The sequence below is a fragment of the Dipodomys merriami genome, unplaced genomic scaffold (genome assembly GCF_024711535.1).
Source record: "Dipodomys merriami isolate MVZ:Mamm:240054 unplaced genomic scaffold, mDipMer1.0.p SCAF_1894, whole genome shotgun sequence".
Classification (NCBI taxonomy): domain Eukaryota; kingdom Metazoa; phylum Chordata; class Mammalia; order Rodentia; family Heteromyidae; genus Dipodomys; species Dipodomys merriami.
The window spans coordinates 1-72,089 of record NW_027203264.1 but is presented as its reverse complement, the minus strand read 5'-3'; the positions used below and the strand labels follow the sequence as shown (position 1 = coordinate 72,089).

The following is a 72,089-nucleotide window of genomic DNA, read 5'->3' as shown; positions in this document are numbered from 1 at the left end:
TTTTCTCTTCTGGACTCTGTGATCTGTATCATGGTTTGATTGGCTAGAAGCCAGTGTCAAGCGAAATTCCTACCCTATCCCACCTCCCCTTGGAATACAGAGGTCATTTTGTGGTACTAATTGTGCATTTCTGTATTAACTCCATTCCTGTCTCCATTGTATGCTGCTATCCATACCTTTCTACTTTCCCGTTCTCTCCTACACCTAGTTTATCAGAGCAGTTCTGGAATACAGCAAGTTATAAATAATTAAAATATAATTAAATTGCCTGGGCCTAGGGTGGAATTTGAGAGCTTTGCTTTGCTCTTCTCTGCTGCTGAGGGGCAAGCTTTCCTGTTGCTCTCCTGACTTCCACTCACTTGACATTCCCTAGGACCTCGGCAGTTTTTGCTCCTGGGTTTGCCATCCAGGCTGACTTGTGCAGAGCATACAGGACAGGCTTGGTTTAGGTTCTCCCCGAATCTTTGATAGTAACCTTGGTCTAAGGAGCCTGAGCGTCTTTTCCCCTGAACTCATACTTGAGTCATTTCACAGGTTTGTCTTGCCTTTCTTGTCTTCATAAATTGTAATTGCTTCTTTTGTCTTAGACACAGAGGTACAAGGAAGAGTTAAGAGCTGTGGAATGCTGGGTGCTTGCTCCCCAAATGATTCCCTATAGTCTGAAGCAAAAAGATAGATTAAATTTTGAAAATCTCTTTACAAGTCTGGTTGAAAATAAGAACCTCCTTACCTTTCTTAGAGGGATAGATCTGTCTGATAGTGACCCTGAGTTTGTAGCCAAAGGCGACTTTTAGAAACCCTGAGTGGTATTGGGCTCTGTCACTGACTGGTAACTCCAGGCTGTACAGTTTCCTTGTTCTCAGTAGAGTGTTAGCTCTTCCCCATAGTCCAGGGGATAAATGGTGAATTGTTTGGTATAATATCTAATGATCAATATATATAACTTACTATCATTAGCCTGCCTTCTGCTTATTTGTCACATTAGTTAGTTGGTCTATCTTCTGTAAAGATTATAGCAATTATGGTAATTACTATATCCACCATAAAGGAACCACATGAATACACACTTAATATCTTATTTTTTTTTCTGTAAACTCGCCTTTTATAAGTGCTCACTCCTTCCTTTCTTCCCTTCCCTCCCTGCTTTTTCTTCCCCTTTTTTGTACTTGAGCTGAGTCTTGAACTTATGGCCTCTTGCTCTTGTTTGGCTCTTTTGTTTATGGATGATGCTTAGTCCTTTGAGTCTCATTGACTTTATCTGTCAAGGACTTTGAACCGGGATCCTTAGATCTCAGCCTCATGAGTTGTCAGGAGTACAGGGGTGAGATAACAGTACCAGGCAACTCTTTGCTTTTACTTTTAAAAGCAATGTATTCTTTTATTTATTATCTTTAAGGAGTTATACAAAGGAGTTGCTATCTAACTCAGCAGTTTAGGAATACAATATATCTTCATCAATATCACCCCTTTCAACTGTTGTTTTGATTCTTCTTTACTTCCTTTCCCTTAGCACTTCTCATGACCAATTACTGTATATTCACTTCTGTGGATTTACTGCACACACATGTGTATGTATGTGCATGCATGTGTATGTCTGTGTTTGGTGTGCACACTCGGTTCCCACCACAGTCTTTTTAGAACATTGCTTGGTACGTCGTAGCCATGCAAATCTATATTCAATCAGTGAATAGTCTTCAGACACCACCACAGTTTCATTAATGCGGCTTTGGATGATACTTGAAACAGAAAGGGCATTCCTTTGACTGAAGACAGAAGCTCTTCCCAGGGAAGTGTGTGCTTGAAAGACCCAGGGAAGACATGGGCTGCATTACTCTTTAATGGGGCTGCTTGCTCAGGATTCTGTCACGAATTACCACTAGTCTTTTTGTCACCAGATTGTGGACTGCCCACTGAGAGCTAGGGAGAAACCAAATGGGAAACCTCGCAGGTGCCCACAGAATGATGTCCCTTTTGATTTCTGTGCAGGGACAACATTTTGGTAGGATCAATACATGTGAGTATCTTAGAATCCTCATATGTCAAGAGCATTTTTCAAAAGCAGTCTCTGATCTGCTGACCTCTCTGGGATTAAGAAAGCTGACTTATGTAAGCACATAGCTAACAATACCCTATGTCCTGATGCATAGAAGAATTCTAAGATGAAGTTGACTCAACACAGGTTCACACTGCATACACTATGTGTGGAAATTCTGCAAAGCAAGGCTGGGGTACCATGGAGCTACTTACCCCTGAGGGGGAGCAAGAAGCTGACATCCAGGGAAAGACAATCAAACCACTTCCTTCTTTCAGAGCTGAAGACCTTACTGTTAGGCAAGTGCACTTCCACTAAGCTAAATCCCCATCCCCCACTGCCTCTTGTCTCTATATTTCCTCAATATTTTCCTGACTCTTTCAGAATGTCTTTTGATTAAAAAAAATCTTAACTGAGGATCATTTCCTTGAGTATGCACAAGTAAAAGTGAAAGTTCTTATGTTCTGTATACTTCCGGAATTCTGAATGAATGCATGCTACCCTGCTGCACTCTGAATGTGCACGCTACCCTGCTGCACTCTGAATGTGCACGCAGCTTTCTCATCCATTATTTCACTGATGCTCTGCAGTTTCATTGTGAATCAAAAGTCACCAATTGCTAAACAGAGAAAGCAAAGCAGAGCGGTTAAGTTTTGCCCCAGGTCATTAGTGTACAAGTTCAGTAAAAGGAAATTATATTCACTTTTTTTTTTGGTTGTGGGGCCTGAACTCTGGGCCTGGGCGCTGTCCCTCAGCTCTTCAGCTCAAGACTAACGCTGTACCACTTGAGCCACTTCTGGCGTTGTCTGCTTATGTAGTACTGAGGAATCAAACCCACGGCCTCATGCATGCAAGGCAAGCACTCTACCACTGAGCTACCTTCCCACATTTACATTCACTTTTTATCTATTAAATCCTGAGTTCTTTTCCTCCCCTTTTTTTTCTAACTACATCCTACTTCCGCAAATGTAGAGGCTCTACTCTCACAGCAATATTATAGCATCCTCTTCGAGAAAGAATATTAGCAGCAGCCATTATATACTCAGGAAACATGGTCTACCCTACCCTGACTCCTACTGGTAACTCCTCTATGAGATGAGTTCCTGGGCAGGTTTTGGACTTTAAGCTACAAGTTAGTTCTGCTATGGCAAAGGGGCCACAGGCAGGACCAGGAAGCAATGCTGCTGTGCAGACTGTGGGGAGCCTGTATATGCTGAAGGTCAGATGCTGACCCAGGCAGGAACAAGATGAGGGGAAAGCACATCATCAGGCATTTGCTTTGCCTGTCTGCTTGTGCTCAGGACATCAATGAAGAAATAGATTCCGTTGTGCAACATATGTTTTAGATTATAGCCTGAAAGCTGTCTATGTGGCACCACAAATATCTTGGCCGGCATAGCAAATTTGAGGGTAGTCTCGTGTAAACAGTATGAAATTTGAACTAAAGAAGACATCTAAAATAAATGGGCTTCAGTTATTTTCAAAAACTTATATTGGAAACCTAAAATGATAAGGGCTCTAGGAAAGGTTCTGGTGTATTGCTGGTGGAGCCCAGCTATTTGGGAGGAGGTAATGGGAGGGTCACGGTCCATAGATCAGTTGGATAAAACTATGAGAACTTACCTGAAAAAGCCAAATTAAAGCTGGGTGCTCGTGGCTCACACCTGTAATCCTAGCTACTCAGGAGGCTGAGATCTGAGGATCACGGTTCAAAGCCAGCCCAGGCAGGAAAGTGCATAAGACTCTTATCTCATATTTTCCAGAAAACCAGAAGTGGTGCTGTGGCTCACCTGGGTTCAATTCTTCAGCAACACATAAGCAGAGAAAGCTGGAAATGGTGCTATGGCTCAAGTGGTAGAGTGCCAGCCTTGAGCTGAAGAGCTCAAGGGAAAGTGCCCAGACCCAGATTTCAGGCCCCACAACTGACCAAAAAAAAAAGCCAGAAGTGGTACTGTGGCTCAAGTGGTAGAATGCTCACCTTGAACAAAAGACATCTGGAGACAGCACCCAGGCCTTGGCTCCAAGCCTGAGGGCAGACAAAAAAAAAAAGGAAAAGAAACAAAAAGAATAATTTTTAAAATTATGCTATGGTGGTCACGGGACGGAGATAAGACATTTACCAAGAAATGCCCTCCAACCAAGTCCATGAATTATTGAGAAAACCTGGAGATGCTGGTGGCTCATACCTGTAATCCTAACTATTCAGGAGGTTGGGCTCTGAGGATCGCAGTTCAAAGCCAGCTTGGGCAGAAAAATCCTGAAAGACACTTATCCACAATTAATCAGTAAACTAGAGGAAGCAGAGCTGTGGATCAAGTGGTAGAGCACCAGCCTTGAGCAAAAAGGCTCAGAAAGAGCACAAGACCCCAAGTAAAAGGAGAAGGAAGGAAGGAAAAAAGGAAGAAAGGAAGATAGGAAGGAAGGAAGGAAGGAAGGAAGGAAGGAAGGAAGGAAGGAAGGAAGGAAGGAAGGAAGGAAGGAAGGAAGGAAGGAAGGAAGGAAAGAAGGCAGGCAGAGAGGCAGGCAGGCAGGTAGGCTTATCACATGTCTTCCTGAACAGAGAGCCAGGCAAGGTGGTGTGTGTCTGTAATCCCAGCATTCATAAGGCAGAAGCAGGAGAATTATAAGTTCCAGGCCACCTGGAACTCCATAGCAAGACCCTGTTTAAAAGAACAGGAGAGGAAGCCAGGTGCTGGTGGCTCCCATCTATTAACCTTGCTACTCAGGAGACTGAGATATGAGGATCACAGGTTAAAGCCAGCCAAGGTAGAAAAGTCTGTGACATTTCCAATTAACCCAAAAAAGGCAAAAATGGAGCTCAAATGGTAGAGTAACAGCTTTGAGTGAAAAAACAGGGACAGCACCTAGACTCTGTTCAACCCCCAGGACTGGCATGAGTGTGTGCATGCACGCACGCACGCACGCACGCACGCATACACACACACACACCACACACACACAAACTCACACCACCACCACCATGACAACCACCATCCAAGCCCCTCAACAGGCAGACACTTCAGACAGCAAAATGAAGCTGCCATCACTAGTGCTTTCTCTGAAACCCACATTGCTAAGTGGCTGGGTGTATTTTCCAAAGATGGCTAAAAGAATAGTTTCACCTATATACTGTTCCTTAATGTTTGTTTTGATTTTGAAACAGTGTCTCACTATATAGCCCAGACTGGCCTGGAACTTCTGATTCTCCTAATTACCAGCACATACCACCATACTTGGCTTTGAATAGTTTTTACCAAGACCCATATTAAGAAATGGTTAGGCCGGGCACATGCCTGTAATCTTAGCTACTCAGTAGGCTGAGATCTGAGGATCATGATTCAAAGCCACCCCAGGAAGGAAAGTCCAAGAGACTCTTATCTACAATTAATCAGCAAAAATCCATAAGTGGCACTGTGGCCCAAGTGGTAGAGCATTTGCTGTGAGCTGAAGAGCTCAGGTACAGAGTCCAGGCCCAGAGTTCAAGCCCCATGACCACCACCACCAACAACAACAAAAACACGTTTAGGCTAGGCAATGGTGGCTCCCACCTATAATCCTAGTTACTGAGGATTGTGGTTGGAAACCAGGCAGGAAAATCAACGAGACTCTTATCTCCAATTAACCACTAGAAAACTGGAAGTGGAGCTGTGTCTCAAGTGGTAGAGTGCTAGACTTGAGACTAAAAGCTCAGGTACAGCACTCAGGCTCTAAGTTCAAACCTCACAACTGACAAAAATGATAGAAAAAGAAAGATGGACGTTTAGGCCAGGTGCCGCTGGCTCACACCTGTAATCCCAGCTACTTAGGAAGCTGAGGTCTGAGGATCAAGGTTCAAAACCAGCCTTGACAGACAAATCTGAGATTCTTCTTCTTCTTTTTTTTTTTTTTGCTGGTCATGGGTCTTTCTTTCGTGTATGTGGGTGTATGTGTGTGTGTGTGCTGGTAGTAGGGCTTTAACTCAGAGAATGAGCTTTTGCTTGACTGTTCTGCTCAATGCTGGCATAGCACAACTCAAGCCAGAGCTATACATCTGGCTTTTTGGTGATTAATTGGAGATAAAAGCCTCAAGAATTTTTCTGCTCTGGCTAGCTTGGAACTACGAGTCTTACTTCTTACACTCTTGAGTAGCTCAGAAAACAGGCATGAGCCACAGGCACCCAGCTAGCTCCATGATATATTTATCTAGTTAGACAGTTTATGATGTTTCCAGGTTAGTTTTTGTTTTTTTGTTTTTTTTTTTTTGCCTTTTAAAAAGGATCTGAAATAGCACAGTGGTAGCTCAGTAATGAAAGCACATGCGATTCTTTCTACAGGGTGATTTCTTAGTGCTAGAATTTCTAGGCTAAAGGAGCAAATGCTTTTCTTAAACAAACAAACTTATTTTCTGGAGGCACCACTATAATCCGAGCTACTCAGGAGGCTGAGATCTGAAGATCACAGTTTGAAGACAGTCAAAGCAGGAATGTCCGTGACTCTTGTCTCCAATTAACCACCAGAAAATCCAGAGTGGCTGTGGCTCAAGTGGTAAGTGCTAGCCTTTAACTGAAGAGCTGAGGGACAGCACCCAGGCACAGAGTTCAAGCCCCATGACTGACAAAAAAATTTAATAACTCTATACACTTCAGAAACACACACATATACATATAACCTTACAATTTCAAAAGGGTGTTCTCATACTCTCAGTCACTAGTTCGTTCAATGCTCATGACTCCTCCAGAGGGAGGAGACCATTATGATTCACAATTTTTCAGAGAAAGCAAAGAGGTTTCATTGAGTGAGGCTATTCGCTTAGTGTGACACACACAACCAGCCAGTGGCTGAGCCTGCCTGCCCTTCATGTCACCTGTTCCACACCCCTCCATTCCACCACCTCATGTCCACTCCTCACTTCATAACATTCCTGTGATAAAGACCTTCTAGACCCTTCTAGATCCACAATGGATGGCTGACCTTGCAACCCCCATGAATGGAGCCAGAACAGTTTCTGTAAGATCAAATGGATCTTGGCCAATTTAATTTTGTAGGATGATGTTCAGGGGCTCCATTCAGCAAGAAGTAGATATTTCCTGGGGCTCAGATGGTTCTAGCACTGCTTTCAAGGAGCCCAGAGAGATCACTTTGGTCAATAGATCCTTGTCAGTTCACTAGTATAAATTAAAAATTCCACCATAAGATTTATTTACTTATTTATTTATTTTTCCCCAAAGAAGATAATTGTGATTCTGGTTAAAATGCAAACCTGCACAAAAGGGAACAGAGTCTGACCATTCACTTACACGCCTCGATCTCCTTCTAGCTGTCTTGGTTTACTGATTGTCAATGCTACAGCACTGGAACCATAGTACCTGTCATACATTACTGAAGGCAGTGCAGGTGTAGCCCTCAGCAAGGTGCTCACGACAGTCCCTAAGTGCTAAGTAAAACCAGGTCTTCTGGGTGCTGCTTGGTTGTGGTAGCTGCTGGGGAAAGAAGCTGCAGAAGGGTCAGGACCGAAGAAATAGCAGTGCACCTGGGAGGAGCAGCTCGTGGGCAGAGGAGGCCCTGGCCATGTGAGAATGGATGTGGCCCAGGTGGGAGAAGGTGGTTGGTAGAGAGGATAGATGGATGGTAGGAAATTCCAAGTGCTGTTGTCCTGTTGTCTAGGAAAATCATAAAGGTGACAGACCAAGGCTGCTTTCCTCTTTCCTTCCCATCTCAGCATGTGGGGCCTACCCTGGGTGGCAGGAGGAGGGAGGGGAGGAGGAGGAGGAGGAAAGCAATCAGGTTCTGGCTAAGTATGGGTTCACACTCTCCATGGAACTATAACATGGGCTCTAGAACAGCCTGGTTCAGAATGTGGAGCAGTGCGGCCAGGTGGGGTGCATGGCTGTGTATGATGGCAGGCGTGGGTGTTTTATGGCTGTGGTGGTGCAGGTTTGCTGGTTTATATGACTTGCCTTTTAATGTTCTGCATCTCAGGCATTGTTTCTGCAGTGCTCGCTCTTCCCCTCTCTCTCTCTCTCTCTCTCTCTCTCTCTCTCTCTCTCTCTCTCTCTCTCTCTCTCTCTCTCTCTCTCTCTCTCTCTCTCTCTCTCTCTCTGCTCCTGTCATCTTCCCTTTGTTTCTGATCTTTTGGAAATGCAGAGACATCACGTAGAAGGGCAGAAGCAATGCATTTCCTATGGCGTGCACCACACGTCTGTACACACAGGTGACCATTGTGGCCCACTTCATCCTGCAGCTCAAGGACATCCACACACATAGGACCAAGGATCAGGCTTTGTTATAGCATGAAGCAGGCTACTTGCAACTCAGACTTTGCCCTTCACCCTTCTCTCCTCCAAAGATCTATTAAATGTGCAGACAAAGAAATATGCTTATGCTGGCAATGAGGCTTGAACTCTGAACCACATGCTCTTGCTTAGCTTGTTTTGCTCTAGACTAGTGCTTTACCCACCATTCGACTGACCCCTTCAATTTTGACCTTTTTCTGGTTAATTAGAGAGAAATTTTCCATGGATTTGTCTGCCCTGGCTGGTTTTCAACCTTGATCCTCAGATCTCAGCCTCTTGAGTGGCTAGAATTAGAGACATGTGCTATTAGCACTAATGTGAGAAAAAGTCTTTTCTATCAAAGGAGTTTTCTTCATTTCTGTTAATATTGAGCGATTTTTCTTTTCTTTTTCCATTTTGTCCACTATGGGTCTTTAACTCTGAGCCTGGGTGCTGTCTCTGAGCTCTTCAGCTCAAGGTGAGAGCTCTACCACTTGAGCCATAACGCCACTTCTGGTTTTCTGGTGGTTTATTGGAGATAAAGATTCTCATTGACTTTCCTGTCCAGGCTTGCTTTGAACTGTGATCCTCAGATCTCAGCCTCCTGAGTAGCTAGGTTTACAGGTGTTTTTTTCTGAAGTGTCCCTGCTTTGGCCAGGTGGCTTGGCCCTTGTTATGTACACTTTACTTACAAACTTCCTTTTCCTCAGCACCTGAGAAGCTCCTTGAATTTTAATTACATCTACATCTCTTTCCACATTATGAGCCTGATCTCAGCCAATGGGAGCAGAGGGGTGGGGCCTCCTGGATCTGGGATAAAAAGGGAGCAGCCAGCCTGCCTGCTCTGTGCGGTTGCTTGCCAGCTTTTTGACTGATGGTGCATTCTTCTGCAGAAATAAACTTAGCCTTGGTGAGTTCCTTTCCAGACACCCAGGAACTGAAAATCCACTTTACCATCCAGGTCCTTAACCTACACAACCTGGAAGTCTGCATGTACACAGAAGAGGTAGGGCTTGCTGCTTGTCCTGAGCACAGCAGGGTTGCACTGTAACTGACCATAATGCAGTTGCACTGAGACGGGAGACAGCATGGGCTAGACTAGAATCTCCATCAGCTCTGTGACCTTGTTTCTGTCTCCTGGCTGTTTGTTTGCCCATTCAAACAATGGAGTTCATGCTTAGCAATCTCTATGTTCTTCTCCAGTCCCATTGGCCTTGTCCTCTTTCTTTTCCCACTCTTGTCCTCTTGCTTTTCTATCACTATATATTTAAGACATTTAAAAAATTTGTTTATTCCTGGTGCCAGTTATGAGACTTGAACTCAGGACCTGGGCACTGTCCTTTGTCTTTTACTCTCAAAGCTGGTGCTCTACCACTTGAGCCACAGCCTCACTTCTGGCCCTTTTTTTACTGGTTAATTGGAGATAAGAATTGCACAGTCTTTTCTGTCCAGACTGGCTTTGAACAGCAAGAGGTCTCAGCCTCTTGAGTAGCTAGGATTACAGAAATGAGATATTAGTGGCCAGCAATCAATTATATCTCTAAATGAAGTTAAACAAACATAAAATATTAATTTCAATGTTGGACAATAAAGTGCTAAAATGAATCCTCAATCTTAGACTGTCTCTTTGTCTAGCATATAACTTTCTACTCTGTCATGTCCCTTAATAATGGCAGCCTTTATGGTCAAATGGTTCCTAACAGGTGACGGCCTCCTCTCCCCCCCACCCGTGCACTGGGGAGGGTAGAGGGAGACACATATTTTGTAAGGCAGACATTCATACAATGGCACTCATTTGTGCCCCTAAACCATGTCTTTTCTACTTGCAAAACACATTAACTCACCTGGCTCCAGTGGCTCACACTTGCAATCCTGGCTACTCAGAAAGCTGAGATCTGAGGATCATGGTTCAAAGGCAGCGCAGGCAGGAAAGTCCATGAAATTCTTATCTCCAATTAACCACCAGAAAACCAAAAGTGGTGCTGTGGCTCAAGTGATAAAGTGCTTGCCTTGAGCTGAAGAGCTGAGGGACAGTGTCTGGACCTAGAGTTCATGCCCCATGACCAAAAAAAACCCCCCAAGAAAACAAAATAGATACATTAACTTCATCCTAGTATTCCCTATCCCTCCACCCACAAAAAAGTAAATTTCGCCACTTATTCCAGCATCAACTTTAAAGTCTAAAATCCCTAGTATGACCTAAGTCACATACAGACCAGCTTTAAATCATGCTCCTTCTGAGGTTGTATGCCAGCGGAACCCAATGTATATTTCTAAAACACAACGGCGGATTGGCATAGAATAGACATCCCCATTTCTAGAGGGCTACATAGAACAGAAGAAAGGAATAGCCATTAAGTCTCCCAAATCCAACAGAGTAAGCAACATTAAATCTCAAAGCTGGAGATGAGTCATCTTAATGAAATTCCATTTCATGGACACTCAAGGCCTCAGGAAGACTTTCCTTGGTCATGCTCAAGTTTCTGCTCATGCTGAAATTTCATGCCTATGACTTCTTTAGGTTGAGGCTGTACATTGAAGCTCTATGCTTGTTTGTGTGTGTGTGTGTGTGTGTGTGTGTGTGTGTGTGTGTGTGTGTGTGTGTGTGTAGCCGGTTTTCCATCAGTCCTCTCAATATTGTCCTAGCAGAGATCTTGATAAGACTCCAGTGTCACAGCCTGCTCTCTATAGCAGCTCTGTCCCTGAAGTAGGACCCTGCCTGGTCCTCAAGGCTTTTGCAAGCATCCTTTGAAATCTGGCCAGACGAAGCCATGCCTCCATAGCTCCTACCTTCAGATTGCCTTGGAATTCACTGTATGTGGACATTTTATAAACAAGGCTTGCGTTGTGGTGGCCTGAGGCAAATCTTGGCCCTTGGAGCCAGAGCTGGGAGTATGGCAGAGGAGTTCTGTGGCAGAAAGTGGGGATCAGAAACTAGAAAAACTCTGGGTAATGAGCCCAGTATGTCCCACAGGTACTCTGAGCCTGTGAGGGGATAGGTAACCCTAGAAATCTCTGGCATGCCTTCTAGAAGCTTGTTTCTATCTTTTGCTGATCTCCATATGGTTACTTGGTTACAACTTTGCTTTTCTCAGCACATTTGTGTATGTATGTGTATGTGTGTGTGTGTGTGAGTGTGTGTGTGTGTGTGTGTGTGTGTGTGTGTGTGTGTGTGTGTGTGCACGCACACTTGTATCCACGCATGTGTGCATGCTGGTCTTGGGGCTTGAACTCAAGACTTGGTGCTCTCATTTAGCTGTTTCGCTCAAGGCTGGTGCTCTGCCACTGGAGCCACACCCCCCTTTCTGGCTCTTTGCATGGGTACTAAGACTTGAACTGAGGACTTTGAGCTCTTGTTTAGCTTTTATGATCAGGACTGGTGCTCTAACACTTGGGCCACATCTCCACTTCTGAAGCAATTTTTTTTGTCAGTCGTGGGGCTTGAACTCGGGCCTGGGTGCTGTCCCTCAGCTCTTCAGCTCGAGGCTAGCACTCTACAACTTGAGCTACAGCGCCACTTCCACATCTCCACTTCTGGCTTTGCTTTTTGGCTTATTAGATGAAGCTAAGAGTCTCATAGATTTGTATACCCAGACTTGCTTTGAACTGTGATCCTCAGATCTCAGCTTCCCTGAGTAGCTAGGATTACAAGTATGAGCCACTAGTGCTCAGCTTGAACATGCTTTTATGTCTCTTTACATGGACTGTCTCTGAACTTTCCAGATGTTTCCATGCTCATTCCCTCCTGAGTGTAAATTCTAGGCTTCAGATCATTTGATCATTCCTCTCTTCTTGCATTTTACAAGAAGCTGTTCAGAGAAGCCACATAGGTTCCTGAACCTTTGCTGCCTGGAGAGATTTCTCCTGCCTGATTCCAGAGCATTACCCCACACATTCTGCCTTCTACAGCATCCGAGGAGAGGGACAGAATTCACCCAGCATCGTTGCAAGTTCACAGCAAGGCTGGCCTTTCCTCTTGTTTCTTTCTCACACTTTGCTCAGGATGTCTAACTGAGGGTCCATTTCAGCTGATTTTAAGTCCTGACTACATCTGCTGAGAACACATTTGTTTTCCCTCCCTACCACTTTATTCTCGCAGAACCCAGTGCCTAATAGCTTGGGCCCTGTATGCATTCCAAATCCACTTGCACATTGTTAGATATTTAGGAGAGCCTCCACAGTGTACCCCATGGCTCTGGGACCCATCTTTGTCGTCTTAGTCCATTGGTATGACTATAACAAAATACCAGAAGCTAGACACTATATTAACAAGAGAAACTTGTGTTTTGTTGCCTTGAAAATGGAGATTAGTTCATGGCCCAGTTGTCAGAGGCTCAATTGTCAGATGATGCTACAGTTGGCTTCCAACATGGTGCTTGGAACACAGCATCTTCTGGAAGGGGATGGACACTTGCTGAACATGGACACCAGGGGTCAGACTCCCCTTAGATTCCTTTCTGATAGCATTAATCTCTCCACAAGGTCATGGCCTTCCTGGCATAAACACCTCCCCAAGTCACCACCTTCTAACACTGAGAGGATGGGGATTACGTGTTCAGCGTGTGAACTCGTGTGTGTGTGTGTGTGTGTGTGTGTGTGTGTGTGTGTGTGTGCACTCATACCACAGCGATCTCACTTTCTGCATCTCTGATATAAAACATTCTGAGTACTAAGCAGGTAGATTAAGAACTACCATGTGAAATCACATGAGGACCAGGAAACAGGCCAGGAACTTTAGATAGAGGGAGAAGGGATGATGGCTAGGATTTTTTTTTTTTTTTTGCCAGTCATGGGTCCTGAACTCTGGGCTTGGGCGCTGTCCTTGTACTCTTCAGCTTAAGGCTAGCACTCTACCACTTGAACCACAGCACCACTTCCTGTTTTTCTAGTGCTTTATTGGAGATAAGAGTCTCACAGACTTTCTTGCCTGGGCTGGTTTTGAATCGTGATCCTCAGATCTCTGCCTCCTCAGTAGTTAGGGTTATAGGCATGAGCCACCGGTGCGTGGCTTTTTCTAGGATTTTTATCTCATTCTCCTGAAAAGAATTAAACACACTGTGAACAAAAGTGTCAGCTTGTCCTCTGTATCTTGTTATTATTTCCAGGCCATCATTGTGATTTCTGAGTACTAGAATAAAAAGATTCATGAAGCCAGCTTTCCAAATATATAGCCTGGAGCTAACAGCATAAGCTGTTATGAATTCTAATTTGTATTTTACTTAGGAATCACATGGAATTAGACACCAGACTAAGGTTAGTTATATGGAAATGAAATGGAAAGAACTCAGGTCTTCAAAATTATGTTGGTCAGCCATGCCCTGGGGGCTTATGCTTGTAATTCTAGCTACTGAGGAGGCTGAGATCTGAGGATTGCAGTTCAAAGCCAGCCCTGGTAAGAAAGTCGATGGGATTCATGAACCACCACAAAACTGGAAGTGGTGCTGTGTCACAAAGTGGTAGAGCGCTAGCCTTGAGCAAAAAGAGCTTAGAGACAGCATCCAGGCCCTGAGTTCAAGACCCATGATTGACCAAAAAGGAAAGAAAACAAAACAAAAAAACATGACCAAGGATATTAGCCAGGCCCTGAGTTCAAGCCCCAGGACAAGCACAAAATAAAAACAATAATAGATGCAATCATGGTTCTAATCTCTGAATTAGCTCTTACTTGTTGGAATTCTCTTTATGAAGCGATTGAGCTATTAGGGGATATTGAGTGGAAGTGAGGAGTACAAAAGTCAGGCCTTTCTCAAACTTCTTTTGTGACCCCACACTCATTTTTGAAACCTTGATGGCTGAGCTGTGGGGTGAGTTTTATAGTCCTTGCCTTCCCTCCAAGTGGTGCAAAGCATTTATTGAGTTCTTCAGGTAATGATAGTAGCGTGCATGCTCTTAGGAGGTATCCTCATCTCTATCATCATGTGAAGTAGAAATGGGGTTTCCACAGCCCTGCAAAACCACCTCCATCAGCACATTGACCCTATGGGAAGGTAAATATATGGGCAGTAATAACACTCAGCCTGAGTCTGAAGCTGTGAGACAGAGGGACTGCACCATGCACAGCTCCCCTAGGGTGGAAACCTGCAAGCTCGATTTCTACCTTTATCAGCAGAAGATTTGACATCCTACAGGGTCTTCTCATGACAGAGAGGGGGCGCTCCTGCCAGACTGTAGGGTCACAGATCAGCCCCACAACACTGATTGTTGATTTATAGTGGGTCTAGTAAAGAAAATGAGACAAAGCATTCTCCTCCCTTTCTTCCTTTCTTCCCTTCCTCCCTTCCCCCTTCATAGCTCCCTCCCTTCCTCTCTTCCTTTCTTCCTTTCCTCCCTCCTTCCCTTCCTAGCTTTTCTTCCTTCCCTTCCCTCCCTTCTCCCATCCCTCCTTCATTCTTTCCTTCCTTCTTTGTTTTTCCTCTTCCTCATTTTCTCTTCCTCCTCCTCCTTCCTCTTCCTGTTTCCTTTCTCTTCTTTCCTTCTTTCTCCTTCCTCCTTCTTCCTTCTCCTCCTCCTCCTTCTTTCTCCTCCTCCCTCCTCATCCCACCTTTCTCTCCTTCCTCTTCTCTCTTACTCCCTGCTCCTTCTTCCCCTCTTTTGTCTTCTCCTCCTCCTCTTCCTCCTCATTTTCTTCTCCTTCTCTTGTTCCTCCTCATCATCTTTCTTTCTGTGTGCCAGTCTCAGGGCTTGAACTCAAAGCCTGCGCCTTGTCCCTTCATTTTTTTAACTCAAGGCTAGTGCTTGCCACAGCTCCACTTTTCACCTTTTGGGTTGTGAATCTGAGATAAGTGAGTCTCACAAACTTTCCTGCCAGTACTAGCTTGGAACCATGGTCCTCAGGTCTCAGTCTCTTGAGTAGTTAGGATTACAGGTGTGAGCCACAAGTGCCTAACGCTCACATTAAATTTTAGCCCACTTAAAAAAATCTGAAGAAAGAATTTGGAATTCTCTCACATCTGTTTTTCCCCCTCTGTTTTCTCCCAACAGTGGCAGCTATGTGCTGCCTTAAATCAATGCCTTGTTACAGAGTCCTGGGAGAGAAGATGAGGCAACCTCCTGCCTGCTTCTTTGCCTCTGGTCTCCATGCACCTTCCAGTCATAAGCTGAGCATGGTTGCCAGACTCCAGTTTCTACAGCATCCTCCCTTCCTTCCTCCTAAGTATTCAATCACTCCCTATTGCCAGAATGAAGAGTGAACTGCAAAGTAAGTACATGCCAGGTTCCAATGTCTCTCTCTAATTTTCAATTTTTCATCTATCTATCTATCTATCTATCTATCTATCTATCTATCTATCTATCTATCTATCTATCTATCTATCTATCTATCTATCTATCTATCTATCTATCTATCTATCTGTCTGTCTATCTATCTGTCTGTCTGTCTGTCTGTCTGTCTGTCTGTCTGTCTGTCTGTCTGTCTGTCTGTCTGTCTGTCTGTCTGTCTGTCTGTCTGTCTGTCTGTCTGTCTGTCTATCTATCTATCTATCTATCTATCTATCTATCTATCTATCTATCTATCTATCAATCTATCTATCTATCTGTCTGTCTGTCTGTCTGTCTGTCTGTCTGTCTGTCTGTCTGTCTGTCTGTCTGTCTATCTATCTATCTATCTATCTATCTATCTATCTATCTATCTATCTATCTATCTATATTGCTTCTAGTATGAGGACTTGAACTCACGCCCTATATACTGACCCTGAGCTTCCTCACTCAAGGCTTGCATTCTACCACTTGAACCACAGTTCCACTTCTGGCTCTTTTGGTGGTTCAATGGACATAAGAGTCTCACAGACTTTCCTGCCTGGTCGCGTTTTGAACCAGGATCCTCAGACCTCATCTTCCTGAGTATCTAGGATGACAGACATAAGCCACGGTTCGCAGAAGATAATATTCATTTCTATTCTTACCTATAAATAGACTTATGGACTGTAAGATGGGACATAGAACATTGTCTTTGGAGTAATGGCTTTGCCAAGATCTAGGATATGATGGAAGCATGGCCTCTGCTAGCCAGCCTCTAAAGAAAACCCTTCTTCTGGCTTGCTCACACTAGAGATGAGAGTAGAGGAGCTCGAAATGCTGCTCCAGGAAGGACGCCATCATGTTCTTCTGTGAGGTGAGAGATGTGGCCCTCCATGTGGCCTTCCTGGGAGGACAAGACCAGCCCAAAGCCCAGGTAAACATCTACTTCTCCCACCATGCATCATTCTTGACTGCCAACAGTTTTTATGAGTGAATAGCTAGGTGTGGTGATAGTCATGGGAGAGCCTGGGAGAGCAAGTGAGGGCCTTTGGCCTTGTGTAGTCTAAACCCCATCCCCTTCTGATGGGGAATCTGAGCTCCTGAGAGGTGCCTCTGTTCTCTCATCTTCTCCTTTCTTAATCTGAGGCACTGCGGGGTTGAGATCACCTTGAGAAAGCAGAGGGCTGTGTTGACCTGCTCAGCCAGGGGCAGAGAACACTCCAGAAATACTCCTAAATCCAAGGAGAGCAGAAGCAGAGAGGAGAATAGGAGAGGAGAGAACAGGCATTCCTCTGGTTCAGAGAAATAGAGTGCAATCTCAGAGCAGAGACAAGAACAGGAGAGGCTTCAGAACCTATGTGAAAACTTCCTAGCTTGCTTGCTTCCTTCCTCCCTCCCTAACTTCCTTCCCTTCCCTACCCTTCCCTTCCTTCCATCTTTCTTTCTCCCTTCCTTCCTTCCTTCCTTCCTTCCTTCCTTCCTTCCTTCCTTCCTTCCTTTTTCTTTTTCTCTTCTTTTTTTTGGGGGGGGGGGCGGTCAGTGAAGGGGCTTGAACTCAAGGCCCAGGTTCTGTCTCTAAGCTCTTTTGTTCAAGGCTAGCTAGCACTCTACCACTTAGAGCCACAGCAACACTCTGGTTTTCTGCTGGTTCATTGAAGATAAGAGTCTCAAGGACTTTCCTTCCTGGGCTGGCTCTAAACCACGATTCTCAGATCTCAGCCTCCTGAGAAGCTAGGATTACAGGCATGAGCCGCCAGCGTCCAGCCTAGAATTTCTTATTATAAGAACATAGTTAGGCACCAGTAGCTCACACCTGTAACCTAGCTGTTCAGGAGGCTGAGATTTTATGATCATAGTTTAAAGACATCCCAGGCAGGAAAGTCTGTAAGACTCTTTTCTCTAATGAACCAGAAGAAAACTGGATGCAGAGCTTTGGCTCAAATGGTAGCATGCCAACGTTGAGCAAAAAATACCCTCAGGGTCAATGCTCAAGTTCCAAGTTCAAGCCCCAATAGTGGCACACACAGACAAAAAAAAAAGAATAAATTAAGAAGTAGTGATTGCTTTCTACCGAAAACCTGAAAGGAATGAAGAGGTGAACCTTTTAGGAATCTGTGTACCAGAGTTGGAGGTGTGACTCAAGTGATAGAGTACCTGCCTGTCAAATGCAAGACCCTGAGTTCAAATCTCAGTTCTGCCAAAAAAGCATCTAAGCATTACTCTGGGCAGTATTAAGTTGATCAGAATGTTTGTCAAGGGGAGTGTTTGTGCCTTAAATCACAATGGGGGCAGGCATTCTCTGTCATTAAAATTTGAAGATAGATAAACAGTAAATATTGCTGGGGATAATTAGTGCAGTGTGGAAAGACATGGAAGTTCCAACTCTGGCTGGTCCAAATCCATAGGGCCATGGGTATTTATCTAAAGCGTAGCCAAACCGTCTGAGCTGCAAAGGTGAGGTACAATTTGGAAGGCACTCTTTTGACACAGTTATGTTTGAGAGGTGTAATAATAACAGTTTGGCTGGATGCTGGTGTCTCATGCTTCTCATCCTAGCTACTCAGATGGCTGAGATCTGAGTATCGAGGTTCAAAGACAGCCCAGGCAAGATAGCCAATAAGACTCTTATCTCCAATGAACCACCAGCAAAAGGAAGTGTATCTGTGGCTCAAAGTGATAGAGTGCTAACCTTGAGCAAAAGAGCTCAGGGACAGAACTTAGGCCCTTAGTTCAAGCCCTGAAACTGACAAAAGAAAAGAGAAAAGGGGGGAAGGGAAAAAGAAAGGAAAAAAGGAAGGAAGGAAGGAAGGAAGGAAGGAAGGAAGGAAGGAAAGAAAGAAAGAAAGAAAGAAAGAAAGAAAGAAAGAAAGAAAGAAAGAAAGAAAGAAAGAAAGAAAGAAGGAAGGGAATTATAAGAAGAGTTATTTTCATTCATAGAGGAAAGTGGCTTGAATGGCAGAATGCTCATCGGATGCAGACTTAACCATTGACTTTGGGAAATTACTTGATATCTCTGACTTTGAACGTCACCTTTACAGTTTGTGAATGAGCCCGCTGCATAGTCAGGATCATTGTGTGGATGGGCAGCACACAGTAGGCCTTCAGTTGATGGCTGTCCCTCCTCTCCAACTATCTGTTGTCCACAACCTTCCATCGGCACCTCTCTGAGATGTCTGTCTGTCTGTCTGTCTGTCTGTTGATCAGCTGGCAGAGAGGCCTCTCTGCCAACTTCCACAATGCTATATTATGGGATGCAGAAACAGCTTTCTGCCATTAAACCTGTGAGGAAAGAACACTTGCTCATTAGAACTGCTCAGTGTGACTCTCCCAAAGGTCATCTCAGTTCTGCAATCCAGACTTGTAGGTTCTTGACATAGACCACGTTGTGTCTCTTGACCTATATAAACGAAAACCTGCGAAAAACATCTAAATCCAGATCTAGGCTGAGGAAGCAATTTTCTTTTCTGGATGGATGGCACAGTTACAAACAACTGGAAAGCAGCAGTATTAATCAAGAATGGGGAACTTTTAAACCCACAGAAGTTAAAAGCAGGGGGAGGGAAGTTGACTGACACATGTAATGATAAAATCTAGACTATTTTGGCTTCAGGTATGGCTTGATCCAGGTACTCAATATCAGGATTTCTCAGCATTAAAAGTCTTTTATTTTATTTTTTTTGGTCGGCCGTGGGGCTTGAACTCTGGGCCTGGGCTCTGTCCTTCAGCTCTTCAGCTCAAGGCGAGCGCTCTACCACTTGAGCTACAGTGCCACTTCCGGTTTTCTGGTGGTTTATTGGAGATAGGAGTCTCACGGTCTCTCCTGCCCAGGCTGGCTTTGAACCGCGATCCTCAGATCTTAGCCTCCTGAGTAGCTAGGATTACAGGCGTGAGCCACCAGCACCCGGCTCAGCATTAAAAGTCTTATTGTACTTTTGATCACCCAAGGTAAATACAAATACTGGAATTGACCCATGAATTATTAGGCTGATGAAATTCTTCTGTGACAACCTGCCTAGATGATCATTGTCTTCCCAATTGATAACTTTGATGAGACCGCCTCCAGGTCTCATTAGAATTTTAGAGGAATCTCACTGTACAGAACCATAAAAGACTATGATACTAAGGTAGAAAAATGTCAGTGTACTACACACCCCCACTCCAAACTCCGATGACTTCCTAGAGGATTAAATCGAGACTTAAAGAAGTAGTGATTGCCTCTCCCACCCAAATATACAGAAATTCTATGACATATCTGGTGTTGTAATGTAGATTTCTTGATACTAATGGAATCGGGTTTTTTCTTCTATATTTTTGCTGCAACTGGGGTGGAGATAGGGTTGATAATAATAGCCTCTGGAAAATGAAACTAGTCTTTTTTTTTTTTTGCCAGTCCTGGGGCTTGAACTCAGGGCCAGGAGCTGTCTTTGAACCTGTGTGTGCTCAAGGCTAGTCCTCTACCACTTGAGCCACAGCTCTACTTCTGAGAATTTTTTGGAGTAGTTTATTGGAGATCAGGATCTCATGGGCTTTCCTGCTCTGGATTGGCTTTGAACTGAGATCCTTACATCTCAGCCTCCTGAGTTGCTAGGATACAGACTAGCTGTCCCATTTGGTTCCTTTGCTGAGAATTAGGACTCTTCTGGAAACTCTAAGCAAATAGGAGTCAGCTGTGGAGGGCAGTGTTGGCAGATGGCAGCAGGTGGATGTCAAGCTGCAGAGCACAGGGCCCTGTCCGTGATGCTGACCCTTCTCCTCTGTGAGCCAGAGGTTGCTGGATCCTGTGTGACTTGTTCCTGTTTGCAGTCTCCAACACGTCTTCCATTAAATGATAACATTGTCCCCACACCATCCATGGTGGCTTTGAACACTCAGATCTCGGTTCTTCTGTGCAGAAAGACCTGGTGGACTAGAATCTCAAATGTTGCTTCCATGTTGGTTTTGTTAGCATCAGGACTGAATCTCTTTGAGGGCTCACTTGGTCCTTTTAAGGGATCTTTTACTCAAGATTACCAGGCAAGAGAGACAGGTCTTCCTTCCCTCTTTCAATGAATTATCTTCCAGCCTTCCTTATCTTCTTGGGGCTCACACCTGTCATCCTAGCTACTCAGGAATCTGAGACCTGAGGATTACGGTTTCCAAACCAGCTTTGGTAGAAAGGTCCATGAGACTCATCTCCAACGAACCACTCAAAAGCCAGAAGTGGAAGTATGGCTCAAGCAGTAGAGTGACAGCCTGGAGCAAAACAGCCAAATGGAGTTGGAGGGCTTGAGTTCAAGTCCCAGTACTAGCACATACACACAAGAAAATTTGTCTTGTAGACTTGGCCACTTGTGTCTGCAAATTGGTTCTTCATGGGAATCTTGGGTCAAGTCTGTCTAGCCTTGGGTTTGCCTCAGGTTTGTCCTTTTGTTTTCAATGCTTGGCCATCATTTTGACTCTTAGATTTTAGATCTGTAGTTCCCTCAGAGAGAAATCGTATTTCATTCCATTGCAACTTCTAAAATACTACACAGAATGCCATATTCATCTCAGTCAAAACACCTTATCACATCTTCACAGGAAAAATGACTGCGTGAAGTTTAATTTGCTTCAAGTATTATTTGAACTGTGTGTGTTTGTGTGTATAAATCCTGGGGCTTGAACTCAGGGCCTAGGCACTGTCCCTTAGCTTTTTCTTTCAAAGTTCAGTACTCTACCACTTGAGCCATATGCTTCCCTTCTGCAGGGTTTTTTTGTGTGTGTGATTCATTCAGAGATAAGAGTCTTACAGACTCTCCTGCCTGGGCTGTTCTTTGAACTGTGATCTTCAGATCTACACCTCCTGAGTAGCAAGGATTACAGGTGTGAGCCACTAGCACCTCACTCTGGCCCCATTTGAACTAATTCTGTCTGAAAGAGAGAGAGAGAGAGAGAGAGAGAGAGAGAGAGAGAGAGAGAGAGAGAGAGAGAGAGAGAGAGAGAGAGAGAGTGTCAGAGGGAGACAGACATACAGACAGAAAGACAGAGACAGAGAGAAAGATAGAGACAGAGACAAAGCTAAAGAGAGAGAGAATGACTTTTCTTTTGCTCTACTGAGCCTTCTTGGGATAGAAGCAAAGTTTTCCCTTTTTGTTTTGATTTTGGTTTCTGAGGAATTAGCAATAGGTCTAATTAATGTCATCAAAAGGAGAGCATTTAATTAACTAAATAACATGTTGAGTCTAATGAGAACATACTTCAGCACCCACTAGGTGGTAATGGTCTCTGAGGCTAATTCCCAGGAGGCCTGTGATTGGATACAGAGAAATTTCTGTCCGCCAGTGTCAGGGTGTGTGTGTGTGTGTGTGTGTGTGTGTGTGTGTGTGTGTGTGTGTGTGTGTGCATGTGTATGCATAGGTGTGTGTGCACATGAATGTGTATACACCTTGCTTTGCACTTGCCCAGAACTCTCTATTTCCAGTCCTCTTGACCTGTCTAGCCATTTTCATACTTGATGGCCCAATCATTTATAACACCTGATGGAGGCAATCATTTTACCTTAGAAGTAAGTACATGAGGCCCAGATAAGGTTTGTGACTGTATCAGAGTCACACAGCCTCCACCACAGACAGAGTAGGCATTGTTTACATAATATGAAGTGGCCCTGTGGCTCAAGTGGTAGACTGCCAACTTTGAGCAAAAGAAACAAAAAAGCCAAGAGCAAGTGCAAGGTCCTGAGTTCAAATCCTAGTACTGGCACAAAAGACAAGGCGTTCTCTGCATCTCTATGTCATGGCGTCTCATTTACCTCAGAGATGATCGTTCTTAAGATTCCTGAGTGCTTACTTCAACATTTTATTTGGATGAATCTAATAAATTCTTTTCCCCCCAGTATTTTAACACAACAGTAATTAGGCCACTCATGGTGTGTGCAGACCTCCTCCATTTTTGCTTAACATTTTTACTTTCAGCACACAGGACTCTTGTATTTATCTCTTTTTTTGGCCGATTGTGGGGCTTGAACTCTGGACCTGAACACTGTCTCTCAGCATTTCAGCTCGAGGCAAGTGCTCTACCACTTGAGCCACAGCGCCACATCTGGTTTTCTGGTGGTTTATGGAAGATAAGAATCTCATGGACTTTCCTGCCTAGGCTGGCTCTGAACTGTGACCCTCAGATCTCAGCTTCCTGAGTAGCTAGGATTACAGGTGTGAGGCATTGGCACCTGGTTTTATTTATCTTTGATGGCTGCATGACAGATGAACTTTAGGCTATTACTCAGGACCAACAAAGTTAATCCACCAAAAAGCACAGACAAGAAACAGGGGAGAGATGGGAGAGTTCTTTCTCTGCAAATCCCTTACCTGAGCAAACCTAGGTCCTGGGGATGAATGGACTTGGAGGCATTAGAGTGACAGGGAGGAAGAGGAAGAGGTGAAGCTTCAGAGTGAAGCCCGCCTCCTACTTCCTTTTCCATCTTTCTTTGCTTTTTCTTCTTCTAAAATTTCTGTTCTCTGCAGAGACCCAAGCATCCAGAATAGAAGCTCCCAGTAGGTTTATCTACTCATTTATCCTTCTCTGGGAACAATTGCTTTGTTAGCATTGAAAAGATTTATTCATCCCATCTTTGTTTTCACCCTTGTGGGCTTTCTGCTTATTATTGGCTGTTTTTTTGTTTGTTTTCTTGCTTTTTCTTTTTGTACCAGTCCTGGACACTGTCCCTGAATTATTTTTTGCTCAAGGCTGGCACTCTACCACTTGAGTCACAGCTCCACTTCTGGTGGTTTCTTTTGTTTAATTTTTTTTTGGGGGGGGGTCCAGTGGTGGGGCCTGAACTCTGGGCTGTGCGCTGTCCCTCAAGTATAGCACTCTACCACTTGAGCCACAGTGCCACTTCCGGCTTTTTTCTTTTTGCTTATGTGGTGCTGAGGAATTGAACCCAGGTCTTCAGGCATGCAAGGCAAATGCTCTACCACTGAGCCACTTTCCCAGCTCCATCATGAGATTTTTATCTCCAATTAATCAACCCAGAAAGCCAGAAATGGAGATGTAGCCCGAGTGGAAAAGTGGTAGCCCTGAGCAAAACATACAAACAAGCAAAAAAGATTCAGGGACAAGCCCAGACCCTGAGTTCACGTCCCAGTGCCAGCCTCCAGAGAAGACAACAACAAAATAAAGCAGTATGCTACAGCACACTCTTCTACAGATTTGGTAGAGATGTGCTTGACCTTCATTCAAATGAAGAGAATCTTTTAATTTTCTCTGCTTGATGCTGCTCAGTGGGGCATTGGGGAACCTCTCCTTTCTCTGCGGGTGTCAACCATTCACATTGTACGGTGAAGGTTACAGTGAAAGTTTCCACTGGGTTACCATTCCTCGGCCAAAGCTGTCTTATATAATTGAGTTTTCAGCTCTCTCCAAATCTATTTTGAAGCTCTTCTGACCCATTTCCTCTCCTGGGAGATTGGTCCTTCTAGAACACTTCACCTGGATGAGTTTTGCTGGTTGGTCTCACATGGAAAGGGGCCAGTGAACTACTACACTTGAATGTGTTTGGCTGGGTTGGGTCGGTGGGAGGCAGGAAGGAGGCCTAGGCGCTTCTCTAGTGCTTTCTTGATTCAGTGTGACACTGGTAATCATCATGGGTTCCATCTTTGTGGCCCCTGATGGAGGGCCCCTGGTGCACAAATCTGACTCTCTGTGGACTCTGATAGCACTTCTTCTGAGCTTTCATCTCCTTTGACCTCGGGGAATCCACAGCTCTCTTTTGCTGCCAATCTCCATGTGGCTCAGTGGCCCTTGTTTATTCTTTAATCTCCTACCCATCACTTCTTTCTTCCAGTTGGTTCACAAAAGTGAACTGAATTTGTTTGTGTGTGTGGGGGGGTGTACAAGTACTTAGACTCTGAGTCTCTCTTGCTTGTTTTGATTTACTCAAGAGAGCTCCACTTCTTCCTTTTTGATCAATTGGAGATCAGAGTCTTACAGACTTTTCTGCCAAGGCTGGCTTCAAATCTTGATCTTCAAACCTCAGCTGCCTGAATAGCTAGGATAATAGGCATGATCTACTAGTACTGGGCTTTCCATGGGGCATTTGTTTCCTGCTGAGACCTGGAGCAGATGCTCCTGCTGAATTCACTCCTATGTGTTCCAAGTTGTTTTTTGGTTATTTCACAACTGATAGGTCCAGCCCATCACCAAGATTATCACATTTGCTGCCTTCCCCTGGCACACATCGTTGCCCCTCCCTGAGTTCTTGGTCAACTAGAATTGTGAGGTCATTATAATGAGGACATTCTTTTTGGAACTTGATTTCAGAACTAGGTTACCCAGGCTACAGGCCTGTCACCATCTTAAGGACTGTTTATGAGTAAGATCCTGTATTCCTTCATTCTCAACTTTCTGCTCTGTTAAATGAGAGCATCATAGCTTTCCTTTCAAGCTAATTACTGCCAGGATGAAGTGAATTGACATACATGGCAAACTTCATACGGGACAGTGCTTAGTGCTTCATACGGGTGGCCTTCATTGTCAAGGTAACCATGCTTTACATACAAGAGCAAACATTTGATCTAAACACAACACTTGTCTTTTATAGGATGTCGATTGTCTCATGGGCACTGCAAATAGTGATGCTGTGGTGCTTTCTGGAGCCAGGTATCTTGGGAAGGAAATGGTGAGCCATTTTGTGTGTGTGTGTGTGTGTGTGTGTGTGTGTGTGTGTGTGTGTGTGTGTGCGTGCGTGCGTGCACATGTGCACGCATGCATGCACGCAATCACGCACGGGTGCATGTTCTGGTCCTGAGGCTTGAACTCAGGACCTGGGCTCTGTTTCTGAATTTTTCTACTCAAGGCTAGTATACTACCCCTTGTGCCACAGTTCCACTTCTGGCTTTTTGGTGGTACATTGGAGATAAAAGTCTTAAGGACATTCCAGCCTGGGCTGGCTTTGAACCATGATCCTCAAATATTAGTCTCCTGAGTAGCTAGGATTACTGTTGTGAGCCATCAGTGCCCGAATTGTAATTGTCTTTTTTTCTTTTCCCCAGCCTTGTTTGAGTTTTCTCAGGTGCTCCCTAATGTGTGATGGAGTTGTATGTGAAAAGATGATTATAAGCAAAAATGTTGTGTGTTGGAAAATGTGTTTAATTCACCCTGACTACTGGATATCTTTGCCTAGCAACAGTGTGCTAGAGTGGTTAGTTATTAACTCAGAATTGCTGGGCTGATCTGAAGTTGTAGGTACTGTCTCTTCTCAGCTTTGCAGGAGAAAATCCCATTCATCAGCCTGAGAAAAGATTCACATTGAAAATTCAATATATGAGCCAAGTACTGGTGGCTCACATCTGTCATCCTAGCTACTCAGGAGGCTGAGATATGAGGATTGTGGTTCAAAGCCAACCCAGGCAGGAAAGCCCATGAAACTTTTATCTCCAATGAACCACCAAAAAGCTATGTGAAGCTATGACTCAAGTGGTAGAGTGTTAGCCTTGATCAAGGGACAGTGCTCAGGTCCTGAGTTCAATCCCCAGGACTGGCAAACATGTTTGCATGAGCTTACCCTCCAAATTCAAGATATGATTTCTACTAAATTTTCTGCAATCTATTAACAATTCAAAAGAAACCATAGTTGGGATAATATAGGCAGGGTAAGGTAATAGGGAAGTTAGAAAATATATTCAAAAAATTAAGCTGGAATTAGGAGTGAGGGTATAACCCGCCTAAAAAATAAACAGTCTGGCTGGGTGCTGGTGACTCACACCTTTAATCCTAGCTACTCAGAAGACATGAGAGCTGAGGATCCTGGTTCAAAGCCAGCGTGGGCAGTAAAGTCTGTGAGACTCTTATCTCCAGTAAACCACCAGAAAACTGGAAGTGGCACTATGGCTCAACTGATAGAGTGCTCGCCTTGAGCTGAAGAGCTGAGGGACAGCACCCAGGACCAGAGTTCAAGCCCCACATCAATAACAACAAATAATGGGCTGAACCACAAGAAGTTGAGTCAACTGTTTCAAAAACCCACAGAACTGCCTTCTTTCTAACACTTTCTTTTTCTTTTTCTTTTTTCCACATGTAGAGTAAACATTTCTGCCTCAGAGAAGTAAATAGGTATGGGAATAAAAAGTGACTCTTTCTGGTAAATCTATGACCAGAATGAATATCTTAAATAGGATCACGAAGAGCAGACTTCCATGTCACAAAACTCCTTTGCCAATCCAGATCCACTGTGCCACTCTTGGATAACAGTAGCAAAAAAAAAAAAAAGAAGAAAAACAATAAAAGGATAATAGAGAAGTTGCTAGGCTACCCTTCATCCAAGTGACCAGTTTGTGAATGAGGAGCTCCAACCCACATAGAGACATGAAGGTCACTTACGAAGCCCCTAATTCTCTGTTTGGCAGAAGCCGTCAAATTCTCCCACTCCTGGCAACTGGCAAGGTACTATCAGCTAACTTGTGTGAGGTTTTGTGAATGACTTCAAGCTTGTATTGTTAATCTAATTTCCTCAAGGGTCACAGTGGGGCATGGAAAATCTAGTAGGGTTCCCTTTTCTTTCTTTTTCTTTCTTTTTTTTGTCAGTCATGCGACTTGAGCTCTGGGTCTGGGGACTGATCTTGAGCTCTTCAGTTCCCTACAACTTGAGTCACAGCACACTTCTGGTTTTCTGGTGGTTAATTGGAGATGAGTCTCACAGATGTTCCTGCATTGGCTGGCTTTGAACTGTGATCCTCAGATCTCAGCCTCCTGAGTAGCTAGGATTAAAGGCATGAGCCACCAGTGTCCAGAGGGTCCCTTTTCTATTTGGGAAATCTCTTTTCCACATACCTTCCCAGAGATACCTAAGAAACTACAAACAAAACTGGATTATTTTGTGGTGCTTGGGATTGAATTTAAGGTCTCACATTTACCAGGCAAGTACTCTACTATATTACCTATACCCTCAGTCCTGTTTACTTTTGGGGTTTCTTTCTTTCTTTGTTTCCCTCAGATAGGGGTATCATGTTTTTACTCCTACTGACCTTGGACCACAGTCATTCTACCTTTGCCTCCAGAGTAGCTGGGATTATAGTCATGCATTATCATGTCTGGATTTGTTTTTAAGTATTTGTATTATAGTTTGAATTCAGGGCTTTGAGGCTCAAGGCTGGCATTCTACCCCTTGAGCCACACCTCTACTTCCTGTCTTTTGCTGGATGGTTGGATATAAGACTCAGAGGGTTTTCTGTTTGGGCTGGCTGAGAATTTGACCTTCAGATCTCAGCCTCCTAATAGCTAGTAGTACATATGTGAGCCACCAGTGTCTTTTCCTCCTCCTCCTCCTCTTCTTCCTCCTCCTTCTCTCCTCCTCCTCTTCCTCCTCCTCCTCCTGCTCCTCCTCCCCTCCCCCTCTTCCTCCTCCTGTTCCTCCTCCTCCTCCTCCTTCTCCTCCTCCTCGTCCTCCTCGTCCTCCTCTTCCTCCTTTTTCGGTAGATTCTCACTAAATTTTGTCTTGGCTAGCCTTCCACTATGGTTCTCCTATCTCTACCTCTAGAGGAGTGAGTCAGCATAGCTGGAAAGGAAACAGAACTTTTGCCTGACTCACTGTGGTGACAAGATCAGCAGGAATTCATATCGTCTCAACCTTCTCTCAACCCTTTCTAATTCATTTCTTCCCCCTTCTAAACTCTGTGTGTGTGTGTGTGTGTGTGTGTGTGTGTGTGTGTGTGTGTGTGTGCGTGTGCATTTATAATTGTGCTAGTACTAGGGCTTGGACTCAGGGCCTGGAGCTCTCATTTGGCTTTTATTGCTTAAGACTGGTACTTTACCATATCAACCACAGCTCCATTTCCAACCCTTTTTTGCCAGTCGTGGAGCTTGAATTCAGGTCCTGGGCACTGTTCCTAAGCTTCTTTTGGTCAAGGCTAGTATTCTACCACTTGAACCACAGCGCTATTTCTGGCTTTTCTGTGTATGTGGCCCTGAGGAATTGAACCCAGGGATTCAGCCATGGTAGGCAAGCACTCTACCACTAAGCCACCTTCCCAGCTCCTGTTCCCAATTCTTTGCTGATTCATTGGAGATCAGGCTCTCACAGACTTTTCTGCCTAGGCTGGCTTCAAACCAAGGTCTCTGCCTTTCTGAAGAGCTAGGATTATAGGCATGAGCCACTAGCATCCAGATTCAGGCCATGGGTTTTTTGTTTTGTTTTGTTTTGTTTTGTTTTTGCTTCAGATCCAGATTGTAAACATGTCTTGGATGGATTTATATCCTGCTTAGGGCCATAGCCCACACAGTACAAAGTAGACTTTACCTTCACTTGAGGTGAATTCTCATGGGAATTTAGTGGTGAGGATTACATAGTGTGGGCTATTATAGGACCCAGGCAGTATGTGAGAAAATGGGAAAGCACACAGCAGAGACCTTGGCATCTCTTTGATGGCCACAGAAGGAAAGTGTGGGTTTCCTCCATCTTGACATAAGTTCCTTTTTGGATTCTCCAAGTGTGAAGTTCCTCTGAAGCGATCCTTCTTTGATCTCCAACAGAACGCACTTTGTAGATCATCTCCATCCTTGACCCCCTGTGCATCTCCTTCCCACAATAGCCAGGTGTTCTTCAGAGATAATGCCATCTGCACAATAGCTTTGTGTCTCCTTCATGTCCTTCAGAAGTGGGGGCGGGGAGGCTTCAATCTTAGAGACCTATAGCATCCCTGAAGGGCCTTTGTTGCTTTTCCTTGAGATAAATGGGTGCCGGTGTCTCTGGGCAAAAGGGATCAAACTTTGCACAGTGATTTTCAGATCCGTTCAGCCTCCCAAGTAGCTAGGATTACAGGTGTGTATCACTGACACCTGGCTGCATTCTTTTTTTTTTTTTTTTTGTCAGACTTGGGGGTTGAACTCAGGACCTGGGCACTGTCCCTGAGATCCTTTTGCTCAAGGCTAGCACTCTACCACTTGAGCCACAGCCCCATATCCAGTTTTTTCTGTGTATATGGTCCAGAGGAATCCAACCCATGGCTTCATGCATGCTAGGCAAGCACTCTACCACTAAGCGACATTCCTACCCTTGCATTCATGTTTAAGGATGGTTTTCTTTCTCTTGTCAGCCCTCTTGCCTTCTTGTAGTTTCCTGAGAACCTCAATTCCTTTCTCCTGAACACCAACAGTTTCTCCTCCAAGTGGAAAAGAGATGGAAAGTATTCAGAGTTTCGTAATGCTTTCTTTTGGCTCTATTTTTCTTCTATTGATTTCTTTGTAATTAAAAAGGTCATAGAAATGTGTGGGGCTGAGAAGGTGACTCAGTGGTAGAGTGCTTGCCTTGCATGCCTGAGGCCCTCAGCACCACATAAGCAAAAAGAAAAAGCCGAAAGTGGCACTGTGGCTCAAGTGTTAGAGCGCTAGCCTTGACCTGAAGAGCTGAGGGACAGCGCCCAGGCCCAGAGTACAAGCCCCACGACCGAGGCCAAAAAAGAAAAAAAGAAATGTGAGAGAAACGGTAGAAAGATGGAAGGGATCCTAATAGATGAGATGGGTGGAATATGGTGAATAATGGTGAAAGCATGTGGTTGTAGGGAATGTGGACTGACAATCATTCCTTCAACCTGAGTTTTTGGGGTAGGGAAGCCAAAGGCCCAGGGAGGGGACTTGAGTGGCCTGTGGAATTTCTGTGGGCAGGGCTCTCAGCGAACAGCACCCCTGGTGGGCAAATCCAGTGTAGCAGAGCATGTTACTTTGGGAAGCAAAGAACTGTCTGGCCTTGGGCTCCCCACTCACCATGCAGAGATAGGAGAAATGAAACAACCGGGGGCATTTTTTAGATACAGCCGTAGAATGCATACATCTCTCTAGAGAATCAGCCTCTGTGGGCAGCTGCTGGTTTAGCTCAGAAGTGAAGGGTTGGAGAAGAAAGGAGGGAGAAAGAGCCAGGGATGTTGGTTTCTTGTTTTTAGCTCTGTTAGCGTCTTCTGTGCTACTGTTACTAAACCGTATCCTAGTAATAAACACTATCCTAGTGTTACGGTTATTAAAAAAATTAGTTCTGGCTCTAATCCTAGCTCAGGAGGCTGAGATCTGAGGTTAATTGAAAGCCAGACCAGACAGGTTATTTTTGATAAACAACTCAGAAAGCTGGAAGTAGTCTTGTAGCTCCAAGTGTATATCGCTATCCTTGAGAACAAAGAGCCTCAGGGATAGCTCCCGGGTCAAGCTCCAGGATCTGTAAAAAATAAAAAAAAATTAGAACTGGGTACTGCAATCCTAGCTACTTAGGAGACTGAAATCTGATGATTATGGTGGGAAGCCAGCTCAGATAAGAGTGTCTGTGAGACTTTTATCTCCAATTAAACACCAAAAACCTGGAAGTTGTGCTGTGGTTCAAATAATGGAGTGCTAGACTTGAGCACAAAAGGTAAGCACCCAGGCCTTGAGTTCAAGCCCTAGGACCAACACAAACACACACACACATACACACACACACACTCACACACACACACACAGAGCTGTGCTGGCATGAGCTCTTCAGTCTTTTCTCCTTATGAGATTTTTTTCATTAATATTTACACAATATTTTATTATTTTCATTCAGGTGAAATCTTTCCTTAACTCTCTGAGTGGAGAAGAATTAGAGGCTCTAATATTTGAATTAGAACAACTCAGAAGCATTTTCCCTAGCAGAATTTTTTGAGGAAGAGGAAGAAGAGAAAAAAGGTAATATGAAAATTCAGAATCGGAGTGGGAAGATGCAATGTATTTATTATTACTAGAGTATTTATTATTACTAGGGTATTTATTATTATTATTATTATTATTATTATTATTACTAGATTATTTATTATTACTAGAGTGATTTGTGTGTTTGTGTGTGTGCACGCACAACACCTGTGCTGGTCCTGGGGCTTGAACTCAAGGTCTGCTTGCTGTCCCTGACCTTCTTTGCTTAAAGTTAGACCTTTAAGGACTTGAGCCACACCTCTACTTCCAGCTTTTTTTTGTGTGTGATTAGAGATAGGAGTCTCACGGAGTTTTCTTCCTACGCTGGCTTCCAACTATGATCCCCAGATCTCAGCTGCCTTAGTAGCAGTCTGACAGGGATAGCCACTGGTACCCTGCATCTCTCTCTTTTTTGCAGTAAGAATTTTCATGTAGAATTTTTTTTGCAACTTTCCCCCATCTAGGTGTTCAAACACGTCAGCCTCTTGCTTATGTCTTCTTTTTTTTTTCCCTGTCAGACTTCTCTTATCATCCCTCATACTGATATTGTTCATACACCCCTGCCAGTGATTACAGTTAAAGATTGCTTTTTCAGAGTTTGTCCTCAGTTTGGCTGATGTTTCTTTATATCTCTGGATACTTCATCTGTGCCTCATGACTTGTGGGATCCTTAATTCCATCTTGAATTGAGGCAGAAAAGTTGGTAGTACCTAAAACGTGAGTGGCACTCTTCCCCCTCCCTGCCTCCACAATTTAAAGCCTGTATCTCTTAGAAAATATGAATGTTGAAGCTGCTCATTTTTTATAGTAATTAGGTAATGTGGCAGTTAGTATAAAATGTAATTTCTGGACAAATGAATCTTAAGGGTTGTTTAATTTTAACATTTAATTAGATATATTTCTAAGACATATTCTCTGCTAATTGGCTATTTTAAGAAAGTGGAATCCAATGAACTAAGTTTTGTCTTTTTTTTAAAGCTGGTCCTAGGATTTGAACTCAGGGCTTGGATGTTGCCCTAAGCTTTTTTGCTCATGGGTAGTGCTCTACCACTTGAACCACTGCACCACTTCTGGCTTCTTCTGAGTAGTTTATTGGAGATAAGAGTCTCACAGACTTTTCTGTCTGGACTGGCTTTGACCCATGATCCTTAGATCTTAATTTCCTCAGTAGCTAGGATTACAAGCATGAGCCACCAGTGCCTAGCCCATTTGTAGTGTTTAAATGAACTATTTACTTTGCCATGGAATGACATTTTCACTCTGAAGTATACAAGTGGTCATAGAGACTAGAATTTTATTTGGTGAACATTTCTTAAAAGTGAATGAAATGAGCCTTTTCAATGAGAAAAGCAACGATGTATGAGTCATGATACACATTCAAACTAAGTTTCAATTTTGTAGAATGTATTTATTGCTCTGTTGAGCTTTGTAGCTTCCCAGTGCTGTTTACAGACTATGCTGATGAAATCTGTGTTGATAATAACAGCTATATTCATTGATTTCAGGACAGTTGGTCAGCATTTGGAAGATTTGTGTCACTCGGTGTGAGTATTTTCCCATTATTTAATGTGTGATGTTAGCAAATCATGTACAGGCAAAAGAAAAGAAAAGACTAACTGATTTTAATTTAATACATCCAAGCAGAAAATCTTATGGTATAGCTTCAGGCTCATTGCTATGTATCTCATTACAACTAAATTTTAAGAGATGACCACTAGTTGAGTTTTAGTGTAATATTAAGGAGTATGCCAGCATTAGCTTTATTGATAATCTGAGAAGGCAACTAAAATACTTCTTCCTTTTCTAACTAAGTGACTTTGTAAGGTAGTTTTTCTGCATATACTTGAAACAACATAACCCAACAGACAGTATAAAAGCAGATGAGAGAATACAGGTGTCTTTCATTAGGCTAAAGGATGAAGAGATTTATTAAAGATGTAAAACAATGGGACTATTCTGCTGAAATTTTACCTTTTTTGGAAAATACAGTGTTTTTCAATAAGCGTATATTAATAAGTAGTGTTTCTTTTCTTTCTTTTTGGTGAGTTGTGGGGAGTAAACTCTGGGCTTGGGTGCTGACCCTCAGCTCTTTAGCTCAGTGCTAGTATTCTACCACTTGAGCCACAGCGCCACTTACAACTTTTTCTGCTTATGTGGTGCTCAGTAATTGAACTCAAGGCCTCATGCATACAAGACAAACACTCTACCACTGAGCCACCTTCCCATCCCCAGTGTTTTTGTTCTTAAATTTACAAAACTACCATAAGCACTTGAGTTCTAAATTTTCTTTTGTTTGGGTTGTGAAACTAGGACTCAATACCTGATGCTTTGCTCATTACCTGAGTTCTACTTTTTAACATATCTGTCTGTTTCTCTTGTGTGTGTGCGTGCACATGCTAATGCATGTGTATCCCCTATTTTTTATTTAATTTATTTATTTTTGTGCCAGTCCTGGGGCTTGAATTCAGCACTTAGGCATTGATCCGGAGCTGCAGTCTACCACTTGAGTTATAGTTGTACTTCTGGGTTTGTTTTGTTTTGTTTTCTGAGTGGTTTATTGGAGATAAGAATCTCATTGACTTTCCTGCTCCAGCTACCTTTTAATAGCAATCTATAGATCTCAGTCTCCTGAGTGTGTAGCCAGGATTACTGGTGAGAGGCACCAGTTCCTGGCTCTACTTACATTTTTTTTTGTCGGTTGCGGGGCCTAAACTCTGGGTCTGGGCACTGTCCCTCAGCTCTTCAGCTCAAGGCTAGCGCTCTCTCACTTGAGCCACAGTGCCACCTCTGGCTTTTTCTACTTATGTGGTACCGAGGAATCGAACCCAGGACCTCATGCATGCAAGGCAAGCACTCTACCACTGAGCCACCTTACCTTTTTAATTAGCTCTTTGGGAGCTCTCAAAATTTAAGAGTATTAAGAGGTCCTGAGACGAGCATGTTTGAGAGCTGCCAGATTAAAATTTTCCAAATGTCAGTGCTTTTAAAGATGGCTCTCTGTTTTACTTCTTTGAACTGTCAGTGTGCTTGCCACTGATATCTCTAAACCTCATTTGATTTTTTTCTATTTCTCATCAACTGTAAAATAACTAGTCTTCAAGTTTTCTACAAAGCAAATATTTCTCAGTGAGAAACTTTTCTTACTCCTTTAGTATGGATTTTATGCAGACTGGGACATTTTCTTTTTTGTTTGTTGTCTTCAGCATCGTGTTTAAGAAGTCAGACTAGACAATTGTATAACATCTTACTAATAAATGATTCCTTAGTCTATGTAAAAGCTTGATTCCTGATTAGAAAATGTTTTCTGACCAGGTACTGGTGGCTCACACCTGTAAACCTAGATACTCAGGAAACTGAGACCCCGGATGGGTTTAAAGCCAGCTCACCAGCAAAGTCTGTGAGACTCATCCCCAGGTAACTACCAAAAGCCCAAAATGGAGCTGTAGCTCAAGTGATAGAGTGTTAGATTTGAGCTGAAGAAGCTCAGGGACAGCACCCACACCCTGAGTTCATGCCCTAGGACTTGCACAAAAAAAGAAAAAAAGATTTTTTGAACATAAGTTCTTAATGTTCTTCTGAAGTATTGAGATGGCAGTTAACTATGATGGGCTTTGGAGTTATCCACTGAGTCAAAATAAAGATCTGTCTTTTACTAAAGCCATGTGACCTGTGATACTGAGCTCTTTTCTCATCTGTAAGGTAACCCAATCTAATTCCTTACAGGTTGTTAAAATAAGTACTAAATGAAATACTTTATTCAGAGGCTGGGAAGGTGTCTCAGTGGTAGAGTGCTTGCCTTGCATGCATGAGGCCTTGGGTTCGATTCCTCAGTACCACATAAGCAGAAAAAGCCAGAAGTGGCACTGTGGCTCAAGTGGTAGAGCACTAGCCTTGAGCTGAAGAGCTGAAGAGCTGAGGGACAGTGCCCAGGCCCAGAGTTCAGACCCCGAGACTGGCAAAAACAAAACAAAACAAAACAAAAATGAAATAATGTATTCAATAAGTGGCATAATAGTCATAAGCAAGGGATGGTAATTATTTTAATGATTCCAAAGATATAATAGATTAAAAAATCTGCTTTTTAGAAGTCTTAACTTAGGAAACACATAAAGCCATTGTGATGTGTTTAGATAGTTGCATTCTTTCTAATTAGTCCTCAATATGACAGTTGTGTTATTTATAAACTTTTTTTGTGCAATTAACTGCATTTGTTCATGTAATCAGCATCTGTTTGGTGTAGGAATGGGAATCCTGAACTTTAAATACCATTCAGAGGACTCTGAAGGATTTTCTAAACAGTTGGATTTTTGTCTAATATATTCACCAGAAATGACTCTGAAAAGAGACTCCTGCCCAACTCCTCTCACTCTGTGCCAGCCCTCCTCAGTGATATTTGTTGAGAATTCAGCAGTGATGTTGGCATTTAATGATATCTCAATGAAGTACTATAAAAACGGATGTAGCTGACGGGGGATAAATGTAGGAACCTGCTGTTGCGGTAGTGTTGGTCATCTTTTTCTATCAGCATTTTTGGACACAGTGGCAAGTGTCTGTGATCCTAACAATGACAGGAAGATGAAATCGGTAATTGTAGTTCAGGCATGCATCCAGGCAGGAAACCATACTCTCCCTGAAAATAGTCAAGGGAAAGCAGGGCCCAAGGCATGGCTCAGTGGTAGAGTGTCTGCTTACTAAGTTTGAGTGAGCTGAGCTCAAACCCCAGTACCATCATAACAAAGTAAAACAATGGTGGAAGATCACTACCAAATACTTTCCACAGAATTAAGTATATATTGGGCAGGATTGTGGCCCAGTATTAGGCTAGGGGTGTAACTCCATGGTACAGTACTTGCCTGAGGCTTTGCATTTGGTGACTGGCATTGAGATGAGGAGAAGTTGCATCGAAATTATGTAGGATGGTGCTGGTGGCTCACGACTATAATCAGCTACTCAGGAGGCTGAGACCTGGAGGATGGACGTTTAAAGCCAGCCAGGCAGAAAATTCTGTTTAGATCTATCTCCACTTAGCAAGAAAAAGACAGACTGGTGTTGTGGTTCAGATTAGTAAGACATCAGCTGAGTTCAAGCTGTGGTCCTGGCACCAAAAACAACAATAACAAAATAAATAAATAAAGGAATAAAGTGTGGGCTTTGGAGGGACTTTGGAAAAAGGAAGGACTCTCCCAAAATCGGAAGATGCATGCCTGAACTACAATTACCGATTTCATCTTCCTGTCATTGTTAGGATCACAGACACTTGCCACTGTGTCCAGCCTCTCTGTTGAGATGGAATCTCCTAAAATTTTCTGCCCATGCTGGGCTGGAACTGAGATCCTCTTAATTTTGGACTCTCACATTAGTGTTGGAGGATGAGCACATACTAATATAACAGGCTATGGCTGAGAAGGGATCTCACAAACTGTGCTGCCAAGGCTGACCTCAAATTATAATCCTCCATTCTCAACCTCTCAAATAGCTAGGTTTACAGGCATGAGCCACAGCAGTGACCTGCCTCATTTTGTTCACAACACTTACCAAAAAATAAGTTTATTAACACTCAAACATAATACATTGTATATCTGAACATTGTAAATTAAATGTATATATTGGAATATTATTTACATTCTAAGTACACACTAAATAATTTTTTAGAACAGAATGAGATAAATATAAGTGAAAAAAAATTCTGCATGCTATTGGATCATTTTGTCAATATTTTGTGATATAGGTATGTCATTATATTTTCAGATTAATTTCTTGCACCCAGTAGGATTTAGTTGGATGACAACCTACGAGTCAGGTTTTAGATTTTTATTCATATTAGGATATAGTTAAATGTTGTTTAAATGAGTTACATTGGTAAGGATGGTATTAATGAGATCAGCTTCACAATCCATCTTATACTTGGGATTGCTAAGTCATTTTAATTCTTTCTCTTAAATGCCAAGGGAGAGGCACAAATGAGCTATGATACATTCTTCCCGCCAATCCCGGGAAATTTTGGGGACAATGGTCAGATAAAGCAGTAACAATTTGCCCTTTAAGCTATAGACTGCTGATTAAAAAATATATAGATTCTAAAGGCTAAAACCTTAGGCTGGTCTCAAAGTGAGTGAATGGATAGGATTTATTTGTGTAAAGAGAGAAGGAATATTTCCTGACAGTATGTTTGGCTGTCTTGATTATAGTTTGCTCTTGACTTACCCATATGTTTGCATGTTTCTTCAGTGAGGTGTTCTGCTTTCCCATCATCAAGATAACATTTTCCTTAGCACCCTTCCAACATTAATCCTTTCTCCCGCTGATTTAAACATCACCTTGCTCACTTGGATCATGGATTATTCCCTCAATTTTACTTCCTTTTTTGTTCCTAGATTAGTGCTGATCAGTTCTCTACTCAGCCACTAAAATTATCTTCCTTTGATTTAAATTTGATCTTACTTGTCTCTGTTCTAAAAATCATTCAGTGGTTCCTCATCTCTTCGTTAGAATCTTTGGAATCTTACTAGGGTGTAAAGGCCCAGTCTTTGCTGGATCCTACTTTGTTGTTTTTTTCCTTTGTTTACATTAAATGCTGTGATCATACTAAACTTCCTGCTATGCTTTCACCCCCTAATCTTGGCACTCATTTTCTCTGCCTGAAACTCTTCCCATAACTTGAATTCCATTTTTTAAATTCTTTTTCTTTTCTTTTTTTCTGGTCCTGGGGCTTGAACTCAGGGCCTGGGTTCTGTTCCTGAGCCTCTTTGTGCTGAAGGCTAGTGCTCTACCATTTGTGCCACAGGGTCACTTCTGTCTCTTTCTGTTTGTGTGGTACTGAGGAATCAAACCCAGGGCTTCATGCATGCTAGGCAAACACTCTACTACTAAGCCACATTCCCAGCCCTGAATTCCATTTACTTTATACAATATCTGCTTCATACTCTCCATTCATTATTCTGTAATGTGACGCAAAGAGCATTGAGAGTGGAGGCCAAGGTTTAACTCCTAACCTTTGCTAAGAAATCTTGTGGAAATTCTTGACCTCTTCCAGCCTTCATTATCTTTATTGCCAACGTGTGATAATGCCCACCTCTCTTATAAGCCCATTAAGAACATCTATCGACATACTATACACAAAAAAATTCTATAAGCATGTCAGCCAAAGATGTTTGGTGTGGCAACGTTTGTGATGACAACAAGAATGATCCCAAGGAAGCATTTAGCTTCACTGCTCAGGTGACCTTCCTGAACCATCCAGGCCAAATCAGTGCTAACTATGCCTCTGTCCTGGATTGTCATTCAGCTTAAATTGCTTGCAAGTTTCCTGAGTGGAAAGAGAAACTTGAACAGAGATCTTGTAAGAAGTTGGAAGCTAGTCCTAAATTCCTGAAGTCTAGTGATGCTGTCATGGTTCATATGGTTCCAGCAAGCCTTGTGTATGTGGAGAGCTTCTCTGACTATCCTCCTTTGGGTCATCTTGCTGTTTGTGATAGGAGACAGTTGCTGTGTGGCATCAAAGCTGTGGACAATAAGTCTGCTGGAGCTGGCAAGGCCACAAAGTCTGCCCAGAAATCTCAGAAGGCCGAGTGATTATTATTATCCCTAACGCCTGTAGCTTCAGCTTAACCAGTGGTGGAAGAAAAGTCTCAGAAATGTTTGTCTTAATTGGGCATTTAAGTTTAATAGTAAAAGACTGGATAATGATAACAATGCATCATAAAAACTTGAGAAGGAAAGGAAAAAATTCTATAAGCACTCATATTCCATGCTCATTAAATTGTTATGCATACTTCTGCTGCATTCACTCCTCTTCCTTCTCACCTTTCTTGTGATCCTCAGCAGTTTTTCTGGAATGTTTTTCATGTAAAACTTTATTTTTTTTCATGGGATGAAGATTTTTCTGAAGAGATAACAGATGTTTTTACCAACACATCTCCTGCAAATCAGACAAACTGGCCAGGGTAAGTTATTACTTCTTGGTGATTGAGATTCATTTGTGACACTTCAGTGAATAAAAACTGAGATAGTAACCATTTACGATATGGAAGTAAGAGCGAAAGCCTTGCTCTTTGTTGGTGACTTGTGAGCTATGTGCATATCCAAGGTCAGAGTGGGCAGGGAGGTGCTATATCCAGAGAAATATTTAATACAACATATATTCCATTGCCTGCTCATGCACAGGACATGGGATGCTTTTTCCTTTTATCCCTATCTTTCCCAGGCTCAGGAGACATTCTGTAAACCAGTACGCCCCAGGCACACAATGCTCTCTGGACAGAGGGAACTGATATAATCAGGATGTCCTGTTTGCTCCTAAGTCCTAGGGTAAGGACCCTAATACTTGATCTTTTTGGTTGTTGTTGTTATTAGAAAATAAATTTTGTTATGGAATGTCTTGGGTAAAAGAAAGACATTCCTCAAGCAACAAAGTAGCAGAAAGTTCCAGGCCAGCCTGTTCTAGCAGGGTTATAACTCAAAAAGAAAAAAAAAACATAAAGAAATACATGTTTAAAATCTACTGAATGTAAGAAAAAAAGAGTACAGTTTCCTGTGAGTATATAATGTCAGAGAGTTTCCTGGAAACAGTAGCCTCTAAAATGGGATGATTTTTTTCTTTATAGGGAAATAGTAATAACATTTATTATTATAACCACAATTCAGTGACATTCAGTACATTTCCAGTATTGTAGAACCATCACCTTTATCTTATCCCAAACATATCCATCACCCTCGACAGAAATTTTGGGCCATTAAACCATTCATGCCTCTTTCCTTACCTCAACCCACAGTAGCCCTGAGTTATTTTCTGTGTCTGTGAACTTTCTTACTCTTGGTACTTTATTGTTGTAGTCTGAATGTTTGGATTTCCATAATTTTTCATATGGTAACACTTGATCTTTTATTCTTATCCCCTAATGTTTGCTTTCTCCATGAAACCCTCTCAGAACACTCCTCGGGAACTCATCTTCTGCAGTTCAAGTGCATCTCTTCACTATTCAATCTAGTATTGTTTAAAAATGGTCAAATTTAAGAAAAGTCATAAAAAGAATATAAACAGTATTTGTGTGCTTTTTATGAAAATTCACTATAGTTAACATTTTCCTTCTTTCGCTTAATCACTTATTTGTGTGTATGTTCTCTTTGTGGACATACATTTGAGATTAACTTGTATATATCATAGTCCTCTATTCCTACATATTTTAATCTTGCTCTCCTCAGGATAAAAATGTCCTGTTATTACATATCCACAGTAGTTACCGGCTTCAGTAAATTAATCACAATGCCATACTTTTGCTTAATCTTTGTCTATATTTCAGTCTTGACAATTGGCTCAATTCTGCCCTCTCATTTTTTTCTCCAGTACTAATACCAGTACATGATCATGAATTATATATAGTTGTGTATACTTGATCTCCTATAGTCTATAATAATTCTCTGCTTTTCCTTTATAACATTACTATTTTTAACAACACAAGCACCTGCTTCCATTTAGTAGCTAGGATTAGAGGTATGAGTGACTGCTGACTAGCAAATGTAGAGTTCTTGAGGGTTAAATTGTGTTATTTGTTTTTGTTTTTGTTTTTTACAAAGTATGAGGCCCATTGTAAAAATTGCTCAGTGTTGATGACCCTATATAAACTAGCTTATTATCCCAAATATACATGTAGATGTTCAATAAGCAGATATGTCTCTATATTTTTATACTAGGTAATTTGCTAGGTGCTAGGGAAGTAATGATGAGGACATAGAAAAATCACAAGAATAAAAGAAATCATGTTAATAAATATTTTTGAGGTCAATAATTCTCAATGTGGTCCCTATGTGGCAATTCTCAGAAGGCAGTTTTCAAATAATTGAAATTTCAAATAATTTCAAATTGAAATAGAGATACAGGATATAGCAGGGGCATTGGCCTGGTTGTCTGCACACTAAGGATGTAGGGAAATGTGCACTGGAGCATGTGGTTCTGGGAATAATTTTTTAATACTTTTGTTTACATTTTTTACCTTTTTTCTCCAGGCTAGCAGGCTTCATACCTTGAGCCACAGCTTAATTACTCACTTTCTTTTTTCTTTGTTCCTTTTTGCCGACCTTGGGGCTTGAACTCTTCTGCCTGGGCCCTGTCCCTGAGCTTCTTTTGCTCAAGGCTAACACTCTACCACTTCAGCCACAGCAGCACTTCCAGCTTTTTCTAAGTAGTCTATTATGTTTCTCGGACTTTCCTTCCTTGCATCAAACTGTGATCCATAGAACTCAGCCTCCTGAGTATGAGTAGCTAGGATTACTGGTGTGACCCTTTGGCACCTGGCTAGGTTTTTCTTATGTTTTGGTTCTGGACCTAGGGCTTGAACACAGGGCCTGGTCAGTGTTGTTTAGTTTTTGTTTTTTATTTAAAGCTGATAGTCTATTTGAGCCAAAGCTCACTTTCTGCCTTTTTGTTGTTGTTTTTATTCTTTGTGTTAATCCCAGGGCTTCAAAGTGGCCTGGCCAGTCTCCAGTCTCCATGCTTTCTCCCCCTCCGCCCCCCCCCCCAAGTTAGCAAGCACTACATCTTTAGCCAGTGCACAACTCTTCCTTTTTATTTTTGGTTGTTGTTTTTATTTCTTTGTATTTGGCTTTTATTTATTTATTTATTTTGGCTGGTCATTGGGCTTGAACTCTGGGCCTGGGTGCTATCCCTCAGCATTTCAGCTCCAGGTCCTCTACCATTTGAGCCACAGCACCACTTGCAGCTTTTTTTTCTGCTTATGTGATGTTGAGAAATCGAACCAGGGCCTCATGCATCCAAAGCAAGCAAGCCCTCTACCACTGAGCCACCTTCCCAGCCCTGGTTTTCATTTTTTATGGTGATCCTAGGGCTTGACCTGCCAGTCTTCTTGAGGTGTTGGGCTTTTTCCCCCCTCTAGGATGGAAGTTTTACAAGTTGAGCCATAGCTCATCTTTTTTTTTTTTTTTTGGTGGTTAATATTGTAAGGTCCGCTCCTGGATGGCAAGCAGACTCCACCCTCCTCACAGCAAAGTCTCCATCCAGTAACTGCATTACCTTGGGAACTGGGACACCTGGAAGAAGTCACATTTGCATCCACTGAGGTCATATCTGAATTTGATGTGGCCACACCTTTCTCTGCACGTACCCTAGGTAAGGCCTAGCCCAGGCCCAGACACTCTCTCTCTGCTCTCTCTCTGCTCTCTCTGCTCTCTCTGCTCTTTTCTAGCTCTTTCTTCTCTCATTCCTCTCTTTCCCAACTCTCTCTCATTCGAAGGCTTTTCCCAGCCAGGTGGAGTGCCAACCTTGCCTGGTCCCAGCAGGTCTACTGAATAAAACTAGTCCCTTACCTGAATAGCACATGCATGGTGCTGTTCTTACTCGGCTATCTCTTTTTTTAAAACCTAACAAGTGAGATAAGTGTCCTATGGCTCTAACTACTCAGGAGGCTGAGATCTGAGGACCTCAGTTGGAAGCCAGCCCAGACAGAAAAGTCCTTGTGAGACTCTTATGTCCAATTAAGCACTCAAAACCCAGAAGTGGCGCTATGGCACAAATGGTAGAGCACAAGGCTTGAGTACAAAGAGGCTCAGGGACAGCACAAAAGTCCTGAGTTCAAGCCCCACAACAGTCAAAAAATACAGAAAGAAAAAAAGTACTACAGGAAGCCAAGATGACTATCCAGACAGCTTGGTATTGGCATAAGAACAGACATCAGGACCAATGGAATAGAATTGAAAACCCAGAAATGAACCTACAGACCTATAGACATCTAATCTTCGATAAGGGAGCTAAAACAATAGAATGGAAGAAAGACAGCCTCTTCAGTAAATGGTGCTGCTAAAATTGGTTAACTACTTGTAGAAAACTAAAGCTAGATCCTTATATATCACCTTGCACCAGCATCAACTCCAAATGGATCAAAGACCTCGAAGTCAAAGTACACACTTTGAAAACATTACAGGATGGAATAGGAGAAACCCTAGGTCTCCTCGGCTCAGGCCAAAATTTTCTGAATAGAGACCCGGAAACACAACAAATCAAAGAAAGGTGGGACAAATGGGATTGCATGAAGTTGCAGAGCTTCTGCATGGCAAAGGACATAGCTAGCAAGATCAATAGAAAGCCCACGGATTGGGAGAAGATCTTCACTAGCCATACAACAGACAAGGGTCTCATATCTAAAATATACTTGGAACTCAAAAAATTAAATCCCCCAACAACAAATCCTCAAAGAAACAACTGCCCAATAAATAAGTGGGCTAAAGACTTAAAGAGAAACTTCTCTGAAGAAGAAAGAAGGATGGCCAATAGACACATGAAGAAATGCTCAACCTCCCTAGCCATAAAAGAAATGCAAATCAAAACAACATTGAGATACAACCTCACTCTAGTTAGAATGGCTAAAATCAAGAACTCTAACAACAACAGATGCTGGAGGGGATGTGGACAGAAGGAAACCTTACTTCATTGTTGGTGGGAATGTAAACTTGTTCAACCACTTTGCAAAGCAGTATGGAGGTTCCTCAAAAGACTTCACATAGAGATCCCCTATGACCCAGCAATCCCATTTTTGGGCATTTACCCAAATGTTTACAAACAAGACCACACTAAAGCTACTAGCACAACTATGTTTATTGCAGCATTATTTACCATAGCTAAGATATGCAACCAACCCAGATGCCCCTCAGTAGATGAATGGATCAAGAAAATGTCGTATATATACACAATGGAATTCTATGCCTCCATCAGAAAGAATGACATTGCCCCATTTGTTAGGAAATGGAAAAACGTGGAAAACATTATATTAAGTGAAGTAAGCCAGGCCCAAAGAAACATAGGTCCCATGGTTTCCCTTATTTGCAATATCTAGTATATGTATGAGTCAAGCGGAAAAGGTCAGATAATGTGATGTTAGGAAAATGAATCCTTAGATATGTATTCAAATGTTTTTTTTCCTTTCATGCATTTGTTTCTAACGCATTTATAAGATTATCTCTTTGTAGCTTTGTATGTCCCTCCCCCACAGTATAACCCTGCTTTTACTATATTTGATGTCAGTATAACTTGTGTAGGAGATGGGAAAAAACAAGTCGTTTAAGGATACAGGTAGACCTGTTGCAACAATGAGAAGTACAAATTGTCATGTCGAAAACGAGCTTTACAATGTTGGTGGGGGGGCTAGCGGGGAGGATTGGGTGGGCAGATGGGGGGGAGGCTGGGAAGGGATGTTAAGTGTAAACAAAGGAGGAGGCTGCAATGCTTGATAAGAAATGTACACATTAACCTGCCCATGTAATTGTAACCCCTCTGTACAGTGTGTTCACAAAAAAATAAAAATAAAATAAAATAAATAAATAAGGAAAAAAAAGAAAGTTGAGAGCCAAGGTTCAAAGCCATTCTAGGCATGAAAATCAATGAGACGTTTTTCACCAATTAACCAGCAACAGGTAGGAAGCAGTAGAGCTCTACCCTTGAGTAAAACTCAAGTTTTAGCCCAGGAGTAGCATAAATGAAAAGAATTCTCATTTACTTTCCTGCCCAGGCTGGATTCAAACCACAAATGCTCAGATTTCAGCTATTTGAGCAGGTAGGATTATAGGTGTGAACCATATTTTTAAAATCTTGAATTGGCTCTAATATTTTTGTCCTTCTTTTCATTAATTTATTATTCTTTTTCACTTTTTCATAAGTTTGGGTCATCCAGCTTATTATTAGGGCTGGCCACTGTTTCTGAGGTTTTTGTTTTGAAGTTTTTTTTTGTGGATTTTTGTCCCAACCTGCAGGACGTCAATGAGGGCGATGAACCTAAACGAGAAGGAATGAAGGGACAAGAGACATGAAGAATGACAGCAAGACAGGGATTCTGATCAAGCTGCAAATTTTTATTTTTCACACAGGGGTATTTATATGCTTGGAATAAGGAAGCTTTTAAATTGGCCATTAAGGAAGCTTTTTCATTGGCCATAGCAGCTGCAGGATGTTTGCGTAGGGCAGGGTGAAAGGGTGGTCATTAGCAGCTGCAGGATGTTTGCATAAGGCAGGATGAAAGGGTCGGATTTCTGAGAGTGGTTCTGTAAACTCAGCCACAAGATGTTCCAGTGAGATAGTCAAGCCTATCTTCATGTTGAGAGACTCCTTTTGGATCTCAACAGATTTTTTTTTTTGAGCTTGTTATAGTACTTGAACTCCAGGCCTGGTCATTATTCCTAATTTTTTCTCAAGACTAGTAGGCTTCCCACCTCAAGACAGTTCAAATTGTGGCTCTTTATGTATTTTTCTTTCTTTCTGCATTTATTTTAGGTGATGCTCTTATGGTTTGTACTCAGGACTTGGGCATTTTTTTTTTGAGTTTTTGTTGTTGCTGTATTTTTTTTTTCTTCATTGCTGGTCTTAGGGCTTGAACATAGGGCCTTAGCTTTTGCTAGTCATAAAATCAGGGCAGAGCCACTGTGTCTGAGGTTTTTCCCTTTTCTTTCTCAAGACTAGCAGTGTCTATGGCTTGAGCCACAGATAAAGTTCTGGCTTTATTTATTTATTTATTTATTTTCATTTTTGTTGCTAGGGCTTCAACTCATGACATGGCCACTCTCCTGAGGCTTGAAGTCAGGGCAGGGCCATTGTGAATGAAGCATTTTTTGTATTGTTTATTCTCAAGGTTAGCATACTTTAACAGCTTGAGCAACAGCTGCATGAATGGCTTTGTTTATATAATGTTCTCTACCACCCCCACCAGGCAAAAGTTGTAAAGTTCATTTTTGAAATAATTTCTTGTACATCTCATTGTTGCAATAGGTCTAGCTGTAACCCTATTTAAACAATTTGTTTTTTCCCTTCACCTTCACAAATTACCCCAACATCAAATACAGTGAAAATGTGGGAGTTATTTATTTATTTGGTTCTGGTCCTAGGGCTGGAACACAGGGAGTGGTGACTCTTCCTAAACCTGAAATCAGGGCAAGGTCACTGTGCTGGAGTCTCTCTCCCGTGTCCTGAGCAAGGCTGGCAGGCTCCAAAACTTAAGCCACATTTCAACATCTGGCTTTGTAAAACAAATTTGGTGATTCATAAGGGGTAAGTTTCTTATGGAGGAGCTGGGAAGTGGCTCAGTGGTAAAGTACTTGCCTTGAGCTGAAGAGCTAAGGGACACCATCCAGAGCTGGAGTTCATGCCCCACAACCCACAAAAACGAAAAAAGAAAAGAAAAAAAAAGCTGAGTGCCAGTGGCTTACACCTGTAATCCTAGCTACTCAGGAGGGTGAGATCTGAGGATTGCAGTTCAAAGCCAGACTGGGAAGGAAAGTCCATGAGACAATTATCTCCACTAAATCACCAGAAAACCAGAAGTGGCCCTGTGGCTCAAGTGGTAGAGCACTAGCCTTGAGCTGAAGAGCTTAGGGACAGTGTGCACGCCGAGTTCAAGCCCCATGACCAACCAAAAAAAAAGAAAGATTCTCATGGGAAGACAGGGACATTAGCCAGGTTCTAAAATCAGAGTATGGTGATTCGAAGCCAGCCAGGGCAGGAAAGTTTTTGAGACTCTCATCTCCAATTAATCACCAAGAGCATGGAAGTAGAATAGTTCTAGTCTTGTGCAAAACAGCACAAGTTCAGGCCCCAGGACTAGCACACATAAAACCTAGTGTCATGGAGCTTCCTGCCCAGGTTGACTATGAACCACAATCCTAAAATTTCAGCTTCCAAAGTAGCTAGGATTATAGGCATGAGCCACTACTTAAAAATATTTCATTGACTTCTCTCTTCTTCTTTTGCCTTCTTATTATATTGTTCATTTCGTGTGTGTGTGTGTGTGTGTGTGTGTGTGTGTGTGTGTGTGTGTGTGTGTGTGTGTGTGTCCTGGTGCTTGTTCTAGACCTTGAACTCTGGAGCCTAGCCACAGTCTCTGAATTTGTTTTACTTTTATTTTTAATGCTGTTTCTAGGCTTTGTATTCAGGGCCTAGTCCCTGTCCCTGAGTCATTCTTTTGTTGCTGGTGGTGGTGGTCCTAGGGCTTGAACATAGGGCCTGGTCACTTCCTGGGTTTGAAACCAGGGCAGGTCCACTGTGTATGAGGGTTTTTGTTGTTCGTTTTCCCTCAAAGCAAGCAGTCTCTGTGGCTTGAGCCACACAGATCAACTTCTGGATTCTTTTACTTTTTGGCAGTTCATGGAAGATAAAAATCTCATAGAATATAAGAGTACTGTATCAGCAACTGAAATCTGAGGATTGGGGTTGAAAGCCCGGGCAGGTAAGTCCGTAAAACTTATCTCCATTTCATCCCCCAAAGAAAGGAAGTGGTAGAATGCTACCTTTAAGAAAAAAGAATTTCTATTTCAAGCCCTGGGTTCAAGACCCCTACCTGATACATACTCACAAACTCGTAAGGGACTTTTCTGCCTGGGATGCCTTGGAACCCAGATCTTCAAATTCTGTCTTTTGTGTAGCTTGAGCTCCAGGTGTAAACCACCAATTCTCTTGGCTTTTGTGCTCATCTTCCACTCTGATTTTTATTTGTGTTTTGTATTTAATTGATTAATTATTAGTAGTCCTACCCTATGTATCTGGGCCTGGTCACTGTTATTTTGCTTTTTCATTCAAGGCTGTTGCTTTACCACTTGAACCACAGCTCTACTTCTGGCATTTTTGCTGGTTAGTTGGAGATTAGAGCCTCATGGAATTTCCTGCCCAGGTGGGCTTTTAACCACCATCCTGAGATTTCATGCTCCTAACTGGGATTACATGTCAGCCACCAAAAAGTGCCTGGCTCACTCAATTTTAATATTCTTTTTTTTTGTGGTTGGTCATGGGGCTTGAACTCTGGGTCTGGGCTCTGTCCCTCAGCTCTTCAGTTCAAAGCTAGCGCTCGACCACTTGAGCCACAGAGCCACTTCCAGCTTTTTTCTTTTTTGCTATATGGTGCTGAGGAATCAAACCCAGGGCCTCATGCATGCAAGGCAAGAGCTCTACCACTGAGCCAACTTCCCAGCCCTCAATTTTAATATTCTTAATAGGCTCTTACAGTCTTTTTATTCACATGATGATGATGATGATGATGATGATGATGATGATGATGATGATGATGATGATGTGCTGGTCATAGGTTTGAAATCAGGGCATGGGTGCTGTCCATGATCTTCCAGTTGAACCTCAGCTCAAGTCCTGGACTTTTCTTTATTTCTTTTTGCTTCTTTCTTGGTGGTTAATTTGAGAGAATTGTCTCATAAAAAACCTTGGCACTACTCAGAAGGTTGAAATCTGAGGATTGTGTTTTCAAGCCAGTCCTGACAAGAAAGTCCAAAACACCCTTTTCTTTTTCTTTTTGTTGTTGTTGTTGTAATGACAAAGGTGAGGTGCAGTGGAGTTGCAGTTTCATTAACAGGTAAAAAGGATGTTTGCTTTTGAGCAATAGCCTCCCAAAGTACACTGCCTCCTGACTAGGGATGGTCCACTGATGGTTAGAATGACTTGTCTTCCTTCTATGACCCTATTACCCTGGTAACCGATTGTTTACAAAGATGTGATCCTGACACCTTAGCAACATGAGAAGGGACAATATCATTCCTAGGTTGGGATGAAAACCAAGTGGATCCCCCCATTTGGTGTGCTGCCTCGCTCTGGGGGGCCAGGATGATAGTGCACCCTTCTGTGAAGAAGGAAAATGACTTGAACAATTCTGTACTCTTTGTTCATTTCTGACAGATGAGGGCTGTGGATAAATTCATGGACTCACCTAGGGACAAGCAGGGAATTTTCTAGGATCTCCATTGTGTCTAGGAAGGAAGGGCCTCAGGTTTTGCTGCAGAGAGATGCATCCTACAGTGCGGTTGCAGCAGCCCTGGCTTGCTCCAATGCCAGTGATTTCACAGATCAGCAATATACCTGGACCCAGGAAATGTCACCTTATGCAGATGAAATAACTCTCAGGACATCTGTCCTGATGACCATGGAAGCCTATGCCAGTGCAAGCGTTGGTGACACAATTCTGCTCATGTGGCTGGGAGTATGGAAGTGGCACAGGTGTGGATTTGAGGTGTTGGATAGCACACGTGGTGTATGCTTTCTGCTCTGCCCACCACATGAGTAAAGGCAATGCTGGATTCTGTCTGAATTTAACTGGGGTCTGAGGGACTGTGGATTTTCTGGGATGCCAAAACTCCCAGGGGGACATAGGTTGAGCTGGACTAGGTGAAAGGGAGTGAAGGAAACCTCCAGAAAGAAGGAAGTCTTGATTCTCTTTAAAAGTTCCTTTAATGCTTAAATTTTAATGAAAACGGGAAATAAATGGAAAAAGTGATTCTAGATCTCAGTTTCCTGAATAGCTAGCATAACAGGTGTGACACTAGTACCCAACTCACTCTTTTGTATCTATTGAGTTTATTAGGTTCTAGACACTGTAGCAAGGAAAAAAAGAAAAGCTTTGTTTTGAAGGTCTATGCCTTTGTGTGTGGGGTTGGGAGAGGGTAGGGAATGTATACACATAAATATGTTTAAATATATGATGGAAAAAATATATTGAGTGATGTGCTAGGGAGGAATGTTAGCAATTTGCAGTGATGTATGAGTTCAGAAAAGCCTCATGTGGTAAAGTGACTTAGAAGAGATCAAGGCAACTCATCCAGGCCCCAGAATCAGGTAGAGTCATGAGCTCGAAGTATGAGCACCTACACCTGGGTCCCCTCCCATTTCTGGAGTTCCCTCCATACAACTGGCCCCTCCCTCTCTCTGCCCAGACCCACCTGGACTCCCATCTACCTCACTTCCTTTTCCCTCAGATCCTCCTGCTACCAGGATAGTGATGGAGGTCATGTGCTCCCTCTTGGGGGAAATATCGCTTCTCTAATAAACCTTGTAATAATCTTTCTCCTTTGCCTTCCTGCTTCTGCATGGTCCCCTTGCATGGATTTTTGTCTAATCCTCTTACATTGGTCGCCCCTGTGGGGATAGGCTCCCCAGTGGGTTTGATCCTCCCTCCACTTCGGAAGGAGGTTCAACCAGCTTCCCTGGGACCTATGCTGAGATCCTATACGCCAGCCACCAGAGGACCACCAAGGTAACTTTCTCCTGACTGAGCGCTCTACCAGCCCATCCAACACTGCTAATTAAGTCCCACTCCAGGGTAAGTGAAAAGTTTATCTGAGGTCTGCGTTTCTGATTCTGATATCTCAGTGGTAAGGGTACCTGGGCCTCTGTGACTTACCGAGCCCCCCTTCCCCTCATCAGAGCCAAACCTTGGCCAAGTGCCAGGGGCCTACCTTGGCCCAAGGACCCCTCCTCCATGGCCCAAGGAATGCAAATGGACAAACATGAAGACATTCTCCACTGGCAGGGCCACCACCCCCTTTAGGAGCCAACCTGTACTGTGGAGAACACTCTAATATAGGCCCATGGCATCAGGTCCGTTACCATGGGAAGGACACTAAATTTCTTTACATTAAGGCCACCTGGGCCTTGGAGGGCTTCTGAGCCCCTTCAATCAAATTTTGCCCCAAATTTAAAACTCCACTTCTGCGAGTGCTTGGGCAGATAGCTCTGGCTCTCTCTCTCTCCCTCTCTCCCTCTCTTCCTCTCTCCCTCTCCCTCTTTCCCTCTCCCTTGCAACTGAAGGTAAAAGTATGGATGAGTTTAAGTTTAAACTCCTCCTCTGTGTACTGCTTTTGCAGTTTCCCCTCCTCTGCAGTCTCCCCTGTGAGGCCCTCCCCTCTTTTGCGGCCTCCCCCACAAGGCACCCTCACTTCTTTGCCCTTCCCCACGAGGCACCCTCACTCCTGCGGCCTCCCAGTGAGGTATACTCCTTTTTGCAGCCTCTTCTGTGAGGCCCCCACCCCTGAAGGACTTCATCTGTGAGGTCCCCACTGCTCTGCGGGACCCCTCCTCTGCCTTTGTAGTGGGGGTGGAAGCTGAAGCTCCAGTTTTGCCAGAAACAATGCATAAAGCATAAAGTGACTCCATTTAGGGTATCATCTCTTATTCTTTTCCATGGTTTTCCATGGTCAGGACTGACTTTGTCCTGGCCATTGTCTCAACATCCATTGCTGGGATAGCTTGTCCCGGTTGGCATTTACGGTTTGGACTCAAGGCCTGGGCACTGTCCCTGAGTCCTTCTGTTCCAGGCTAATGCTCTACTACTTAGAGTCACAATGCCACTTTCAGCCTTTGGCTGGATAGTCCTGGTTCTGTGCTGATTAGTAGGGAGATGGAGTTTTAGAAGGATTTTTTTTGTGCCCAAGATGGCTTTGAACTTTCTTACAAAAGCTCTTTTTATTTCCAGCTAAAGCAACAAGGAGATCAATGAGATGGAGGTTACCTATAACTTGTTAACAATTGACTAACAATTACTTGTCAGAGATTTTTAAAAGAAAGCCCAGTAGATGCTTTTAACCTGAGACTGATTGGCACTCTAAGTACAGCCCACTGCCTCTGGGTAGCCTGTTTAAAGTGGCTTATAGACAACATTTAACCTATAACAAATGTACAGGCCTTTTCTTGGGCTACAGCAGCATAGCCTGTTTAACACCCTGGTTTATAAAAGCATTTTCTGTCTGGCAGAGGAATGCCTACCTATGTAGGCCTTTAGACAGATCTCAATAGGAACATAATCTCAGCTTTACAAGCTTTTCAACAGATGAATTTAACCAGCTCAAAAGTTACTGCCAATTAGGACTTTGAGCAGATACAGGGGTTTTGGGATTTACATTCTACAATCTTAGCTTTTACTACCCACTATCACAGATCTCTGGAAAGTTTTGCCCAGTTACACCAACATGGGTGATAGGAATGTTTAAAAACTTATCTTTCCATGACTTTCTGGCTTGATCAATTTTTTGGAAGACAAAGCTCAAGTAACTCAGGACCTGATACCACTTTTGTCATCCAAACATTTGTTTGTAATTGCCTCTGAATGTTTTAACATTGTCAGGGTCCCTGGAGTGCCTTTCTTATGTTGGGATAAATACATCTTTGGCACTTTCCTTGGTCAGTCGCCGGACTTGAACTCAGGGTTTGAGTACTGTCCCTCAGCTCTCCAGCTCAGGACTAGCACTTGGCCACTTTAAACTCCAAAACAACTCAGCTTTGAGCACTCTGTTGGCAGATTAGAGATGACAATCTCACAGGGACTTTAGTCTGCCTGTGCCTGGACTGGCTTCGAACGACAGATCAATGAGTTGTTTTTTTTTTTTTTACAAACAGTCACTTTGAAAAGACCCCAGACCCCAGAATACGTTCATCCATTGAGCTCTTTAAGAAAAACCACTGCCCCTTCCCCTACATAGCTAAGAGAGCAAGCAGGACGCAGGCAAGTCATTAACCACTGAGTCACCGCCTGCAGACCTCAGCATGACTCTAACACATGCCCTAAAACCAGGCATTCCTGAAAAATAGCCGACCCTCCCGTCCCTTCCTGTAAAACTTAGCTATAATGGCAGGGTAGGTCAGGAGGTAATAAATCACTTGTCAAAATTAGGGAACGAACAGTTTCGGTGCATGACGACCAGCACAGACTTGCCGGGGCAAGTACCGACACGTCAGCTTTCCCCCAACCCCACCTGCCCCATCTGGCCAGCTTAACCTGACCAATCCCCACCCTGAGCGTAATTTGAAATTAACCAATCAATACTCTGTAACCAAGCATCTTGCTTCTGTAACCTTGCTTCTGCTGTCCATAAAAAGAGGGTGCTTTCAAGCACTCGGCGCGCAAGTCTCCCGATAGACTATGTCGCCCCGGGTACCCGTGTAACCGGTTCTCAGACATTCAACCCGAACCTTGTGGATCTCGAGGTTGAGTGCACCTGGGAGCCGAGGGCTTGCCCAAATAAACCTCTTGCTGATTGCATCCGCACAAGTGGTCTCGTTGTTCCTTGGGGAAGGGTCTCTTCTGATTGAAGGACACCCCACGCCGGGGGTCTTTCATCTGGGGGCTCGTCCGGGATAGAGACCCCCACCCAGGGACCACCGACCCATTTTCGGGAGGTAAGCTGGCCAGCGTCTCTGTGTTGTCTGTGTGTTGTCTGTGTACTGTCTAAAGTCAATCTGTGTGTGCGCTTGCGAATCTGGTGAGTTCGGCCGTTCTCGTCTGCATCTGGCGGACCCGTGGAGGAGCTGACGAGCTCATACTCCCGACCGCAGCCCCCAGGAGACGTCCTGGAGGTGTCCGGGGCCTGAAACAGTGGCCCATCCGGGGTCTGAAACAGTGACCCATCCGGGGCCTGAAACAGTGGCCCATCCGGGGTCTGAAACAGTGACCCATCCGGGGCCTGAAACAGTGGCCCATCCGGGGTCTGAAACAGTGACCCATCTGCTTTCTGGAACTCAGTCCTCTTTAGACGCGTGATTTCTCTGGGAGACTCTCAAAACAGTCTCCGCCTGGTTTTTGCCTTTGGCTTATTGTCAAAACAGCGTAGTGAAAAAGTAGCGTGACCAGTATAATTGTGATGTTTGTTGTAGAATTTTGGTTGCTCGCACTGCTCTTGCCTTTGTGGTTTGTTTTCCTGTTGATCTGCTGTCTTTGCCTTCGTTGTGGAAACTTTGGGAGAGTGTGCTACTGTGAATAGTTTTGTAACATTCCTCAAAACCACACAGGTCTCTGCCAGGTTTTGCTTTCGGTTTACTAGCAACAGCGCGCAGCGAAGCTAAGTGTTGCCTGTATTGTATTGTTGTTCTTGTGTTCGTTAATAGTTTTAAAATGGGACAAACTGTCGCGACACCACTTAACCTTACTTTACAGAACTGGAGGGATGTGCAAACATCAGCTCACAATCTTTCAGTAGAAGTTAAAAAAAAAAAAAAAAGAAAATGGATAACTTTTTGTTCATCAGAATGGCCCACTTTCAACTGTGGCTGGCCACGTGAAGGAACCTTTAACCTAACCATTGCCTTACAGATCAAGGCCAAAGTTATGGACCCGGGACCACACGGACACCCAGACCAGGTCCCTTATATTGTTACTTGGGAAGCTCTTATTCTAGAACCTCCCCCGTGGATGAAACCCTTCTTATCTACCCCGGCCCCCCAAATCCCTACCCCCTTAACCCTTCCATCTGCCCCTCAGCTCTCTCCCCCACTCCTTCCCTCTCCAATTTCCCAACCTCAGCTTTCTCTCCTTCCCGGGAGTTTAGCCATGGTCGGCCACTCCCATCTGAAGTCGCTTTTTCTGTTTGGCGCCTGTCTGTTTTTGTGTTTCTGTTTAGTGTTAATTGTTTCTGTTGTCTGTTTTGTTGTCCTTAAAGGGATGGGGCAGCAACTAACAACCCCCTTAAGTCTGACTATAGATCACTGGAAGTCACAGCCTGAGCCGAGATTGTCAGGTTTTGGGAACTTGCTTGTTTGTCAATTATGAAATTGCCACTGACCATCTGCAGGTGGCCTCAGTTAGATCTCAGCCTCGGGCCTTGGCTCAGGGGGGTCTGAGCGTGGGGGAGAACCTGTCAGTCTGAGGGAACGGCCGCTAGGGACTTCCTTCCCTTGCCCTAAGATGACTGGGAATTCGCCTCTGCCTTGGAAGACCCCCGGGTCAACGTCTGCAGGACTCTAAGAGAAAAATCCTCCGGAGGTGAGTAGGGGGGTTGAGTCCCCTGGTAAGTGAATGGTGGTGAGATGTCGCCCTATTCACTGAGACTTGATTCTGTCTTTGTGGCCACATGTTTGTCTTGTTAACTTTAGTGTGTTTGTTTTATGGGGTAGGAAAGTTCTGGGTGAGTGTGGCAGGCTCACCCAGCAGACTCTGGATTCAGCTTGCTGAGTGGGAACAGCACAGAGTTCCGGTAGGGATAAACTGGGGCCCATTAGTCCCCAACTCAGCCTTCAGTTCTTGTCTAGTTCTGTTTTTAGAATTGGTACCAGTTTTAAATGTGGATCCTTGGTTTTTGTGTTTATCTGTGTTTTTGTTATTTATTTATTTAAACATCTCTGAGGGAATAAAAGTTCCAGCTGGGCCTAGTCACAGACCTGCTATGCCCACCCTCCCCACGAGGCATGAAGGGTTACTGGGCTAGTTTGGTTCCCTTCAAGCCTCAGGCTGCACCTTCTCCCAGTGGAGGCTGCTGGAGGACAGGTGAGGGCGTAGAAGGCTGTGTACCTGGATTGGACTTTTCAGCTAGTTCTGTCTAAAATTGGGTTAAAAAAAAAAATCAGGCCAGTTTAGTCTTAGGTGACTCCCTCCCTCAGCCCTCCTCCAACTCAGAAGAGATTCATAAGCCTTGCTAACAAGCAAGCTCTGTGAAAATGAAGCACAACAAAGGTACCTAGTTCTAAAAGAAATACTGTCTTAAATTTTTTTGTTTAAAACCTTTAGAAAGTGTACGTACAACTGATTTTGATTTTTGCGCGCTTTAAGATCTGTGTGTTTTGTGTGTGTCTGTGAACGTGTTCAAAGATAAAAAAAAAATTGTCAGCATGCTGTAACAATTGGGTGATTTAAATTTAAATTTCAAAAGGTTATGAGGTTTGGACATTACCAAAATTTTTAAAAATCTTCACATTGTTTTAAATGGCTTTTTAAAAGGTTCTTTAACTTGCAAATTAGAAAATCTGGTATTTTAAAAACTAATATTTTAAAATGCATAAGTCTGTTTATACTGTAATCAAGTTATCTGGCTTAACAAAAATGCATTGGCTGTTTGGGGTCTAATTCCCTTGGCTAAAATTTGGGGATAAAAATTAGAAATTTAAATGTAAAGGTTAGTTTAACACTGTCAAAGATGTTACCTGTTCTATCTAAAACTGTATTTCATTTGAGAACCAAGAGAAGAGACGGGGAAAAACTTAGAAACCAACAGAAGACCTATCTTTAGGGGTGAAGGGTGAACAAGCAGAAGTGCAGTTCAGCTGGTCATGCAGTGGGACAGGCCCTGGGAGGAGTCCAAGCATGATGAGGCAAACTGGCACAAACGCAGTTCATCTAACCCTAAAGAGTCAGATTGGGTGTGTGCCTGCCTATTCCATAGGAGGGGCCAAGTGGCCCATCATTGTTCTGTCTCTTTTCCCTGCAGATAGGCACTGAAAACATGATGGTTAAAATGAATGATGTGATGATCTGATTAGTATTACTAAAACTTTCCCTTGGATGTGTTAACATTAAAATTAGGAAGGCCTTAAAAAGAGGGTAAAAAGTTATTTGTATAATGTGGCTTACTTTCAATTATGTTCTGCAATTAGGATGTTTTTAAAAAGTTATAAAGATGTTAAATCTAGCTTTGTGGTATAGTAAAGGTGACTGTAATTCTTGCATTAAGGAAAATTGTCATTTGAGTTTAAAAATCTTAATGTGTGTCTGTTTTAAAACAAGCAGCCAAGAGACAATGAGTGACACTTGGCCTCAAGATTTCAAGGGATCTTTTCAAAATGCAAATAAAAACTAAAGTATAAAATATTAAAGGTGATTAATAAGAGGTTTAAAAAAATAGGGAATGGATTTTTGGATATAAAGTTTAAATGTAAAATCATTCTTGACATTGGCCTCAATGTGCAAAAAAAAAAAAAAAAGGAAAAAAGAAAAAATTAGGATTATCAAAATAATTGCTATTCTAGTTTGCTCTTCTAGGTTTTTTAAGTTTCCAGCAAGCCCAAAGCAAAGCACAGAGGATTCTTACAAGTTGTCAGATGTAACTTTGACTCTTAATAAGTTTCAGGTAAGAGCATGCTTAAAAGCTACTTCTATGTTGACCACCTTGTTGCTTTTAATTGGAGTAAAATGGCCTTTTGTAAGACTCATTGATCTGCAAACCGGTTCAAAGCCAGCCCGGGCACAAAAAGGTCCCTGTGAGACTGTCACCTCTACTCAGCCAGCAGAGTGCTGAAAGAGCAAGCAGAAATGCTTTGGGACTCACAGTGGCAGAGTACTAGCCCTGGACTGAAGAGTTAAGGGACAGCATTCAAGCCCCGAGTCTGGGACTCAAAGTGGCAGAGTGCTAGCCTTGAGCTGTAGAGCTGAGAGACAGTGCTCAGGCCCTGAGTTCAAGTCCAGCAACCAGCTAAGGAAAATGCCAATGAGGCATTTATCCCAATGTAGAGAAGACACTCCTGGGACAAAAAGCAATGGTGGAGCATCCAGAGGCAGTAAGCCACTGCTTGGATGGCAGAAATGTCAGATCCTAGAGTCATTTGTGCGTGGCCCTTCAAAACTGATCAGAGCCGGGAGGTCATAGGAAGATAGTTTGGAAGCATGCCTAATGTTCATGACTACCTTGTAAGGGACAGGAACTTGCCAGTCCTCTGTGATAGTAAAAAGCTAATGTTATAAAATGTGGGGGGTAGTTTAAATCTTAACCCCTTTATGTGCCAAAAGCTCTAATTGGCAGTAATATTGAGCTGACACCAGTTACATGAAATTCATCTTCTCAGGAAAAAGTTTGTAAACCTGAGAGTGTGTTTCTATTGATATCTGTCTAAAGGCCTGCAAAGGTAACTCAGGCATTGTGTTAGGGTTACTAAAGATCACATTCCTAAGTCATCCAGAAAGATGCTTTTACAAACCAGAGTGCTAAACAAGCTATACTGCTATAGCTGGAAAAAAGGTCTGTGCAGTTGTCAAAAGTTAAATATTGTTCTTAATGACTTCTAACCCTGATGGCCTCTTTGTAAAATAGGCTAAGGTTATAGGCTCCTGGCTAGGTAAGATCAACGCCCCTAAAGTCAGCTTGAAGAAGTTACAGAAGATGGACCTTCGCCCTTCTACCCCCATTTTAAGATCAAGAGTCCAGAGTCAGTTTTTGAAAAATGAGGCGAAATAGATAAAATAATTTTTAATAAGGGCATAAAAAATAGTGTTAACTGCCTTCTGTGTCTATTTACAAAAATATCTGGTTAGTAAAAAGTTGTGATTTTGGTAAATTGTCCTGAGCTATTGTTTAAAAGATCTTAAAAACCAGCAGGATCAAAGCCTGCCAAGCCTAGGCAATGTATCTTTAACCAGTCTGTGTAGGAATTTACAGCCCAGCATGAGGTGTGACAACAGTCCCTTGGAGCCACTGAGAGACCCTGCTGTTCCGGTTGCTGCTGCTGCTGCCTGACGGCCTGACAGTCACTTGGAGGAACTCCTGCTTGATTCCATCACCTAAGTCTGCTTCATGGTTGACTGCTGCTAAATCTAAGATCTTGTGGGACATTCTTTTGGGTGATATCCAGAAACCCTCTCTTCCCACAGTGGATATTGGGGACAAGGATATCACTGGCTTGCTTGTCTTAGGCACTCCAGTGCATAGTAACTGGAAATCCACTCTATGTTCACAGCCTAGTTTGACTCTAATATGGTAATAACCTGAGTGTGTTATCAATAGAGGTAATACTCTTAGCCTTAAAATCTAGCAAGCTTCTGCATCACGGTGGTGCCTTAAGGCTGTTCTAAGATAAAGGTTCCGCAAGCCAAAGGAAAATTGGGCAGTTTTAAACTACAGCCACAAAGATGGTCAAGAGATTGTAAAGAAAGAGGGTGGTAATGAAAGCCTTGGGAAAGGAATTGTAAAGAAAGAAGGAAGGGGGCCTATGTGTAGCCTTAAAGGAAGAATGTTGTTTTTATGCTAACAAAACAGGAGTGGTAATCAGGACCGCCTATCGGTCGTGCAGGCCCTAGTATTAACCCAACAATATCATCAACTTAAATTAACGGAGGAATCTCCAGTTGAATGAAGGATTTCATTCAGGCAAAAAGAAAATGGGGGAATGAAAAGACCCCAGACCCCAGAATACGTTCATCCATTGAGCTCTTTAAGAAAAACCACTGCCCCTTCCCCTACATAGCTAAGAGAGCAAGCAGGACGCAGGCAAGTCATTAACCACTGAGTCACCGCCTGCAGACCTCAGCATGACTCTAACACATGCCCTAAAACCAGGCATTCCTGAAAAATAGCCGACCCTCCCGTCCCTTCCTGTAAAACTTAGCTATAATGGCAGGGTAGGTCAGGAGGTAATAAATCACTTGTCAAAATTAGGGAACGAACAGTTTCGGTGCATGACGACCAGCACAGACTTGCCGGGGCAAGTACCGACACGTCAGCTTTCCCCCAACCCCACCTGCCCCATCTGGCCAGCTTAACCTGACCAATCCCCACCCTGAGCGTAATTTGAAATTAACCAATCAATACTCTGTAACCAAGCATCTTGCTTCTGTAACCTTGCTTCTGCTGTCCATAAAAAGAGGGTGCTTTCAAGCACTCGGCGCGCAAGTCTCCCGATAGACTATGTCGCCCCGGGTACCCGTGTAACCGGTTCTCAGACATTCAACCCGAACCTTGTGGATTTCGAGGTTGAGTGCACCTGGGAGCCGAGGGCTTGCCCAAATAAACCTCTTGCTGATTGCATCCGCACAAGTGGTCTCGTTGTTCCTTGGGGAAGGGTCTCTTCTGATTGAAGGACACCCCACGCCGGGGGTCTTTCAACTTTTACTCCAATTAAAAGCAACAAAGATGGTCATTGGAAGTAGTTTTATAAGCATGGTTTTACTTATTAAATTACATTTGACAAACGTGTCCTATCTTTTACTGTGGGCCTTCCGGCAACTGTTACAAAAAACTTTAGGGGCAAACCTGAATAATCCTATTTTTTTTTTTTTTACTTTGAAATAAACCTTTAGGAAAATTTTATCTTTTAAACTTGTCTGGGAGGTCAGCCACTCCCCACAACTTCTCAAATTTTTACAAGGGGGATGTCATTTTAAATCCTTTTTGTGAAGTTATGTTAATTTGCATTTAAATGCATCATTGAAACACTGGGCTGTATATTCTTTGCCTGTAGGCTGTCCTGTGGGCAGTGAATAGAAAGAGTGGCCATATTTTTTTTCTGCAGTCTGAGTTACATTTAGGAATTTACCTCCAATTGTAAAATAGTATAGAAATCAATTTCTATCCTTTGCTCATACACCCTGTATGGTCTAACTTCTGGCGATTAACATTTACAGAACCAAATATCTAATGTGGCTTGTGTTTTACCCTTAATTAACAGGCTTTTGGTCATGTAAGATGAAGCAAGGCCAGAGTCTGAGAGAGACTGTGGCATCTCCCAGCATGTATGGACTGTTGCACCTCCTGTTGGTAACCTGCAATATTTCTACATATACTGGTTAGAGACCTGGTTTACATTGTCTTTTGCAGGCTGGTGCCACTGGTTTAGGCAGCTGTGCCTGGGCATAGTCACTCTGCTCCCTTGATCTTAATTGAAGTTGATCGGCACACAGGGGAGAAAACAGAGAATGAAACCCTTAGCTTTAGTTTACTAGCCATGGTCAGTGTACAATAGTTAACTCTTAGCATAGATGGACATAGGAATGACATAATTCACAGCCAACTTAGTTACCAATTTCATTTACTTTGTAAAGGACATTGTCTTTTTTAAGTCCTTTTCCAAGGTCTTTTAAAACTGCCTGTTTTTTCTTTGGCTTAGTCAGGTCACAAAGTTTTAAAGCAATTTAGATTAATTCACAGCTTCCATTGACAAAGATTTTTAGTAGGCAGAGTAACCTTGAAACCATAATCACTTACATATAGTCAAATAAGACACAGACAGACATGTTTGTGCACAGATTATAGAGCATGCTTAGATTTTAAAATAGACTTTTAAAGTTTTGAAATTTTAGTGGAACTACTTTTCTAATTATGAAGGAACCATGTGGTCAGTTTAAAATACAAAACTTTGCCAACAAGAAACCAAATGAACAGGAGGCAATAGGAACATACACTTGGCCTAGCATAATGGCACCACAGGACAGGGGAGGGGGAAGGGGTAGTACCAAGCTGAAGTACCAAGATGCCAATTTGGCACATCCACCACTTGCTCAGTGCTAGAGAGAAGATTAATACACTTTTGGTAATATCCAAACTTGTTGGCCTTTATTTCGGTGAGTTTAGACTTAAACTCACCCATTTTCTATCTAATGAGTAGAAACAAGCAATTACTGGTTACATTCTTCCAGGGCTTAACCAACGCGTTTAGCATATGAAATACTTGTGAAAGAGGTTACAAGCAGGTAATTTTGGCAAGAGGGAGAGTTTAAGGGGAGGGGGAGAGAGAGAGAGAGAGGTACTTGCTCAAGCACTCTCAGAAGTGGAGTTTTAAATCTGGGCCAAATTTAACTGATGGGGAACCAACAGCCCTCCAAGGCCAGGTGGCCTTAATGTAAAGAAATTTAGTGTCCTTCCCATGGTAAGTGACCTGAAGCCATTTGCCTACAGTAGAGTGTCCTCTACAGTGCAGGTTGGCTCCTGAATAGGTGGTGGCCCCACCAGTGGAGACTGTCCTTATGTTGGTCCAAGGTGGGTCCTTGGGCCATGGTAGGCCCCTAGTGGCTAATTCTAGCACTTGGCCAAGTTTTTGGTCAGATGGTGAGGGTGGGGCTCAGTTAGCCCAGAAAGGCTCAGGTGGCCTTACCACTGATATTGGAATCAGAAACCCCGACCTCGGACAAACTTGTCACTTACCCTGGAGTGGGAATTAATTAGTGGGGCTGGATGGGCTGGTAGAGCGCTCAGTCAGGAGGAAGTTACCTTGATGGTCCTCTGGTGACTGGAGTGAAGGATCTCAGAATAGGTCCCAGGGAAGCTGGTTGAACTCCCTTCTGAGGTGCAGGGGGAGCAAATGCACTGGGGAACCTATCCCAGTATGGAGCCACCAATGAAAGAGGATCAGACACATCCATCCTATGGGACCATGCAGAGGCAGGCAGGCAAAGGAGAAAGATTACAAGGTTTATTAGAGGAGCCATATTTCCCCCAAGAGGGAGCACATGACCTCCATCACCATCCTGGTAGCAGAAGTATCTGAGAGAAAAGGAAGTGAGGTAGATAGGAGTTCTGGTGGGTCTGGGTGGAGAGAGGGAGAGGCCAGTTGTATGGAGGGAACTCCAGAAATGGGAGGGGGCCCAGATGTGGGTGGAGCTGAGGACCAAAGGTGAGCAATCTACAAACTGCAGTTCAAAGCCAGTCCAGGCAGAGAAAGATTATCATCTCTAACTAGCCAGCAGAGTGCCAAAAAAGTGGGCAGAGTTGCTTTGGAGTCCGAAGTGGCAAAGCGCAATCCTTGTACTGGAGAGCTGAAAAACAGCACTCAGGCACTAAGTTCAAGTCCAGTGACCAAGGGAAATGTCAAGGTTGCATTTACCCTAACATAGAAAGAGGCACTGCTGGGACTTTGGCAATAATGTTTGGCTCTTCTAAAATTGATCAGAGCTGGAGGTCATGGCAAGCTAGTTTATAAGCATGCATAACTGGGCAAAAACTTGTCAACCATTTGTAATAGTTGGCTGTAAAAGGCTGAGTTTGTGAAATGTGGGGAATAGCTTAAATCCAAACTGCTCTGTATGTGCTTAAGACCCTAATTGGCAGTAAATTCTGGGCTGACACTAACCAAATAAATTTGTTTAAGAATAAAATATGAAATTGTTAGGACCAGATCGAAAGTAAACAGATAGGGTATTAATTAGAACAAGGAAGGAGAAAATTCAAATTTAACTGAGACAAATAAGTCCCAGGTAAGCAGAGAAACATTGGTATAAACACCAAAATAAAACAAAATTGTGGTCTGATAATTACTAAAAAGATCATTTATATCAGGATTTAGACCAAATGTTAAATTTTCAAAGATAAGGGCTTAAGTAGAGAGTTAAGCACCAGGAGCTACACTAAACATCTGTATGCCAAAGGATGGGCTGTCCCACCTAGGCTATTTGAGGAGCTAAACAATGCTTTCGCCCATTTGGGGAGGTAATGTTTTCCTAGAATTTCAAGGTAAGACTTGTCCCACCTCCAGGCCTTGAAGCTGGGTACAATGCCCCCATCTCCAGCCTAGATACCAGGATGTCTACAGGCAGTTGTTTGGACTCAACCACCCTATTTGCCTTAATGCAATTTGTAATCACTAACTGTTAGTTCTGCTTTTATAACTTGTTTGTCAATTACAAAACTGCCACTGAACACCTACAAGTGGAACTTCTTATGGATCTTACCTTTAAACATCCTAGACTATTTAAATCTTTTACAAACCAAAGTACTAAACAGGCTATGCTGCTATAGCCCCCCCCCCCAACAGGGTCCATACAGCTATTAAAAGTTAAAAAATTATGTCTAAACTCTAGTTTGGAATAAAATGTAATTAGTAAAAAGTTGTCACCTTGACAAACTACCCCACACCATATTATAAAAGCCAGTGTACAACCAGAAAAATATTAGGGGAGTTTACTAAAGTTAGTCCCTAGGAAAACTTCTTTAATCAACCTGTGTAGACTAATGCCAACTGTTTACACACCCATAAAACATTTAAGCTTCAATTATAAAAAAAAAAAAAAACGAAAAAGGGGAATCCCCAAGGGAAACTTTTGCCTTCACCTTATTTAAATTTTTAAAATTTCACTCAAAGTGATCCTTTCACTAAAGCTGAAAAGCATTTTATCCCTCTAGCACCACCTCACTATCTATTCCCATATGGTTTAAAAAATTTAATCAATGAAGACTAAGAGTAATGCCCCATAAGGGAAAACAGTGTTTCTATCATTCCAGATGGATCCACTGGCAACATCTGGGTCCCTTTTTGACTCATCCGACCTCCAGAGAAGCAAAAACAACACAACACAACCCTGAGGAAGAAGATCTAGTACGCAGCTTCGCAGACCTAAGCTTTAAGTCCCGAGGAAGCCATCATCCTTATCTTAAGAAAACCAGCTTGACCCCACCAACATGGGGTCAGAATAAGGTGTTGACACAAGACCGAAGCCACCCTGGTCAGTACAAAAACCCCTAGAATACCTGAATATCTGTTTTGGCCGTGATTGCACTGCTTGTGAATACATCTGCAGTGAACATGCATATTGGGCCTATGTCCCTCACCCACCATTGTTAAAATTAGTGGATTAGCTAGACCAAGGTCCGGTGGCGTATACAAATGACAGCACGTATTTTCCGCCACCATGGGATCATGCAGACCCTACTCATCCAGGTGAGGAAGGAATACCTTATATTATTTCCTTAGGATTTGAGTCTTTACCACTGTGTTTAGGGACATCACCTTGCTTACCAACCAGAAGACAGGTATGGGCATACATCTTGCCTGATGATAAGATCAACAATCATATGGGGCTATTCAGAACAAGTTCCTTAAATTTTATTGGTCAGGATCATTCTTATACAAATAAGACTGGGCAACCACCTAACCTAGTATGCCAGGACATTAATTATTGAATTGGGTTTATGTTTCTATTCAGTGGTCTCAGTGTCAAAACCCTAGAGGAAAGATTATACAGCATAATGATAACATCTCATTTATAGATTGAGGTCCTCATGGATGTTTCATTGCCAATTATTCTGAAAAGCATGTTGGTGATTGGTATACTAATAATTCTTCTGACGGTGACGTCTATACAATGGAGTTATAAATCATGTAGAACCCATTGGCTTGCTCACCTGACATGATGGAGGCCTTGTGCCTCGTAGGCCACATATAAATTTCAGGGGACACTTAGGGCCTGAGCAGTGGCATTTATAAAACTTGCCACCCAATTTTATACAACTCAGAATTGGATTGGTCACTTTACTAGGGCCCATGAGGCAAATTATACATTTTACAGGAACCATTCTTCTACTGTACAGGGTTGTATTAAACTTTCCTATGTACTAGCCCACAGGGACAGTGTCAATCAATGAGAACCCACGCAGCCAGGACTCTTTACATGCTTAAATCATACTATTTCTTTTAATATGCCTTCTCAGTCTCTCTTGATATTAAGATCTCGCTTAGGGGTCTGGGTGCCTGTTAACCTCACCCGACCTTGGCAGGAGAGCCCCACTGTTGGTTTGTTGAAAGGAGTCTTCCAGCAACTGCTGAAGAGAACTAGGAGATTCCTGGGTCTGAGTGTAGCTGTGATCCTTGAAATGATTGCTATCACCATGACTGCTGCGACTGCTGGAGTGGCCCTGCATTCCTCCATCCAAACCAAGGACTTTGTAGAGAAGTGGCTGGACTGTCACCAGCTATGGACTCATCAGCACAATATTAAACAGGACATTGATTCCCGTCTGAACACACTGCAACACAGGGTGCAGTGGATGGGAGACTAGATAATTGATCTGCAGAAACAGCTAACCTTCAAGTGTGATTAGAGCTCAATAAACTGTGCATCACTCCTACTTGATTCAACACTTCTAACATTACTTGGCAGGGACTTCACTACCACCTGCCAGTCTTGCAAGGAAATTTGACTTGGGACATCCACTAGTTACAGCAGGAAGTCATTGAGACTTTCTTGGCACAACTCCCTGGGGTGGGATATGAAGGTCTGGCTGAGGGAATTGCATCTGTGCTAAACCAATTGGACCCTCGTACCTGGTGGCACAGTTTTAAACATAGTGTTTCTACAGATCGATTGCATTATGTCTTGTCAAGATATTGCTGTCTACATTCCAAAATAGTTTCTGCAAATCCCTCCTGCAAAGGATCTCTTGCTTACAGTTGTACTTAAAAAACAAAAAAGGGGGGAGATGTCAGAGGCATTGACTGGCATAACCCCATTTGTTGCTGTTTCCACAGTGGGATCTGGGGACACGATGTGTGGTATAGGCAAGAAGGGACTACACCATGTGGGTATAGACAAAATTTATTGAAACATCACATGCTTATATACAGCACACAAGCAGGAGAAGTAAATCTTCAGTCAGGGGCAGAGAGTTAAACAGTTTTATGGGAGCACAGGCAATGAGAGTTTAAACAGAAAAAGCTAATCCTTGTCAACAAATGTGGAGCAGTTCCACTAATCAAGGTTGTAAAAGTAGGTAAAGCACAGGTGATTACACATAGGGGGAGTCTCCAGGCATTGTTCTACGTGGTTAAGTAGATGAAGCAGGAATGGTACTTTGAGCAAACCATTACCTGAGTCTTGCACCGGGGGCAGAACCTTTGCCCAGCATGGAGGAAGGGGTGTCCCTTCCTCCCCGAGAAGAATTGGAAGTGGTCCTGTGGCTCAGGTGGTAGGGCACTTGCTTTCAGCTGAAAAGCTGAGGGACAGCGCCCAGGCCCAGAGTTCAAGCCCCACGACCAACAAAAATAAATAAATTGGAAGGAAAGAATGCATGCCTGCATGCACCCTCAGGGCACACAGGTGCTCAGATGGGGTTTTGTAGGCCTATGCCTCCAACACCCATCTGAACCCCTCTCCTTTTGCTCCAGATCCAGCTCCCAGATCTTAGGCCGATTGGGTGGAAGGGGGTTGTGTCAATCCTGGAGTTTTTCTCCGCCTCTGGCTGTGCCTGAGCAGCTGCAGGAGCCCTGGCCCATGCTGCACGAGGCAGCAACAACTGCTGCAGTCGCTGCTGCAAGTTTGGCCATTTGGCTCCACTCCTGCCTGGTTGCCCTGACACTGGAGGAGTCTCGCTGACTCCTTTGCTGTTTCACACTGCACCTCCAGCCTAGGGATGAGCCCAGGAAGCTCGGCGCTGGAGCCTTTGAGGCCTGAGGTCAGCCACTGGAGGGATTTGGAGGGGCTTCCCTGACTGCAGGGTCTGGCCTGAGGAGCCTGTGCCCCAGCCATGGCTGCTTGCTGCTTCTCACTGTTGCTCAGAAGAAGCGGCGGTGGCGGCGCTGGCCTGTAGCCGGCTTGCTTGCTCCCTCCGAGGCTCTTACAGTAGTGTTACTGGCAGAACAATATCCCAACTGCTCTAGTACTATTTTATTGTATTTTAAAAATAAAAGACTTCATGGGCCCCATAAGTGCTTTATAAAATATGACTGGCAGCCGCTATTTAAATAAATGTGAGAATTCAGGAGGTTTTTTTTTTTTATCTTCCTAAGTGATTTTTTTTGTCTGTCTTGGGACTTGAACTCTGGGCCTGGGTGCTGCTGTCCCTTAGCTCTTCAGCTAAAAGCTAGCACTCTACCACTTGAGCCACAGGAACACTTAGGTTTTTTGGTGGTTTATTGGAGATAAGAGTCTCATGGTCTTTCCTGCACTGGTTGGCTTTGAACCAGATCTCAGCTTCCTGAGTGGCTAGGATTACAGGCAGGAGCCACTTGCGCCCAGCTCTAAGTGATCATTTTAAAGGCTAAGCATGATAGATCACTCCTGTAGTACCATCGACTTGGGAGGCATAGATTGAGAGGACTGCAATCCAAGACCAACCCAGGCAAAAAGTGAGATCTGATCACAATCATCAAGCTGGGCTGATTCCAATAATCTCAGCTAGATGGGAGGCTGGTCCTGGGATGGGAAGAAAACAGGATGCCCTAACTTAAAAACTAAAGTACAAAAAGGCCGTGGTGTGGATTAAGAGTTAAACACCTGCCTAAGCATGAAATCCTTTGTATAAACCCTAGTACTGAGAAAAGGAGGGAGGGAGGAAAGCAGGAAGGGATATAGGGGAGGGAGAGAGATGTTATTTCATTAATTTTACATTTTTCCTAACACCATTCATTTTGAGTTTCTTTTGCTCAAGACTAGCACTCTGCCACTCAAGCCTCAGTACCACTTCCAGCCTTTTCTCTTTATGTGGTACTGAGGAACCAAACCCAGGACTTCATGTATGTGCTAGGCCAGCACTTTATTACTAAGCCACATTCCCAATCCTTCTTTTATTTTGTAAGATGAGGTTTGGTTTTGTGTTCTTCTCTTGGCATGGAACTTAGGCTAGTCTCGACCTAACTTCTGACTCAGCCTCCTAAATTCAGAGATTGCAAACATAGACCACCATGCTCAGCTCAGGATTCCTTTGAGAGAATCATCTTTTCAGAGACAGAGTTATTCTGTCTTCCTTGGATTGGATGGCCTTTTGCTTTTGGCATTGTGTTAATCCCATTTCTTGTCCTGATATATTTCTCCTCTTAGATCAATAGAAAAATTTCAGGTTCCCAACTTGAAGCCTATTGGTGTCATCCAATAATATCACAAAACTTGTGAATACCATTACCTGGCATCATGGGCATGCCAGCCAGCTAAAACTCAGCTATCAGATGGGCTTGGGCTCCAACAATGCAGGCATTTCTCTGCATAATCTGAAAACTGTCATAGATAATGTTGGTTTATCCCATCCTGTTTTCAGCTGCTTGCCATTCTGAGCTTTATATGTTTTTGCATTCTTTTATTTATTTATTTATTTATTTTGAGTCATGGGCCTTGATCTCTGGGCTTGGCTTGGGTGATGTCCCTGAGCTTTTCAACTCAAGGCTAGCACTCTATGACTTGAGCCACAGAGCCACTTCTGGTTTTCTGCTGGTTTATTGGAGATAGGAGTCTCACGGACTTTCCACCCTGGGCTGGCTTTGAACCACGATCCTCAGATCTCAGACTTCTAAGTAGCTAGGATTACAGGTGTGAGCCACCTGTACCCGGCCCTGACTGAATCTTGAAAAGAGAAGACAGGAATAGGTCAAGAGACAGACAGTATCAAAAAGGGGATGGGAGGGATCGAGAGTCCTGACTGAGCAGTGGATCCATATAAAGTCTGATCAGACTTACTCCAAACATGAAGGAACATCTTCAGTCTGGATGTGGGATGCCTATAAACATTGTCAGGGACATGAAATGAGCAGGGCTGGGATGAGGGTTTTAGAGAGCACTGTGGGATGAAGTGTCATTAAAAACTCTCAGCTCTGGGGCTGGGAAGTTGGCTCAGTGGTAGAGCGCTTGCCTTGCATGCCTGAGGCCCTGGGTTCGATTCTTCAGCACCACATAAGCAAAATAGAATAAGCCGGAAGTGGCGCTCTGGCTCAAGTGGTAGAGCACTAGCCTTGAGCTGAAGAGCTGAGGGACAGGGCACAGGCCCAGAGTTCAGGCCCCACAACCGGACCCTCCCCCCCCAAAAAAAAACCCTCTCAGTTCTGACAGCACAGATCAGGTGTATGTCTTGGGAGTCCCCTGTTGTGCCGTGGCAATGCTCTTCCTGTGTATGTCTGCCTAGAGGGGGAGGTGTTTGCTCCTTATTTGTCATTAATTCTAGAGGACAGAGGAGCCCCATGAGTCCAGTAAACAGATGCTTTCTGGCAGCTTCTCACAGTGTTTCCTCCAGGCAGCACCAGGCTCTTTACTTGCTCTGATGAGGCAGCTGCATATGGGTCTGCAGGAATTTCTTGTCAAGAAATTAGAGAGTCATTCATTCATTACTCTAGAACAAAGAATGGCAATGCCTAACTATAGGTTGCTTTGTTATTCCAATGTGTGTGCTACTGGCACTGGCTTGTCTCTTCAGTCTGCACAGGCTCAGGACAATACTATAGTCAGCTCTGACACACCAGCTTACACCCAGTCACTACTCAGAATGTGATGTCAAAGCTACGGTAATAGATGACAAGGCTGTTTAAGTCAGAATAATATCACAGCAGAATGCACTATGATATCTTTTTGCTCCTCTGATTTAACAGCTTCTAAGCTAGTGTTTCCTGGCTTTCTATCCTTGTGGCCTAGTATGAGAGCCATCTAGGTTGATGCAATGCATCAGCCAGGAGAAGGGTGTCTATAGTCAGAGTATGACACAAAAAATAGCATCTGTGGTGGAGGTTAGACTTGGTGTTGGATTATAATTAAGCGCTTGCTGCAAAGCTGGGAACCATGGAAATGGACTGCCATTGTGAAATGGACATGGGATAATTTAGGAGACAACAAGGATCTGAGTAGCTCTCACCTGTAATCCTAGCTACTCAGGATGCTGTGATCTGAGTACTGAGGTTCAGAGACAACCTAGGCACAAATATCAGATAGTTACTTTCTTCCAATTAACTAGCAAAAACTGGAACTAGAGCTGTGGCTGAAGTACTTACTAGCCATAAGAAAAAGAGCTAAGGGTCAGCACTGAGCACATGCTAGCATGAAAAAAATGAGAAAGATTTAAGAAGGGAAATTACAAGAAACTTACTGTGAACAATTAGACCTCTAATTATCTTTCTTTTTATTAGCAAGTATTGGTTGTACAAGGAGGAGGTTGTGAAGTTCCCATACATGTATACAATGTATCACAGTCATACCCCCTCCATAACCTACCCAGTCTTATTTCCAGTTAACACGAAAAAGCCAGAAGCAGTGAGGTAGCTCAAGTGGAAGGGTCCCAGCCTTGAGCAAAAAACTGAAATGACATTACCAGGTCCTGAGTTGAAGCCCTAGTACAAGGACCACCACACCCAACAAAAATAAAACATTCCATGGGAATGAATGTAGATCTTGTAACATACAACTACAGAAAATAGTAATGTCTGGCATTGAGCTTCCTTAAATTATAAATAACATGAGGAAACTGTTAGGTTTTTAAAAAGAGGTAGCCGAGTAAGAACTGCACCAGCACGCACGTGGTATTCAGGTAAGGGGTAGTAGACCTGCTGGGACCAGGCAAGGTTGGCACTCCACGTGGCTGGGAAAGGCCTGGGAATGAGAGAGAGCTGGGAAAAGAGGAAAGAGAGAGAGAAAAGAGCCAGAAAAGAGCAGAGAGAGGGGTAAGAACAGTAGCACTCACGTGGTATTCAGGTTAAGGGGTAGACCTGCTGGGACCAGGCAAGGTTGGCACTCCACGTGGCTGGGAAAGAGAGAGAGAGCAAGAAAAGAGCAGCAAGAGGAAGAGAAGAAGAGCAAGAGCAAGAGCAAGAGCAAGAGAGCGTCTGGGCCTGGGTTAGGCCTTATGTAGGGTATGGGCGGGGAAAGGTGTGGCCACATCAAATTCAGATGTGACCTCAGCGGATGCAGATGTGACCTCTTCCAGGTATCCCAGTTGCCTAGGTAACGCAGGTACTGGGTGGAGACTTTGCTGCGAGGAGGGTGGAGTCTGCTGGCCATCCAGGAGCGGACCTTACATTCCAGCCTTTTAATAATCATGAAATAGGGCGAGGATTCTCTCTGGCTACTTCCTGCTGACAAGGGGCGTCGACAATAGGGGTAAAAGGCTGGAATTTGGTCTCCTCCCAGAGAAGGCAGTGAGCAGCAGCTGTCCCTTGGTGGCGTGAGTCCTTAGATGAAATCTGGAGAAGTCTCATGAGCATTGAGGGGCTGGAAAAAAATACTAGAGAGCAAATAAATGGCAAGGGGAAGGACTTGGGCTGAAAATGTTGTTAGAAATGTCCCTAGTTACTTCTGACATCTGGCGACTAGGTAGAGAAGTCAAGTGACAAAGGCAAGAATATAAATTCCTGTTCAGTTAATAGGTAGACAGGTATAGACACTGGCTGGGTAGGCTTCTTACTTCTACTGACCTCCAGGCTCAGGTTAATTTTGAAAGGGCAGGCACAAAGTAGGTGATGTGACATCATCTCCTCTTACTCCTTTCCACGTTCCCTTGTTCCCCAGACTGGCTGAGTCTAGGTGCTCGTTGCTGGGATGGCTTGTCCCAGTTGGTATTCAAGATTTGAACTCAAGGCCTGGGCACTGTCCCTGAGCACTTCTGCTCAAGGCTAGCACTGAACCACTTTGAGTTATAGTACCACTAGTATTCAAGGAGGTTTGAACTCAAGGCCTGGGCACTGTCCCTGAGCACTTCTGCTCAAGGCTAGCAGGGAACCACTTTGAGTTATAGTACCACTTGCAGAGTTTAGCTGGGAGACAGAGTCTTAGGAATTTTTTAGCCCAAGCTGGCTTTGAACTGAAATCTTTGCCACAAAAGCCCTTTATTATTTCCAATTAAAGCAACAAGGATTTCAAGTAGAATAAGTAGAGCTTACCTGGTTCTTATCAAGAATTGCCAACAAATATTCTGAAATGACAAAACTCATTAGATGTGATGAGAATTTTAGCACAGATATACCCAGTATTTTATTTTATTTTATTTTAATTTTATTTTATTTGAGAACATACTGTACAGAGGGGCGACAATTACATGGGCAGGATAATGCATACATTTCTTACCAAGCATTGCAGCCTCCTCCTTTGTTTACCCTTCACCTCCCTTCCCAGCCTCCCCCCTCCCCCCACCCAATTATACCCCCCTCCCCCCCCACACCGACATTGTAAAGTTGGTTTTGACATGACATTTTATACCCAGTATTTTAGAACCACGTAGTCAGTAGTAGAATACACAAC

At 43.3% G+C, this 72,089-nt stretch overlaps 1 long non-coding RNA gene across 6 annotated transcripts; it reads left to right on the top strand.

Moving 5' to 3' along the window:
- Positions 1-24,814: 24,814 nt before the first annotated feature.
- On the top strand, positions 24,815-65,417 carry LOC138830330 (uncharacterized). 6 transcript variants are annotated; one of them, XR_011372999.1, is made up of 12 exons: positions 24,815-24,847; positions 25,076-25,153; positions 26,555-26,916; positions 31,043-31,164; positions 32,673-32,711; positions 39,044-39,110; positions 39,371-39,474; positions 42,125-42,289; positions 46,048-46,210; positions 47,300-47,384; positions 63,613-63,833; positions 64,885-65,417. It is a non-coding gene; the product is annotated as an uncharacterized lncRNA (long non-coding RNA). The 6 variants fall into 6 exon arrangements; XR_011373001.1 differs by lacking the exon at positions 32,673-32,711; XR_011373002.1 differs by lacking the exon at positions 39,371-39,474.
- Positions 65,418-72,089: the final 6,672 nt, after the last annotated feature.